Genomic DNA, 72,089 nt, shown 5'->3' on the forward strand with positions numbered 1-72,089 from the left:
CCAGAAATAAGCCAAGCTAAGGCCGGACATTTATAAGTAAGAATTAAGTCTCCATTTGTGATTATTTGGGAGCTGGGTGGTGGGCCCCCAAAAGAGGCAAAGAGTAAAAAGAGTAAAACAACCAACCACATAAGAGCTTTGCTCACTCAATGAATATTTGTGATGATATGTGCCAAAAAGGGGAAGTTCTAGCTGTGTGAGCACACATGGTAACATGGTCCAAACATGAGAACCAGAAGGTGCCTTTCCCTAAAGATCTTACTAACATGAAGACAGTGTGCGCCTGGCCTCATAGAGGCTCATCCTAACCAAATCATTCTTCCCATCATGCATGCACATGTCCTGGGCATATTGTGCCCAAAGCTGTGCCCTTTCTGAAGCCGGTCAGCCTAGATGCATTGAGGCAATATTACAATCAAAGAAAGAAACCCACCAGTGACAGGAACATGGTCCTGACATGAATAAACATGACCAGGTGGTTGAGCAGCAGGTTCTTAAGTACTGTGCCGCTACAGAAGAGGGAAGAGAGATGTCTGCACTTGTAAAAATATCCTGCCTTTAATAACAACTTTACACTGTAAATGCAAATGGTATGTTGAACTCAGTGTAGGGGATGTCATGATACTGCCGTGGTTATTTGGTAGACCAATAAAACAAGGTTAGCAGAAGCCCTGCTGAGCCCTTCTGCGGGACTTAACATTTTCAAAGGCTGTGACAGGCAGCAATTCCCTGGGAGGCTGCTGACATCCTCCCTCTGGTCTAGCATCCCCGCAGGAGCAAGACAGGAACTGCAACACAAATACTTAAGTGCATGAGCAAGCGTGGTAAACCTCCATAGCTGACAGACTTGAAAGGCGCTGTGGCTACGTGAGAAGTCCAATCACGGACCACGTGGACATCTAGAGATGAGCCGTTCCTATAACCTCTAGTTACAGAGAATACATAATATCAATTTATCTTTCCAGCTTTTGCTTTCCTGCGTGTTTCTGTTCCACATGCCCTATTGATAAATCTCAGAAATGCAATCTTTCATCACATTTCTGCAAATAGACTTCTGTCAACTCGGTCAATAGCAAAAGCTTCCAGAGCCCAAAGTCATTTTTATCTATGCTTCTCCTCCCACAACTTACAGTCCATGATGTCCAAACATGTAAAAGCAATCTCCCGTAAATGACTCGCACATTTTTTTTTTTTTTTTTTTTGGTTTTTCGAGACAGGGTTTCTCTGTGTAGCTTTGCGCCTTTCCTGGATCTCGAGCTGTAGCCCAGGCTGGCCTCGAACTCACAGAGATCCGCCTGCCTCTGCCTCCCGAGTGCTGGGATTAAAGGTGTGTGCCACCACCGCCCGGCGACTTGCACATTTTTATAGGCTCCAGGCATGTATTTCTTTGGAGACTGTACTCCAACGGCTCTTAGATTGTTTTTCATAGTTTATTATAATCTGCTTTCTCTGGGCTGAACTCCCCTCATGTTTATTGTTCACAGAAATCTCTGATTAAAACTAAATTCCTGTGGGGCTAGAGAGTTGGCTCGATGGTTAAGAGTACTGGCTGTGCTTGCAAAGGACCCAGGTTCGGTTCCCAGCACCCTTGTGGTGGCTAACAACCACCTGTAACTCCAGTTCCAGGAGCTCTAACCCCCTCTTCTGGCCTCCATGGGTACTGCACAGACATATGTGCAGGCGAAACATTCATTTACAAATATCCATGAACATTAGAAAAAATAGATACAAATGTCATTACGTTAAAAACACATGACTGATGCTGTGCTGCATATTAAGCAGTTTAGGAGGCTGATTTAATTGCAGCTCAACATCTTGAGGCATGATTTCAAGTCTAAGAAATGGAACCACCAAGTCTTCAGAAACAGTTCATTATGCTGGAAGGTTTCTAGTGGATTATCCTCCAAAAGCTGCACCCCCATATGTTGGGCTTTTAGACATGTTTGGCCTTTTTTTTTTTTTTTTTTTTTAATCTCCCATAGAAGGCTACAAACATTCTGATTGGCTGCTTCAAACTTCTAGGCTAGAGTGAGCGGGGCGGTGAAGGAATGGGGCCCCAAGGTGAGATGTCGTCAGTTTGCACATCCACCCTGCAGGAGCGGGTGGTACTGAGCAACCTGCACGTACACCTATGAACATCGGCCAGCCCTCCTGGCTCTTTCCTGTTTTTCTTCTTCCTCTTTGCCCTGGGGGATGGGACGACCTCCTCCCCCGGCTGTAGCCTGACCGGGAACAGTTGCTGGACTGGAGTGTTCCTGAAAGGCAGGTGGCCGGTCTCGAACTCCACCTACATCTCTCCCTGGATTTAACTGAAAACACTTCTTCAGAAACACATCAAAACCTGGAAGGAACATTAGCAAACATCTGATTCCACCTGGGAAGCTGAAAACGAGACTCAAGTCTCCACGAGACTCCAGAATCTTCGACTAGCATAGCGGTGGTCAGTCCGCAAGGAGTGGGCTGTTGCAGCCAAGTCCCCTGGCCGCTGTGGAGGAAGGAAGGAAGGAAGTCGGGACCACATGGGAAGGAAGACAGGCAAGGAAGCCTGCAACCTGGGGGACAGCAGCTCTCTGGGCTTTCGACGAGATCTGGCATTCATTTTATTTTTTTTTTCCCTCGGCTCCTTGCTGGAAGAGAAGCTCTTCAGCTCCGTTCCCAGCAGTTAAGGAATGCTTTTTCAGACTAACACAGAGAGACAAGCCTGCCTCTACTCCCTCTGGGAGAGGACAGGCTTTTGTGGGACTTAGCGATGATGTTGGTCCCCCTTGTTCCTGCTTCACTGAGATAATTGGTTGCTAGTTTCTAACTCAACCCTTCCAGGTCTTACAGGAAATTGCCAGAAACTAATTAATCTGGCTACAGTGTTTAGCAGCTCAGCTCTGAAGTCCTTTGAATTCTGAAGAAGCCCTTGGGGGGGGTGGGGGAGACGGCACCTGGGCTTCAGTTTCCAGACTTTCTTAAGTCCTGGCCAGGAGAGGCCTATGGAATCAATTGGCCACGTGATTACGCTGCCCCAGCATACTCCCATACCAGTCTTCCTACTGAAGAGAATGCTTTAACCCCATGGTTCTTAGATTCAAGAATGAATCAATATTACCTCCAGGGTGGCTGCAGATGGCTGGGTCCCTCCAATTGTTGCCAACAAGGTCTCAAGTAGAATCAGTGCTTGCTGTGGACCAACGCCGCTGTGGACCAACGCCACTGAACTGCAGCCCAGGATCTTTGCTTTGTTTATGGTTATTTTCCTATAGCCAAGTTCTTCTCTAGCCTCCCATACCTCAAAATTACCTTCTGTCCCTCTCCTTAAACATATCCTTATCTCATTGATTACTGCTCGGTCTACAGTCTACCTATCACTATAGCAATTTTGCTCCTGGCATCTAGAGACATTCCTGATACGGATTATTTTCTATCCTGGCCCTCTTATCTAGACTGTAATCTTATTTATAATCCTCAGGCCCCAAACACATAGACTAGAAACAAGAAAACAGAGAACAAAGGCAGTTTTTTTCCCCCTACGGAAGATGCTAGCCTCGAAGGACTTTGCAAGCTTTTAATACGAAATAAAGTTACAGGTGCGTGGAGAGATGGTACATTTCTCATGAGCATTTTTAACAGGCTTTGTTAGAGAGGGAAGTTTTTCCCTGGAGAAAGTTAGGAATTGGTGCCAAACTTAATTAAAGAATGAAGGTGAGTGAATGCCTTCCTCTGCCAGATAGATTCAATTTCACGTGGCCGTAACTGCTGCAGTAATACCAGATGGAGCATGGTGTAAGGTTCTGTATCTGGCTGTCATCTTGCTCCCCTCCAGCCCTTCCCCTGAGCCCTGCTGAGGAGATGTCAGGGCAAGGTTGTTATGCTAGGAAAGGGCCTGGGTAAATCCTCAGACTCTCACCCGTGATGGCTTTTCACAAGTTGGACTACTTAAGAAGATGGTAGGAAGGGCCCTGGGAAACACTGGAGAGTTTAGGAGAAGACACAATTAGAAGCGAGTCTTGGAGGCACTTGCCTAGGGACCCCAAATAGATGGTGACGGATGAAAATAGAAAGCGATGTGATCCACTCCCATGCTGCCAAGTCTCAGAAGCTGAAACTAAAATAAAATTTTGAAACTAAAATAAAATTACATCATTTTTCCTTTTTCTCCCTTCAACCCCTCCTGTATAGCCCTTCTCAAATTTATGGCCTCTGGTCTCTTTTTCTCTATTTATTATGAATATGAATATATGCATGCATATATATATATATATATATATATATATATATATATATATATGCTCCTAAAGACATAAATACATTCTGCTTAGTTCCTATAACGTTGTTTGTATGATTTCAGGGCTGAGTGCCTGGCATTAGCTAAGCCAGGCGGGGGACTCTCCTTGGCGACAACTGCGTTCTGCCACTCGGCGTTCCTCGGTTGTCTGTTACTCTTTGTCTAGGGTTGAGGCTCCATGAGACTTCTTCCCCTTTCCGTGTTAGCATGTCTGTTGGCATCACCCCTGTTCAGGTCTTGTTTAGGCAGCCACGTCGCTGAGATTTCATGGTATTTTCGGGTGGCCTACGGCTGCAAGAGGACCACACAGCGGATGCCAGAGAGAGTTTCAAACGTAGATTAAACATGGAAGGCAATGGCAGGGTTACGGACAGTTGTGACAGCCCCAGGAAATGCTGTTTTAAGAGAAGCATGGAGGGGACTCCTTAAGCCTCGTCACTGAGGAAATTAATGGTCCCTTCCAGGAGATCATGCTTTGATGCCAATGTGGAAAGGAACCGTGCGCGAAGATGCTGCCTCTGCCGCTGAAGCTGTGTCATCATCGCCACGGCTGGGTGCCTTTCCACTGTCAGCGATACAACATGTGCACCCTTAAGAGTGCCCGCCAGGCACAGCTCGCTCTCTTGCCTCTCTTCTTTTTGTCTCTACCCTCTTCTCTCGGTCTCCCTGTCCCTCTGTCTGTCTGTCTGCCTGCCTCTCTCATGTCCCCACTCTGACACAGTCTTTCACTCCTTCACTCTTCCCCTCCCCCAATGAACCTCTTGCATCGTGGCCATGGCATGCTTGCTGAGTGGCACACCTTGGCAGGGCCCGAAAGGCACCCACTTTGCCTTTTTTTAAAATCCCTTCATTGTGTCCAAAGTGCATGGAGTGTGTCTTGGCCATAGGATTTTACCTTCAAGTGACAGGCATCCAAGGACAATGGCGACAGCATATGTTGTTTGGGGACTTCTTCTTCTTCTTCTTCTTCTTCTTCTTCTTCTTCTTCTTCTTCTTCTTCTTCTTCTTTAAGGATTTATTTATTTATTACATATACAGTATTCTGCCTACACACCAGAAGAGGGGACCAGATCAAATTATAGATGACTGTGAGCCACCATGTGGTTGCTGGAAATTGAACTCAGGATCTCAGGAAGAGCAGCCAGTGCTCTTAACCTCTGAGCCGTCTCTCCAGCCCATTGGGGAGTTTCTTAGGCCCTGTGGTAGTTTGGATGAGAGTGGCCCCCACAGGCTCGTATATTTGCCGAGTCACCAGGGAGTGGAACTATTTGAGAAGGATTAGAAGGATTAGGAGGTGTGGCCTTGATGGAGCAGGTGTGGCCTTGTTGAAGGAAGCATGTCCCTGGGGGTGGATTCTGAGGTTTCAAAAGCCCACACCAGGCCCAGTGTTTTTCTCTCTCTCTCTGCCTGCAGAGCAGGATATAAACCTCTTAGCTACTGCTCCAGTGCCATAATTGTCTGCTTCCCACCTTGATTTTGGACTAGACTCTAAAACTGTAAACAAGCCCCTAGTTAAATACTTTCTTTTACAAGGGTTGCCTTGGTCATGGTGTCTCTTCACAGCAATAAAACAGTAACTAAGATCCCCTCCCTCCCACAACAACTTGCTGGAAGGGTTCCCTTGCCTGGCACTAACTGGGTTTTTGTTAGATAGCTTATGGCTCTTGGGAGGAGTGTTATCACCACCTGTGTTATCACCCCCTGTTTAAGAATTTTTATTCATTTGGCACTTGAAAATCTGAATCTGAATCTAAAGTGTTTCAAAATGGAAAAGCTTTGAATACCAGCACGATCCACCTGGCCTTGTGTGACGGGTCACAATCAAAACACAGGAGCATGCAAGAAGTAAAAATGGATAAACCATATCTGAAAAAAGTGTTCCTCATTAGAGAAATACAAATTTCAATTACTGTGAGATTTCATCTTACTACATCCAGTCAAAAAAATTCCATTAAAAATGGGCATACCTTTAATCCCAGCACTCAGGAGGCAGAGCCAAGTGGATTTTGAGGCCAGCCTAGTCTACAGAGTGAGTTCTAGGACAGCCAGGGCTACACAAAGAAACCTTGTCTCGAAAAACCAAATATTTCAAATGTCCTTAGTGTTGTTTATTTCTCCTCTTTCTCTCTCTCTCTCTCTGTATTACCTTCCCCCTCCCTTCCCAATTAAAGTCCTGCCTTGTTTTTTTCCCATTTCCACCTTCCCATCTCCACCTGTATCCTATTAGCCCCCCTTTAGAGCCCCATCCCCACTCCCATCACCATCCCTTTCTACCTCTGTGGCTTCTGAAGTTACTTCAGGTTGTATACTCAAATTTAAAGATTTGGGCCAGGTTGTGGTGGCGCACGCCTTTAATCCCAGCACTCGGGAGGCAGAGCCAGGCGGATCTCTGTGAGTTTGAGGCCAGCCTGGTCTACAAAGCACTAAAGCTACACAGAGAAACCCTGTATCAAAAAAAGAAAAAGAAAAATAAAAGAAAAAAAAAGAAAGAAAGAAAGAAAGAAAACAATTGACAACAAATGTGGGTGAAGATGTGGAGAAAGAGGTGGGATTGTGAACTGGTGCAGCCACTTTGGAAATCAGTGTGGAGAAGTCTGAAAAAGCTAGAAGTAGATCCCCTGTTGGACCTAGCCATCCCACTCAACGGACATGTACTCCAAAGACTCAGTGTCCTATTCCAGACTCGGTATCAGTTGTTTTCTTGAGCTTAACCATTCTGACTGGATGGAGTAAGATGAAATCTCACAGTAATTGAAATTTGTATTTCTCTCATGAGGAACACTTTTTTCAGATATGGTTTATCCATTTTTACTTCTTGCATGCTCCTGTGTTTTGATTGTGACCCATCACACAAGGCCAGGTGGATCATGCTGGTATTCAAAGCTTTTCCATTTTGAAACACTTTAGACTCAGATTCAGATTTTCAAGTGCCAAATGAATAAAAAGATGCGTATCATGAGGCAGAGAACCGGAAAGAAGAAATATTTCTGAATATTGAACCTGGCCTCAAGTTCCCTTAGTCAATTCTCCACTTGCAGTGGTATGTCTTAAATTCTCACACTGGCACCTGGCACTTCTCTGACCTGCAAAAGCAAAACTGTTGTGTTGATTTGGGGGATGGGAGTGGGGAGTGGGGGGGCGAGTTGGGGGGGAGGATCCTTTCAAGCATCATGGCTGGCAGCAAAGCTATCTGCTAAGAGGCAAGAAGGAGCCGGGTGTCGGTGTCATATGCCTTTAATCCCAGCACTCTGGAGGCAGAGCCAGGCATATCTCTGTAACTTTGAGGCCAGAATGATCTACAGAGCGAGATCCAGGACCAGCACCAAAACTACACGGAGAAACCCTGTCTCGAAAAACCAAAAAACAAACAAACAAACAAAAAAGAGGAAGAAGGAAAACTTGCTTCAGCCCGACTTAATGAGCCAGGCTGGATGAAATGTCTTTAGCCTGATGCCAGGCAGTTTATTGTAGGCATATTTAAACACGTTGCAATTTGGAAAAAAGTTTCCCTGGTGGAACACAATCCCCAGTGCACAAGGAGGCATAATTACATTGAAAATCAACTTGGTAGGTATCAGGAAGATGGGTTCTAGAGATAGGTTGCATGTATTAGTTAAAAGACCTGGGGGAAGATCTGGTGTGGTCTCAGTCAGAGATAGTGTAGAGGTCATTTGGGCTATTAGCCACCTCTGGTCTTGGTTGTGGGAGCCCCTGGTCATACAGATAATGTAAGGGTCATTGAGACTATTAGGTAACTCCAGTCCTGGTTGTAGAAGCTTGGTATGGCCTGACTCTTCAGATAATACGGCCCACAGGACCATTAATCACCTCCAGTTCCCAGCCTTCTGGGTGGAAAAACAGGTTATACATCTTTTGCTTTGAAAGAGGACCCTGCCTGCTCAACATTCCTGGTTTCCCTGGTGACCTGTAGGTGCAAGGACCTTTGTGCTCCGAACACATCTTGCAAGGCAGGTGTGATTATTAGAGACACACACATAAGACACACGGCACTGGGTCTGATGTAAGATAGACGTTCAGTTAGTTTTAGGTTTGGGTGGGTGTCCTTGTCAACTTGAGTTGGCGGCTTGTTAGTTCTGGAGTCACCTGATGGAAGAGACTCAATTGAGGAAGGCCCTTGCTCAGACTGGCCTGTGGACCTGTCTGTGAGACATTTTCCGTGATGGCTAATTGATCTGGAAGGGCCTAGGCCACTGTGGACTGCACCCTTATTTGGAGAGGTGGTCCTGGGGTTTATCAGGAAGCCAGCTAAGCAAGAGCCGTGGGGGAGCCAGCAAGCAGCATTCCTCCACGGTTTCTGCTTTAAGTTTCTGTTTGATGTCCTGCCTTGACTTCCCTCAGTGACGGACTGTGACCTAGAAATGTAAGCCAGATAAATCCGTTTCTCCCATAGACTACTTTCGGTTGTGGTGTTTGTCACAGCAACAGAATGAGCAGTGGCTGAAGAAACAAACGTTTGTGTTTTATTTTTGGTTTTGCCTCCCAAAAGGACGGCCTATACTGTTTGCAATTTGGTTTACTTTTCAGTTCAACAATATACTGTGTTGTTATCAGTTCTTTTTTTCTCAACTGAAAAGATGCCCAGGAGCAAATGACCAGTCACATACACATCAAACAAATTCCACAATGCACTCTGATAATACATCGGCATGCAAGTGTCAGATGCTCCGTAGATTTTCCAGGCAGACTCCAGACCTTCTGTCCTGAGAGCAGTATATTAATATTTGCCAGCTTCTCTCCTCAGCTTTCCTGTAGCGCTGATTCTTGAGTTAATATTCATTAAGCACTGTGAGCTGCAAAAAGGAAAAGATGTCATAGGAACACAAAGAAATCTTAAGTAAACAAATAGCTTAATGTAGCCTGTTGGAATCCTCACCAAGAAGATGGTGATTTTTCACAAATAACCCCCCACACAGTTTGTTCATAAATGTATGAACTAATATGTAAAGTAGACAACAATTTTGAATCCATGAGTATGTTTCTATTTAACTTTTGTTCTGTGTATGGGTGTTTGCCCACATGTGTATCTGTGCATTGCATGCATGCAATGCCCTTGGAGGCCAGAAGAGGGCAATGGATCCCAAGACTAGAGTTACAGATGGTTGTGAGCTGCCAGGTGGGTGCTGAGAATTGAATCTGGGTCCTCTGGTAGAGCAGCCGAGCCATCTCTCCAGCTGCTATTTAAGCTTTAAACATCTCAGAGGTAATTAGTTGTTACAGTGTTCATAAATTCTTTATGTGCGTGCATGTATGGTGTATGGTATGCATGTAGGTATGTGTACATACATGGTATGCACATGCCGCGGCATGTGTGTAGAGATCAGAGGACAACTGTGGGTGTTTGTCCGTGTCCTATTGTAGGTGTGTCTTTGTTTGAGACAGGGTCTCTTGGTGGTTTTTCCCTCTGCATACAGCAGGCTAGCTCTTTTCAGGGGATTCTCCTGTCTCTACCCACCATCTCCCCACAGGAGAGCTGGGCTGTGGGTGCTCAGGACACAGCCAGTGTGAATTCTGGGGATTTGAATGCAGATCCTCACACTTGGGTGGCAAGCTCTTTTGCCCACTAAGCCAGCCCCTCCACCTGTAAGTTCTAATGAAAGCACTTCACCCCTATGTTAGGTCCTCATAACGACGCGGTCAAGATGCATCACATTTCTGAATATGTATTTATTTTTAGTTATGCGTGAGCATGCATGTCTTTGTGTGGACACATGCTTGTGAGGGCAGGTACCCACCTACAGAGACCCGTGATATTGACTCCTTTGGAGCTGAGGTTACAAGGGCTTGTTAGCCACTCCACAAGGATGCTGGGAACTGACGAGCAAGTCTTCTGCAACAGAAATAGGAACTTACCTGCTGAGCCATCTCTCAAGCCCTAGATTTCATCAGATATTTTATGTGATGGCATTTATGATCAAAGCAAAATGCCTTCATTAAACCAATAATTAGCCTTGAGAATAGGAATGAATACAACAGGCCAATTAGTGAACTTGTTGGCTGTTCCTTCCCGTGATGAGACCGAGAGCCATTCCAGGTGCAGCAAGAGAGTGTAATTACTGGTGTTTGGGGAAATAACATGGGGTCCTCTGCAGGGCACAACGGCAAAACAAAGACATTAAGGCCAAGTGATGAGATTGAACACAATGTAAGGAAGCAAAAATCAACCTCGGTGCCAAGTTCAAGTCGCGTTCATTACCTGTGTGACCTAGCCTGACCTGGCCTCAGTTTCCTCAGTTGTCAACTAGTGGCCCTGCATCGGATGACGCTAATGTCTTTTGCAGAGTTAGGAATTCCCCGCTGTCCGATGTTATTGTTGAAGCCCTCGCTTCCTAGCGCTGGGCCTGTCAGACGGTACCGCTGCCAGCGGTTTACGGTTTATGAGGCGGATCTGTCAGTGCAAGAGGGAGGCTTCTGCCTGAGCTGGTTTTGTTTACGGTGGCAGGCAGCATTTCAGCACATCCTCCGTGCTTTCAGCGGGAAGCAGCCAGGCAGCAAAACTGCTCTAGCATAAAACAAATCCAGCTGCAGGGCATCTTCAAAACGCTCCCTCTGTGTTTTCCAGTTTAGCCTGCTATTAAAATGGCAAAGCACAGCTTAGAACCATAGAATGGGGTCTTCTGTTAGGAAACAATCCCAGGCTTCTGGTTGCTGGCTTTGGGGTACAGTGGGGATGAGAAGGAAGAGGCCCCGGGAGAGAGGATGCCGTTTGATGCCCTCCTGACCAAGTCCTCACTCTCTGAGCCTCGTGTGGGGCTTCAGCTCTGTTCTCCCCCGTGACCCGGCCCACCAGCTCAGAGGGGGCCAGGTGGGAGGGAGTGGGAGCCGGACTGACCTGAGAAGCTAGGGGTCCAGCTGGTGTGAAGTGTAGAGCCATGGGCAAAGACGTTATGGGAGGAGGAGAAATGGTGTGCCCCAGGCAGGGAAGGGAAGGTGACTGAGATGTGTGGGTGATAACTGATTCTCGGTGGACTCGCCTTTAATAAAAGCAAAGCAAGAACTAACACAGAGAAAATGGCAAAGGCCAGGTAAAGTCTTGAGGACTTCATGGCGCCATTTGGATCAGGGCAGAGGCACCTGGATCAGAGTGACTACTTTCTAGAGTTGTCCTCTGCTGCAGAGAGGGACAACAGTGTCACATGGAGGGACAACTTACACTCAACAACTGGTAGGTGTTGGAGGGTTGAGGAACATAAAGGGCTCAGAGGGCACTCCCCAGTGCATTTCTGCATGCTCCTGAGGACACTCCCCAGTGCATTTCTGCATGCTCCTGAGGACACTCCCCAGTGCATTTCTGCATGCTCAGAGGGCACTCCCCAGTGCATTTCTGCATGCTCCTGAGGACACTCCCCAGTCCATTTCTACATGCTCCTGAGGGCACTCCCCAGTCCATTTCTACATGCTCCTGAGGGCACTCCCCAGTGCATTTCTGCATGCTCCTGAGGGCACTCCCCAGTGCATTTATGCATGCTCCCGAGGACACTCCCCAGTGCATTTCTGCATGCTCCTGAGGGTACTCACCCAGTCCACTTCTGCATGCTCCCGAGGACACTCCCCAGTGCATCTCTGCATGCTCCTGAGGACACTCCTCAGTGCATTTCTGCATGCTCCTGAGGGCACTCCCCCAGTGCATCTCTGCATGCTCCTGAGGACACTCCTCAGTGCATTTCTGCATGCTCCCGAGTGTACTCCCCTAGTGCACTTTTGCATGCTTATCTGCATCTCAGAGTATGCTTCTCCAAGAGCCCAGTGCAGCACCATATAAGGTGCTGGTGCTCCCAGATGCCCATGGTAAGACGACGATGCAGGGTTGAAAACAGGGTGACTCTGACCAGATTCACAGCTGTGAAAGATCTCTCTGGTGGAAGTGTAGGGAAGGGACACTGAAGTAGACAGACAGAGGAACAGGTAAACTGTCCCAGAAACAGAGGTGTGTCACTCATGGAAGGAAAATACAAAGTAACTTAGACCCATGGGTGACTGAATCATTCCAAAACAATCAGTGAGGAGTAAGAGAAAGAAATGGCGTGTGTTAACACACTTGGCTAGGGTGCAAGCACATACCCGCTCCCTCTCTTCCCCTTTGCACTCGTTACTCCCTGACCTCCCCTCAGCATCCTTCCCTACTGATGGTATGGTTATGAGGACCAGACCTCACAGACAGAAAGCATAAGGCTTGAAGACACATAGTTTTCCATGTGATGCTCAACCACAGCTGTAGCTTTCCAAACAGTTACAATTTTTATCTGCAGCTCTTGAATGGAGCTCACACAGGACCACAAGGGAACCGTGTTCACATTGGGTGTCACCAATGGATGGATGACTGGTTTAGGGATGACATAACTGTCAGCCCAGTAAGGGCACACTCATCTCTTCCTCTTTGTCACTCTTTTGTCTGTTACATCACATTGGCTTATTCTGCACATCCTCAGACTGCCTTGCGGCCTGTTGCTGTCTGCAGTTAGCACACCTTAAGAATTCTACTTCCATCTCGTGCGCTTCTAATTTCATCCGTATTTTTACTTAACACATCTTCCGTGTTCTGCCTGCATCTCATTTACTTGCTATCAGTGCTTCTTCACACCTTTAATGAACTGCTGGCATCCTGTTTGCCTGCTTTGTCCTTTCTAGAAAAACTGAATGCTCTCACATACTTCAGCAAACACGCATTGCAAACAGAGACCGCTCTGGTGATGCAGATTAAGAAGCGACTCCACGAAGTGTAATGTACAGAAACTTTGGCTGATCAGATGTAGCCAGTGAACAAGACAGACACGGCTGGGTGGCTGATCAAACATCTTCTCCATCCCGACTTGTTTTACTCCATTCCAGTACAGAGGCTAGAACAATTTGAATACTCCTTTGTGGCCTCTCTTGTGGCTGGAGTGGTCGTAGGTCGTGGTTCTTCCAGTGAGATATGTGTGGGAAGTCTGTTAGGGAGATTCAGTGAAAGTTTTTTGCTTTCCTTAACAATGAAAGAGACAAAAAAAAAAAAAAAAAACCACAAAAAAAAAAAAAACAAAAAAAAAACAACAGGAGCCATCCCTCAGGTCTCCTTCCTGCAGTAAATGAGAATGTGATGCTTGGGACTGCGACAACCACTGTCACGTGGTGTGACAGGAGAAGCCACTGTGCTAAGATGGCACAATGGAAACGCAGGAAGAGCCTGGGAATTGATGATATCTTGGGCCACTGTTCTGGCCTTGGACTGCAACCTAAAGACCTATTGTCCTGGGAGGAAATAAATTCTCATCATTAAACCACCATGGGCTCTGTTCTCTCCTCTTTATTACACTGAATAAATCCTAAATTCTCAACTGAGCAGCCAATCTCATTGCAAAGGACACTGGGAAGTTCAGCCTTTATTTTAGGTGGTCTTGTGCTAACTGAAAATTAGTCTCTCTCATCTAACAGTGTGCTCAGTAGTGGGATCCCAGTTGACATGAGGCAGGTTTGTCTTCTCTAGAAGCCCATAATTACAAACCAAATCAGATAAACTAGAATCTCGAATGGAGGGTTCTGAGCTCAGTATTTCTAGAAAGCACCCCAGATAATCCCAATGAGAAATCAGGGTTGAGGAACTGAGTCTAATGACTGCGTATTTAGGGACAAAGTTGTGGCCATCCATCCTCCCTCCTAAGCCTGTATTCTGTTGAGCTACAGTGTCTGGGTCACTGAGCAGAGAGGCAAGAGCACCAGACCATTAGGAGCAGAAAGTGCCTGTTCCCACTGGAGATCGACTGTTACATCAGAAATCTGGGAAAACAAACTACAGTACTTTCTAGAACAGGAGACTCGGTGACATGACCATTCTGTTCCTTCTTTCTGTCAGTCAGGAGAAGTGGCACCCAAATCCCCTTCTACATAGCAAAGAGAAATGTTCCCCACACCATCCTTCAATCTGAAAATTATTAGTCGAGGTCTTTGCTGCTACATGATCACACATGCACTGTCCAGTAGCCAAGCAAGAGGCTTAGTCATCCTGGGGCATGTAATCCACACGCTGTGTGGTCACATAATTTGTGCTTAGCGTGATCACATAATCTATGCGCATGCGTGGTGTAGCTTCGTAAGCCCATTTGCACATGTGCAAGGGGAATCCATAAAAACCGGGCCACAGACTCCTCCCCTCTCATCTTCCTCTCTCTCCCCTGCACAACCACTTCCATAGACCTAAGCACTCCCCTCCTAATAAACTCTTATAGTGAGTTTTGTCATATCCTGTGGCTTTTCTTACATAGTAAACAGCACCACTTAATGAATAACACAGCACATAATAATAACTAACAGTCTTGCTATGTATAGCCCAGATCAACTCTGAACTCACTATGTGGCCTGGGCTAGTCTCAAATCTGCTAGCCTTCTGCCTCAACTTTACAAGTGTACATCACCATACCTAGCTTTGTTTCCAATATCTTTCTCTTTTTTGTTTTGTATGTTTGCTTGTTTTTGGTTTTGTTTTGAGACAGGGTTTCTCTGTATAGTTTTGGTGCCTATCCTGGATCTCGCTCTGTGGACCAGACTGGCTTTGAACTCACAGAGATCCGCCTGCCTCTGCCTCCAGAGTGCTGGGGTTAAAGGCATGCACCGCCATCACCCGGTTTTCCAACATTTTTCTAACAGAACCCTTTCTGTACAGTAAGCATCTCCACCGTCCCCCAGAGCAGGAAGCATTTCTGCTCAATTCAGCATGACTTCAGCAATAGTCATAGGTATCTGACCTCATAACTCAGTTATACAAAAATGTAAAAGTCTGTATTGTCCATGCTGACTCTAATTTTTTTTTTGTTTGGCTCAGTAGTTGTTTAAGCAGGGTCTGACTCTGTAGTCTACAATTGCCCTGGAACCCATTATGTAGCCCAAATGGCTACTCATGGTGAGCCTACCTCAGCGCCCAGGCACTGGGATTACAGGCCTGTGCCACGAGGTCCAATGTGGACCCTCTTTCTACAGGGAGCCCCTGTTCCACTCAGTGTCAGAACTGGAAACAAGTCAGTTCCGGGTCAATTCGATCCATTCTGGATTTTTCTTCCTCCCCCTTTGCCCTGAGGAGGAAACTGAGGAACATCTGGACATGGAGGGACTTCATCTAGCCTTGGCTGTCATCTCTCCATGCTGGCACCCTCTGCCACGCCCCTGTTCCCAAGAGCCATCAGTTGTCCGCGTCTATCCCTGTTGGCATCCACAGAGGCAACTGAGCTCCCATCTGGCCTCTGATGTGGGGACAACACGGACATCTGCTCTGGGGCTGCATCTTCCCAGCGGGAAGCATCTCCTAACGGGCTGGACCTCTTTTAGGTACTTCTGTAACAGCCTTAGGCAAGAGTGGATATAGTCCCGACTGCTGAGCTTAGGCGGGAAACTCGGAGAACTGTCTCAGGCCCTCTGAGTCTTTCTCTGCCAAACTAAGATTTCGTCTCCAGTTTCACTAGATCAGTGATTCTCAAACTTCCTCACTCTGTGACCCTCTAATACAGTTCTTCATGTTGTGGTGACCTCCAACCATAAAATTATTATTATTTTTATTTTATGTGCATTGGTGTTTTGCCTGCATGTATGTCTGTGTGAGGGTGTCAGATCTTGGAGTCACAGACAGTTGTGAGCTGCCATTCGGGTGCTGGGAATTGAACCCAGGTCCTCTGGAAGAACAGTCAGTGCTCTTAACCACTAAGCCATCTCTCCAGCTCCCATAAAATTATTTTCTTTGATACTTCATAACTGTAAGTTTGCTACTGTTATGAACCATAATGTAAATATCTGTGTTTTCTAATGGTTTTAGGCAACCCCTGTGAAAGGATCATTCAACCCCCCAAAGGGGTTGAGACCCACAGGTTGAGAACCACTGCATTAGAGCATAGGGCGAGGTATCTCTGATTTTCAGCATTTTATGGGGAACCCCCTAACAAGGAAAGGAAAATTCTTTGTTCCTGTAAGTTTTCTTTTTCTCCAGTACCCATCTTCATCACCTAGAAAGGAGCTGTTCCAGGGTGTTCCCTGAGAGCCACAGCAGGGAAGCCCCTCTGCTCCCTCACCCCCAGCCCTTAGCAGGTAGTCAAGGAAGCAGGAAAGATGGAGAGGAACACAAATGACGAATTCTTTAATATACATACATACATACATTAATTAAGATTGTTAAGTTTATTAATGCATCATATCTATTAAAATACATTAGTATTTCAGAAGTATTGTTCTACCGCACTGAGGTAGTTTTAATGAGAATGGAGCCCTCTGGGGGCCTTAGATAAGAAGCTTTGGTATATAGAATTGACTTGCTAAAGGTGTGAATTGGATAACAATAAAAGGGCCCTTTATTCACGGAGAGAGTGGACCAGTCTGTAGAGTTGAATCCCAGCCGTAGCTAGGAAAGGCTAAAAATTCATCCTTGGGGTGTCCCTGTACTTCTGAGGTGCCTCTGTACTTCTTTCCACGGACCCGCGTGAACACCCACACCCAATATAGAACATGACAAACCTTATTGGAGGTTTGTCACTGGGAGTGAGCCTTAAGGTTTCAAAATCATGCATATCCCTATGTTTGTTTTCTTTATTCTCTAACTCCCACTTAAATCATATATCCAGGTAAGTTTCCACACACCCTTTTCAGAAGATTGCCTTTTCTGCACCTCCATCCAAACCCTCCCAGTTGGCTCTGTCTCTGTCGCTACTGTGAGAGAACTCTGCACTGGTCTATGGCCTATGACAATCTAAGGTTCATATTGTGTTCTTACCGCCTCTCATAACTTCTGCCCCCAGAGTACCAAAGGACCCCAGTGGTACAAATAGGAGTTACAGGAGAAGCTGTCACTTGAATACGTTCATGCGCAGGGGCATTGGGAAGGGTCTTTGCAATATGGCTGGGTCATGAAGGCTGGGGGCTAATAGATTGATGACTTACTATGGCGGTGGTTCTGTTACAGTGGGCTCTCTCTGGCTCACATACTCTGTCTTACTGTCAGGACACAGTGCAAGGGGAATTCTGAATGTTTGTGAGAAAACTCCAGGCAAACCAGACAAGAGTCTAGTGAGCTCTGTTTCTTCCTGACATGGGTTGTTCTTGGAGTGTGCTTTCCTGCTCCTCCCAGGGGTAGCAGATAGGAGTGAGTGGACTTCAGCTGTTGTTATTCAGAGGCCTCTATGGAAAAACAGGTTTTTGCCATGTGCGTCTTGTCCTGGTGATTATATACTTTACTCAGGTGACTCCTCTGAACCCTCAGAGTATAAATTGTCTGATGCTCTGAATAAAGTCAGCCATTGCATGAGACTTTAGCTGGCCTCATTTTTAGGCCCTGCTCTCCCAGGTTCACACCACCAATTACAGAGGCAAAAATCTTACCACACGATACCCTTCATGTTCTAATACAAAATTAATTAGAAACTAAGCCATTGTTGACACCATGGTCTTGAACTTCCTATAGTCCTAGCAAGAAGCTGCAGCTGTGGGCTTCCTGATGGTACACAATCATGTATAAGCAAGGCCTGAGTCTTCACTTGCTCTGTCAGTTCCTCTAAAGTTCCCCCGTGAGGCCCTAGGTGAAGGTTACAGGTGTGTGTGTGTGTGTGTGTGTGTGTGTGTGTGTGTGTGTGTGTTTCAGACTTTGTCGTCGATAAAATTTTAATAAACTTTTCTCCGGTCCTGCCCAGCCCCACAGACCCCACAGCCACTTACAAAATAATCACTCAGAAGCTTATAAACTGCTCGGCCATTAGCTCAGGCCTATCACTGATTTGCTCTTACATTTAAACTCAGCCCATTTCTGTTAATCTATATGTTGCCGTGTGTTCCGTGGCTTTACCTGTGTGCCATTACTTGCTGCTCCCTGGACGGTGGGCTGGTGTCTCCTGACTCAGCCTTCCAGCCTTCCCAAAATTCTCCTTGTCTGCTTATCCTGCCTATACTTCCTGTCTGGCTACTGGCCAATCAGCATTTTATTTATCAACCAATCAGAGCAACACATTTGCTGCATACAGAGCGATATCCACAGCATACAGCCTCTAACATATTCATATGCACATGATGCATACGATGGGCATGATCTTGCTTCAAAATCCAGAGACTCTCACAATGATTATTCTTCATACCCGTGCAACTCTTCAAGCACCAGTGGGTCAACATCTGATAAAAGTCCCCGGTCAGAGCCATTGGCTCAGCAACCTTGCCTAGGTATGGAGGCTTCTCTTGTTTGGGGCCATACAAAGCCAGTAGCTTTTGGCTCACTTGGTAAATGGACCCAATGAGGATTCAATTACCTCTAAAATGCCAAGAGGCTCAGAAGGCATTTCTTGGATACAGGAGATGCCAGGTCAAAAATTTAACCTTCAGCTGGGCAGTGGTGGTGCACACCTTTAATCCCAGCACTCGGGAGGCAGAGGCAGGCAGATCTCTGTGAGTTCGAGGCCAGCCTGGTCTATAGAGCAAGATCCAGGGCAGGTACCAAAGCTACACAGAGAAACCCTGTCTCAAAAAACCAAAAAAATAAAATAAAGAAGAATTTTAACCTTCCCCCTAGGATAGCTCAACAGATCACTGTACCCCTAAAAACTTTCCTGAGATGGAAGACCCCTAAAATTTTAGTTAAATTTCTTTCCCAGCCTTGAACACACAGATGTTTTACCAGTAACTCTGGAGTAGTTGAGAATGTCTTGATTATAAGGTCCAATCAACCCAATGTCATCAGTGGAGCAGCCAGTGTGATCTTGACCAAGAGACAGCCAGCCTATCAAAATGCCTGTGGTCTAAGTCACCCCATAGGGCTGAAGGATCACTACACTCCTGAGACAGGGCGGTGGAGGTATGCTGCTGGCTGTGTCAGCAGAGAGCAAATGGCTTCTGGTGGCTCTTGTCACAGAGAAGGAGGGAGGGCGTTTTCTTCAGACCTGTAACTGCATACCACGAATCAGGAGATGTGTTAATTTCCTCAGGTGATGAACCCACACCTGGAATAGCAGTTGCAACTAGACTCACCACTTGGGTGAGCTTACAAAAATCCACGGACATTCTCCAAGCCCACCTTCTCCAGAGGCCAAGAAGGAGACTTGAAGGAGTGTGTGGTGGGAATCATCACCTCTGCCTCTCAAGTCCTCAGGTTTGGAACTGTGGTTTGGTTTGGTTTGGATTTGATTGTCCCTCTGTCTGGGGACGCAGCAGGGGATGCTTCTGATGACTATTTCCCTAGAATACAGCCATTCTAATGGCTTCCATTCAGCTTTTTCCACCATAAAAGCCCTCATTCTGCTGCTCAGGGAACCCGCATGGAGAGGCTGCCAGCTGCTTAATTATTTCTGTTCTAATTAAGCATTCTGGAACCTGGAAAAGAACTGCAGAATGGATTCAGGGACCCACTAGACCCACTAAGGAAGACATCTAAGACCTGGGTAAGCCTCTATTGTAACTGGAGCACAGTGATATTTGGGAGGTCCTAGGAAGCACTCTGGGTTCCCAGTGCCTAGGAGTCCTTGAAGATCTACTCTGTGCAGTTACCCTGGTGAAAGACTGTCTGTCCCTTAGGGAAGTCTGGGAAAATATTAATAATGTATGTGTTTCAGTACGATGACATACTCCCTCCAAGGGACTTGACTTCCCCTTCATTCAGGGTGTTCTGTATCTGTAAGGAGGCTAGTGTTTGAGAATTAAGAGTTTGTGGCTCTATTTTATTTTATTTTATTTTATTCTAGTGGAAATTACATTTATTTGACCTAGAATCAATCTCTCTCTCTCTCTCTCTCTCTCTCTCTCTCTCTCTCTCTCTCTCTCTCTCTCTCTCTCTTTCTTTTTAGTGTGTGTGTGTGCAAGAGACAGAGAGAGACAGAGACAGAGACAGAGACACAGAGAGACACAGAGAGACACAGAGAGACACAGAGAGAGACACAGAGACATCCAAAGAGAGATTTTTTGGTCTGTCTATGAAGCCAGGTTGGCCTTGAACTCATACCTCCACATTGGAAATGCTGAGATTATAGGCGTGCTTATTCAGATCAAGTAAGAATTTATGAGGATTCCTACCTGGTTTGCTTCTAGGAACTCCAAAAACAGCCAGCCATTGCCACAGTCTATGAAACTTGGATTATTCTGGTTGCTGTTTTGACTTCACTGTATATTACAATCATTACACTTAGTCTACCTTGATCAGTTAGTATGGCCACTCCATCACTGTTAGGTTTTTAACTGAAACGTTTCAGTTTCCACCACAAGATCTGGAAGCTAGAGAAATGATGGAGTCATTCAAGGGTGCAGGGGCTCCCTGCACAATCTTTCCCAAACTATTGGTTAAGGGTATACTTCTAGATACCCCCAGTGTAAGGGAGTAGTTCTTTTATTTGTTTGCTTGTTTTTGTGTTTGTGTTTTTGTTTTTTCCTGACAGTGTTTCTCTATATAGCCCTGGCTGTCCTGGAACTTACTTGGTAGACCAGGCTGGCCTCAAACTCAGAGAGATCTGTCTTCCTCTGTCTCCTAAGTGCTGGGATTAAAGACATGCGATACCATGCCTGGCTTCTTATTTAGTTTTTATTCGTGGTCCTATACTTCACTCTGAAATCCATCTAGATTTGAAGAGGAAAATATGAACCCAAGGAACTCTCGTGAGAGCACAATAATTCCAGGATACTGCAAGCCGAAGGGGAGAGGGAGCTCTCGGGAGCTGCAGAAGGAGCGGGCTGGTGGTTAAGATGCACACAAACCAATCGAAAGTATCAGAACTGTCCAAGGAGCCATGGTGGTCTTTTGGCTGGTCTTGCCATTCCTGGACCAAAGCGCTCCATGGCTTCCACAATGTTCATGCCATCTTTCACCTTCCCAACGACCACACGCTGGCATCCAGCTACCCAGTCTTCATGGTGCAGTTGAGAAACCGGGAACCTTTTGTGTTTGTTTCAGCATTTACCATGGGCAAGCGAGCAGGACCTGCACACTTCAGGATTAAGCTCTCATCCTTATTTCTTCACTTACCACCAGTGCCATTACGGCATGTGAAGTCACTACCCTGGCACATGAATCTTGGAATTAACTCCATGAAAGAAGGAACCCTAATACCCAAATCCTTTCCTTTGCGGAGCTCCGAGCTCAAAAGTTCTCTGCTGACTTTGGAATCCTGTCTACACACAGCTCAAAAGGGATGTGGCCCAAAGGTCGAGCACTGGCTCCAATGTCACAGGACACAGTGGGGTTGACCATGACTGACAGCAAGTGGCCACAGGGGCTGCTTATGGTTTCTGCAAAGAGGGGTGAGTAGCTCATAAACAGCCAATCTACTTTAGCATTCCATTTTCCTGAGCATTTGGAATCCCTCTTCTATATTCAACCAAGGGAGGTCAGGCAGTTTCAATTTGCTAGTGGTTGGCCATTTTTCATCCCATATTTTAGCCACCTGGCCAACCAGAGCCTTTTCTGACTCCCCACATTGCAGCATTAGATGCAGAATCTCTACATAGTGCACTCACATCAAAAATTCATAGTGGGGTTGGGGATTTAGCTCAGTGGTAGAGCGCTTGTCTAGCAAGCGCAAGGCCCTGGGCTTGATCCTCAGCTCCAAAAAAAAAAAAAAAGATCATAGTGAGGGCTGGAGAGATGGCTCAGCAGTTAAGAGCACTGGCTGTTCTTCTAGAGGACCTGGATTCAATTCCCAGCAACCACATAGCAGCTAAAAACTGTCTGTAACTCCAAGATCTGGCAGCCTCACACAGAAATACATGCAGGCAAAACACCAATGCACATAAAATAAAAATAAATTTTTAAAAAAATGTATAAAAAATTCAGACTGGTCCAATTTTATATTACTTCAGCTATTATCTCCCACCTGCAATATCCATTCCCATCCATATTCCCAAAATACTTGTTTGTATAAATGAGAAAAGTCAAGGGGTCCTTTTGGAGTATAGCATTCTCCCTAATGGGTCCAAATTCTGTACCTTAACTTAGGGATGTGCTGGGACTTGAGCTTAACGTAGATGTCAGAAGCAGAAAGGGGTCCCAAAGAGAATCCACACTGCTTACCATGGCAACTGCCTCAGAAGATGCTGTTACAACTTCTTCAGGAATGAAGGGCTAATGTCCGCAGGTGGAGGTGGAAAGGCTAATACCACTGTAGGTGGGGAGGCCATTGTCAGGAGCTTGGAGAGTCTTCCTCCAGCAAAGAAGACTCCTCAGAACTTAAGGACTCATTACCCCAGGTTCATTAGAGTCGGCACACACGTCCCCATGTCTGTAGTTGTTTTTTGTTTGTTTGTTTTTTGTTTTGTTTTTACTCTTCACTCTTTGGGGGCCCACCATCCAGCTCCCAAATAAGTACACAGAGGCTAATTCTTACTTATAAATGCCAGGTCTTAGCTTGGCTTATTTCTAGCCAGCTTTTCTTAAATTATCCCATCTACTTTTTGCCTCTGGGCTTTCACCTTTCTCTATTCTACATACCTTTCTTTACTTCTTATTCCATGGCTGGTTGCGTGACTGGGTGGTTAGTCCCCAGTTGTAAGACATTACAACAATCTTAGTTGCCTTTACTGCTGGAAATGTAGTCGCCAGCATCTTTAATAGTAGTCAGATTCTAAAAACAGTCCCAGAAATGATTCAGAAAACATATCCTTTAAATTCTATTCCTTTAGAACCACTCTTGATCTGTATTACATCTCCTTCTCTCACACCTTCCTTCTCATTCTATATATTCTCTCTGCCTGCCAGCCCCACCTATCCCCCTCCTGCCTCCCTATTGGCTGTTCAGACCTTTATTAGACCAATCAGGTGCTTTAGACAGGCACAGGAACACAGCTTCACAGAGTTAAACAAATGCAACATAAAAGAATGCAACACATCTTTGCATCACTAAAACAAATATTCCACAGCACAAATAAATGTAATACACCTTAAAATAATATTCCACAACATGCCGGGCGGTGGTGGCGCACGCCTTTAATCCCAGCACTCGGGAGGCAGAGCCAGGCGGATCTCTGTGAGTTCGAGGCCAGCCTGGACTACCAAGTGAGTTCCAGGAAAGGCGCAAAGCTACACAGAGAAACCCTGTCTCGAAAAACCAAAAAAAAAAATAATAATAATAATAATAATAATATTCCACAACACATGTCAACTTAACAGGTCTTCTATCACACTCAATGCCCTTGTTTTAAAGCTAGACAGTCTGCAAAGCTGGGAACTGGCTTGTGTTGTGTTTCAGGATGAGATTCTGCATTTGATTTTCAGCAGTTTCAGCCTTGTGGCTACAGAGATAAGGATGTCTTTCAGGGAGATCTCTCTAGCACACCTGGATGTTCTTGTGCTAGTCATGAATGCTTGAGTTAGAGATTTGAATCCCCGAGTCCATCTTTTTCTTTCTTTTTTTTATTTTTTTTCTTTCAGTGATTATAGGGCAACCAATGAATGCCATTATATTCCTTTGTTCTACAAAATTGTTTATAAGTTTCTTAGAGTCACATAGCTCCTTGCTTCTTTTAAAATATGTATTATGACAGATACGGGAGAGGTGGCTCAGCAGTTAAGAGTGCTTGTTGAAGCCAGATGGGATGGCACACACTAATCCCAGCACCTGGCAGGCAGAGATAGACAGATCTCTGTGACTTCAAGGCCAGCCTGGTCTACATAGAAAGTTCCAGGGCCATCAGAGCTACATAGTGAGACCCTGTCTCAAAAATAAGTAAAAAAAATAATAAAATAGAAAAAAAAAGGAGTGCTTGTTGCATAATCATGAGATCAGAGTTTAGACCCCAGCACACACAATAATAAGCAGATATCCCACAGGCTCATCTAATTCTAGCCACACACGCATATGTACAGACATATACACATATAAATAGATGAAATGAATCTTTAATATATATTATGACACTTTCATACATATATGTAAAATGTACTTTGATCATATTCACGTGTGTCCATTTCCTACTTCTTATAAGTCATTGACTATACATGTCCAATGGAGACATTTTGTATATCTTTATATACATGAACTGTCTTAGTTGCCTTTACTGCTGGAAATGCAGTCACTAGCATCTTTAATAGTAGTCAGATTCTAAAAACAGTCCCAGAAATGATTCAGAAAACATATCATTTAAATTCTGTTCTTTTAGAACCACTCTTGATCTGTATTACATTTTGTTTTCCAGAGAAACAGAACCCATAGGCTAAACAGAGATGCACACACAAAGAAATGTCTTATAGGAATTGACTCATGCAATTGTGTGGCGTAAGACATCCCGTGATGTGCTGTATGCAAGGCAGAGAAGCAGGAAAGCTGGGGGTATAATTCAGCCTGAGCCTGACGATCTGAGAACCAGGGACCTGATCGTTTAAGCCTTAGTCCGAATGCCTGGGAAGCAGCAGTACCAATGTGCAAGGCCAGAAATCTCCACTTGGGCAAAGAGAATGAATCTGCCCTTCCTCCACCATTTTCTCCTAGTCAACCCATTGATGGACTGGATGCCCAGTTCTCCCGGAGAGACCACTGGCCGCTCTCAGCTCCTGAAACACCTCCATAGACACTCTAGGCAATAATACGTTGCCCTTAGTCCAGGCATGTTTACACATAAAATTAACCATCACAGACAACAATAATCATATCTGACTCAGGACAAAAGCCTATGGTGATTACAGTTCTAGAGCGCCATTCGGGAGCAAGGATGTGAGCTTCCTTAAGCCATGTCGTGTGGTCACTGCTGGTATTTCTCAGTGTTCTGGTAGGAGGCTCCTTTGTCATGAGAACACTCTGAGATGCCGAGTTGTCTAGTTAATCAAGTGGCAACTTTACAGAGAAGCCAATCCACAGCTTCCCTGCTTCTGCACGCCTGTGTAACAGTTGTTAAACATCATTTTAACGCACCCTAGGCAGAAAATAACATCAAACAACCAGAATCTTGTTCTACAAATGCTTGAGTTTGCAGCATTTGATGCCATAGGGAACTACGCATGAAGATGACAAGGACTCATTCTATGGGTCTATTCATCTCTTTTAGACGTTAAAGCCATAGGGCAAAGCCCTAGTTTGGATAAATAGTGTGGAAAAAAAGGTCACAGGGCAACTTATTAAAATCATGCCATACTATGTCACTGAGGGAAACATAAGTGTACCAAGTGCCTGAGTCAGTGGCCAAGGGTTACCTCAGCAACCCATTCCCTGCATTAGTCAGTGAACTTCAGAGGCACAAATACCAGAGATCAATGCTTTCTTCTGCTACATAGTAATCCCAGAGCAATGCTCTCTGAAGATTTCAGTCCTTTGATTTCTATCTGCTACGACTGAAAAAATGCTTTCCTAAGACATGGATTTCATGATCTGAAAGGGTAATTATGCCAGGGCCCCGTGATAGCAAGGCCTAGACCCGCGTTCAGGAGCCTGGCCTCTTGCACAGCAGCTGAGCCGGCACATTGCCCGGCAAGGCTTGGCACTCTCTCAGGAAGGTGGTGGGACAAAGTTACTGAAGTAATGCAGGATCGAGGACAGACTGGTTGTGTTTTACCTCAAAGAATCCTGTCCATGAACCAGGAAGTTAGGTGGGTCCCAAAGAGAAGTGGTTCACACACACAATCCCAGCACTCAGGAGGTTGAGGACCAAGGATCACTGTCAGTTTGAGGCCAACCTGACAGCAGAGTAAGACCTTATTTCAAACAAAACAAAAACCCCAAATCACCTTTTTTTTTTGAGACAAGTTTTCTCTGTGTAGTCCTGGCTGTCCTGGAACTCACTCTGTAGACCAGGCTGGCCTCGAACTCAGAGATCTGCCTGCCTCTGCCTCCCAAGGGCTGGGATTAAAGATGGATGCTGCCATACCCAGCTACCTTTTTTTTTTCTTTGAAACTCCCAAATACCAATATCCACACCGAAGGAGCATAGCTAAGCAGGCTGGAGGTTCTTTGGGGAAGGAGACTATTTTAGGCACATTGGATTTTTTTTCCAATGCCTTCCAGAAATTTCTAGTACTTAGCAATTACATACTAAATACCTGTTTAATAAGTTAATACTGTGTTGCCATTGATGTTGTATGGGCTGGTTTATTTTAATTTATTCCAATTTAAACAAGCAACCATGAGGTGGCCACATGCACGGAAGAATGGCTTTTGATTAACGCCACAATTATAAATCTCTTCAAGAGGTCTTTACATTTCTGAATTTCCACTTCTTTAATGAAATGGTTCTATGAGAAAATCTTGTCCCCTGGCTTCACTGCAGCTCCAAATCTCTGGGAGCAGATCTTAGTAAACAAATATAGCTGCTTCCTGGAGGCTAACCCACTGCTCTCTCTGTCCCTGTAAACAGCATGGTGACAAATGTCTGCAGCTCCAGGCTGAAAGGCCCAGGCTGGCTCAGATGCCTCATTCAGAACATGCACCCCAGGCGGTTCTGATGTGGGTGTATCTCCGTTGGCCACAAGCCACAAGAATATTGTGACACAAACCCACCTCTGCATTTCAGTGGCAGACAATAAACCTCATCTCTGCAGATACATGAAAATTCAGCTTACACAGGCTGGATGGATCCCCAAGACGATGACTGTGCTTTGTTCTCTTTCTCGCCCTCCTTGGACCAGTGTCTTTCTATGGGCTGTTCTCCTATTTGAGAAGGAGAGCGATCTAAGACAGTAAGCCTGCCCCTCAAGCACACCGCCTCCGCTCACAATTTGTATACTCCTCCTATACCATTTGTCCAAGAAAGCACCCTGGCCCAGGGCAGAGTCAATGTAGAAATAATACACTTCTTGCGTGGGATTTAGATGGGGATGTAAATATTTGCTGCACAATGATCTGACACAAGATAATACAAAAACTTTGCTGGAGTCTCGTCAACCATTAGAGGAGGTGAATGTAAGGCCAAGTTTTTATTTAGTTAGTTATGCAATAAACATTTATGAGTGACTACCAAATGCCAGGCAGACAGATAATTAGTAATTGTCTGTAAAGAGTCATGTCCAGAGACACATAAGTAAATAGATAATCACAAGGCCATGTTCTGATATCATATGATAGAAGCGACATAAGAGGTATTGTGAAAATCTGAAACAGTCCAGGGAAGCATAAGTAATGCTCTCTGTGAGCCAGAGATGATAAAGAATCTGAAAAATGTAGGAGATACAAGAATCAGATTGTAAAATGTTCATTACTCACTCAAGAAGATAGCTGCAAGTGAGTCCTGCCAAGTTCTGGACTCACTTGCAGCTATGAGGGCACCAGTGGCTGGAGAAGTCTACAACCATGACTTTCATTGGCTCAGCCTGGAGCACCTATCCAGCTCTGGGTCACTTCAAGATGCTGGTAAAATTAAGAAATGCACTCCTTTATACAATCATATCAAGAAATTATGTGTTTTATGCATCCATTATAATATCCAAAAATGTATATGAACAGTAACAAAACCTCTGCATTCCTAGCCCCAAACAGTATTCACCTTGGAGAGGGAGGGACAGGATCTCGGGATGAGGTGCTGCAGAAAGTGATTTCGGGTTTATCTGTACTATTTGAAGCTGTCTTTCTCACTTCAGTAGAAACCTCCAAACAATAAGAGCCTTGAAATAAAGGGCTGGCAGGAGGGCAAAGGGGCATGTGATGGCTTTGGGAGTGTACAGATGTGGCTGAACTGTCACATCTTAGGAGGAGAGGAGGAGGAGCGTGGATAAACTAACAACATGACTGCTCCATGGTGTGGATAAGGGGAAGGTTTTTATTGTAGATATGAAAAAGAACAGTCAGAGGCATCTGGAGGAAGTCTGGAGTAAAGGAGAGAGAGAGAGAGAGAGAGAGAGAGAGAGAGAGAGAGAGAGAGAGAGAATAGCTGACATAGCAGGGTTATAAGAAGAATGAGTAACTGTGGGGAGGGAAGCCTGTGAGCTGGGGAAGTTTAGGGTGGGGGTGAGAAGAGCTTGGATGCTAGCATGGGCTCTGAAATGTCTAACAAGAGCCTGGAGGCCAGCATGCACTTTGGTATGCTAATAGCCATTTGTCCCTTCTGCAAAGGATAAGGGAAATGGCTCCTTTGGGGATAGGGGAACTACTGGCTTCCCAAGTTCCTGAGGAATGCCGGCAGGAATAAAAGCCACAAGGCCTTTGCTTTAAGATGCCAGGCTTAATCCCAGCACTCCGGAGGCAGGCAGATTTCTGAGTTTGAGGCCAGCCTGGTCCTACAGAGAGAGTTTCAGGGCAGCCAGAAAAATTCTGTTTTGGAAAACAAAACAAAACAGATGCCAGGCTTTTGTCGCAGGTCACGAGTGGAAGAAGAAGTCAGCCATCTTGGAAGTTCACCAACTTTATTACCTGGTAATGGCCCGCTCCCTGTCTGTCTACCTACCAGAAAATCTGTCTAACTCTCAGTGACTCGGTTATACGGAAGACATTGCTGTTCGCCAAGAAAGGTTAAGCATGAAAAAGAAGGTTGTGCTGGGCAGTGGTGCCACAGCTGGTGGCGCACGCCTTTAATCCCAGCACTCGGGAGGCAGAGGCAGGCAGATCTCTGTGAGTTCAAGGCCAGATTGGTCTACAGAGTGAGTCCCAAAGAAAGGCTCCAAGCTACACAGAGAAACCCTGTCTCAAAAAACAAAAACAAAAGAAGCTTGTGGGAGAAGGTGGAGATCTCTGCAGAGATGTTTGTTCTGAGAGAAGGGGAGAAGGAGCCCAATACAAAGTTAGGCCTGAACTGAGGTTGCATTTCTCTGCCCAGGAGAGGCTTCCGCTGTTTCATGACACCTGTGTAACAGAAGCCGGCCCACAGACAAAGGATGCTGAGTGTTCATAACTTACCTCGGGAGAGGCAGTCCAGTAGGCATGGTTCCATGCTGGGCGCTGCGATTCGAACCCATAGACGGTTCTAATACACCTTGACCCCTCGTTTCGTTACCTAGAATGATACTGTGTGACTTGTTATAGGGAGTAGAATGTTTACACCTGAAGGGGTAGAAACAGAAGGATTTGGAAACACTGGTGGTCTTTGGTGCACAGGTCTCACCTGGGAAAGCATTGCTGGCATGGAGACAAGGGAGTCCAACCATCCTCATAGCTGAGGTCCTGTTTGGCCAGAACCTCAGCTCCCCCAAACCCACGCTTGGGCCTGATCTCCAGAGCTCTGTCTCTTCACCTGCCTGCACCCTTCCCTTTGATCTGCTTCAAGGTCTGGGGGTTGTCACCACCACAGGCAGAGAGACTCAGCACTGAGTTGGGCTGTCGACCTTGATGGCAGTAACGTTCTGATTCCCTCGGGAACAGAGTCTGCACCTGGCCCTTCAGCACTAGGAGCAAAGAGGACAAAAGAGCCTTTCACTGAGATTCTGAAAAGGGGCAGCCTGGGACCTGGGACCGGGGCACTTCCCTCTCCCACAACAAAAGCCGTAAACTTCAGCCCACCTTCCGCCTAGCCACCAGCCCTCCTGGAAAACTCTCTTCCCCTTTGTCTCTCTGTGTTCCACAGCTCCTGGGACGGGACTGCTCAAAGAAGGATTTGGTCTGGTCTGTCACACGGGAAAGGGAAAGTGCTGACTGTGAATTCTTTGACTCGCCCCCGAGGCTGGGGCTGCAGAATCCAGACACTTCAGCAGCCTTAGCCAGGCTGGGGGTCCCGGATGATGAGTGCAAGAGCCCCAGACAGGAACCAGCTGCTCCCCGCTCCCCCCCACCACCCCCCCCCACCCCCTGCACCGATTTCTGGGATGAGAAGGAGGGAGGGAGGGAGGCCATTAGCAAGAAGGAAGCCCTAAAGGGAGTGGTTTGGAGGTGCTGAGGGTGAAAGCACACTTCTGGGGTGCTGATTTTGGCTTGCTGGTGCCCAACCAGTCAAAGTAGTTTGGGGGGCTTTGCTTTGATGTCTGAATCTGCTGGGAATTTCACCAGGAGCAAGCTACACAGGTCAGAAGCTGTATCTTGTTGCCTCCAGCATTTAGCACAGAGCCTAACCCAAGGACAAATCAGTCCAAGGACAATGGGGGCCATCTTTTGAAAGATAAGTCTGTTTTTCTTCCTTCCTTCCTTCCTTCCTTCCTTCCTTCCTTCCTTCCTTCCTTCCTTCCTTCCTTCCTTCCTTCCTTCCTTCCTTCCTTCCTTCCTTCCTTCCTTCCTCCATTCCTTCCTTCCTCCATTCCCCCGCCCCCCACCTCTCCCTCCCTTTCTTTGTTTTGAGACAGTGTTTCTCTCTATAGCTCTGACTGTCCTTGAACTCAATTTGTAGACCACACTAGTCTCAAACTCTGAGATCCTCCTGCCTCTGCCTCCCAAGCGCTGGTATTAAAGGCATGTACCACGACCACCTGGCCTGGTTTTCATTTTCAATCTGCAGAAGAGAAACATGGGTGTAGAGATATAAAGAGGTGAATTCAAACTGTAGAGCTTGTCAACAGCAGTGTCACTGAAGGTCAGGCAATAGAAAGGATTTCTAGCATATTTACACAATTCAAAGAATTCTTAGACATTTAACCACCATGGGCCAGAAGATGGAAAGGAAGAAAGATAGGTTAATCAATTAATGAACTATAAAGGATTTAGAAGACCAGTTCATATTTTAAAATACATTTTAAAGAAAAACTTTAACTCAAATCCCATCAGCTCTCCTGGGTGCCCCCACACCCTGAGACAAACCCTAAGCAATGGAAAGAGCAGTGACTTCTCTCTGTGGACCTCCCTTCTAGCCCAGCGCTTTCTCCCCTTGTGTTAATCCCACCCCTCAGGTCTACAGCCAGTACAGGCTCAATTTAAAGAAGCGGCACCTTCTTTCCTATAATACCGTGGCTTTTAGATTGACAAGCCTATTTACAGGTGCTGTCTAGACTCGCTGCTGGAGAGGCTGCAGAGACTTGGGTTGTTAGGATTGGAAGGAGGCCCTAACAGTGTTTGGTAGATAGTTTCTATGGAGGCTGATAAACCAGGCAGCACTCAGTGGACTCAGTGAGTATTAAAAAGAGAGAGCATGTGAAATTGGAAAGGAAAAGGGGGTGGGGGTTGGGGGTGTTAGGAGAGGAGTTGGAGGAGAGGGAATGGGGGTAGATTTGGTCAAAACACATTATATATGTATATGAAATTCTCAAACAAAAATCCTACAGTGCATAGGATAGGCACCACAATAAATAATGACCCAAACCAAAACATCCACAGCACCAAGGCTGGGAACCTCTGCTATAAGCAGAGTTAGGGATTCAGATAACCTTGTAGGGTTAAGAAAATTTAGTAATTTAATTGGAAGTGTAGGTTTTCTGGGCTGGGGGAGGGGGGTGGATCTCTGAGTTTGAGGCCAGCCTGGTCTGCAGAGGAAGTCAGGACAGCCAGGGCTACACAGAAAAATCCTGTCTCGAAAAAAACAAAACAAGAGAGAAAGAAAGAAAGAAAGGAAGGAAGAAAATATCATGAATGTAATAAATCAATACAATTAATATAATTAATGAATATCATAAATATGGTTATTGAATGAATACTGCAAATGTAATCAATGAATACCACAAATGTAATTAATATCATGAGTGTAATTAATGAATATCATGAGTGTAATTTAAAAAATAAATTAAAAAAAGAACTCCAAGTGTTCTTAACCACTGGGGGGGGGGCAGGGAGAAGGAAGGAAGAAAGGGAAGTGTAGGTTACATACAGAAAAGGAAAAGATGAGAGAGAGAGGGAGAGAGGGAATGGGGATGGGAGGGGAGGGATGAAAGAGAGGGAGGAAGGGAGGAAGGAAAAGTAAAATAAGAAAGTTTTGTTCAAGAGCCACCTTTCCAGTTGTATTACAAAATTATAGTAATAAAAACAGCATGGTATTGATACAAAAATAGACACATTGATCAATGGAATCAAATTGAAGACCCAGACATAAATTCACATACCAATCAATACCTGATTTTTGATTAAAAAAAAAAAAAGAAGAAGCCAGAAATACACCCTGGAAAAAAGACAGCATCTTTCAATAAATGGTGCTGGTCAAACTGGATGTCTTCATGTAGAAGAATGTAAATAGATCCATACTTATCATCATACACAAAACTCAAGTCCAGATGGATTGAAGACCTCAACATAAAGCCAGATACACTGAACCTGACAGAAGAGAAAGTGTCTTGAACTCATGGGCACAGAGAAGACTTCCTGAACAGAACACCAACAGCACAGACACTAAGATCAATAATCGATAAATGGGATGTCGTGAAACCAAGAAGCTTCTGCATGACCAAGAACACTCATTTGGACAAAGTGGCAGCTTAGGAAAAGATCTTTACCGACTATACATCCAATAGAGGACTAATATCCCAAATAAAGAACCAAGAAACTAGATATCAAAAAAAAACAAACAACCCAATTAAAAATCAAGTACAGCCCAGGCAATGGTGGTACACTCTTTCAACCCCAGCACTGGGGAAGAAGAATGTTCAATTTCAAACCCAGGACAAACAGCTGACATGCCTATTTAACATATCAAAGCAGACCTGGCCTCCAGGTTCTCCCAGCATCCCTCAGTCCCTACCTATCACAGGGTATGGCTGGCATAACCCACCCTCTACCCAGAACTCTCCAGCCCAGAGGCTGGGCAGCTCTTCCTCCCTCTATAATCCAGACGTTTTTCAGTTACCTCTGACCTCCTGACTGCTGCACCTGGTTCCCCTGCCCCGTCCCACATGGCCCAGCTCAGTCTGGTCATGTCCACTCTGGACTCTCCCAGAGGTTCACAGCTGGCTATGCTCTCCCACATGTCTACAATTTGCAGGTAAATGAATGGAACTAGAAAATATCATCCTGAGTGAGGTATCCCAGAGCCAGAAAGACAAATATATTTATTCATTTATGTGGATATTAGCTGTTAAATCAATGATAACCAAGCTACAATCCGTAGAACCACAGAGGTTAGAGGTTGGGTGTAATATAAGGGACTAGGGGTACAGATCTTGTTAGGAAAGGGAAATAGGATAGTTATGGATAGATGAGGTGGGTTGGAATGGGAGAATCAAATGGGAAGGGTAGAGGGGCAGGAGGGAGAGAACACTGGGAGAGACAGCTAAAATTCAGGGCTATCTTTGGGTTTCCATTGCTGTGAAGAGACACCATGACCATGGCAACTCTTGTAAAGGAAACATTTAATCGAAATGGCTGGCTTACAGTTCAGAGGTTTAGTCCATTATCATCATGCCAAGGCAGCATGCAGGCAGACATGGTGCTGAAGAAGGAGCTGAGAGTTCTTACATTTTGACCTTCAGGCAACAGGAAGTGGTCTGAGACATTGGGCATGGCTTGAGAATATATGAGTCCTCAAAGCCCACCCCACAGTGACACACTTCCTCCAACAAGGCCACACCTACTCCAACAAAGCCACACCTCCTGATAGTGCCACTCTCATGAGCTTATGGGGGCCAATTACATTCAAACCACCACAAGGGCCATTTGAGGGGTAGTATAGAAACCTAATACAGTAGAAGCTTCCTAAATATATATATATATATATATATATATATATATATATATATATATATGTATATATATATATATACATATATACATATGAATGAAGATGATCTAAATGAAATCACTAAATAATGGGGAAGACAGAGCCCCAACTAGCTCTCTTGTAACCAAATGAAGTTTCCAGTACACAATTAGATTACATCTAATTGAGTTGCTGGCCAAAGGGGTCCCATGGGAATCCTCAAACAACTCAGACTGTTGCTAACACTATAGGTGGTTCTCCACAAACTGACAGCAAGGTCCTGTTGCTGAAGACAGCACCTACACAACTCAATGAACACGGAGAAGGAGAAATTGAGCTGGTACCTACATAGAGCCGTCACCCCTACAGTCTATCATCTTTGGGACAGGAAGGTACTCTGCATGTTCTCAAAAGAGAAGCATAAACTCCAAGCCAGCCACAAACCTTTTGATCTACAGTGGTAGCCTTTTGGCAAGATATGCAAGGGTAATGGTGGCACAAAGCTTGTTGGAGTAACCAACCAATATCTGATTTAACTTAAGGTCCACTCCATGAGATGGAACCCATACCCAATGCTACTTGGATAGCTGAGAACTAGAGATTAGATAGCCTAGGAACCTAGGGTAAAACCAAATACTAGTATTCTAAAAAAAGAAAAAAAAACAGTAAAATGACTCCTAATGACATTCTGCTATACTCAACTCACAGTGTGCTGTGAAATAGTCCTTCTGTACACTGTGATTATGTATTGCTCTCTTAGGTTAATAAAGAACTGACTGGCCTATAGCCAGGCAGGAAGTATAGGTGGGACAACCATACTAAGGATGCTTGAATGAAGAAGGACAGAGTCAGAGGAGTCCCCAGCAGACTCAGGAAGAAGTGAAATGAGCAAGCTGTACTGAGAAAAGGTACCAAGCCATGTGGCAGAGCATAGATAAGAAATACGGGTTAATTTAAATGTGAGAGTTAGCCAGTAACAAGCCTGAGCTACTGGCCAAGCATTTATAATTAATGTAAGCCTCAATGTGTTTATTTTGGAGCTGCTGGTGGGACAGAAAGTTCCACCTACATTGGTGCCTTGTTCAGCCATCATCATCAGAGAAGCTTCCTCCTGCAGCAGATGGGAACAAATACAGAGACCCACAGAGAGACATTATGCAGAGAGTGAGAGACTTTAGAACACTCTTCCTAAAGTGGGATGCCTCTATCAAATTCCTCCCCTCACAGCTCAGGAAACCCTGTGGAAGAAGAGGCAGAAAGAGCATAAGAGCCAGGTGGGATGGAGGACACCAAGAAAACAAGGCCCTCTAAATCAATGTGATCAAAGCTCATATGAACTCTCAGAGACTGAGGCAGCATGTATAGGGCCTGCAAGGGTCTGCACCAGGTCCTCTGCATATATAATATGGCCTCCAGTTTAGGGTTTTTATGGCATTCCTGACTGTGTCAAACAGTCGGTCTCTGATTCTTTTTTTGTTGTTGTTCCGAGACAGAGTTTCTTCATGTGGTTTTGGTGCCTGTCCTGAATCTTGCTCTGTAGCCTAGGCTGGCCTCGAACTCACAGAGATCCACCTCACTCTGCCTCCCGAGTGCTGGGATTAAAGCTGCCCAGCTAGGTCTCTGATTCTTGTACCTTCACTTGGGCTCTTTTCCTTCTGTTTGTCTTGTCCAACCCCAATGTTACAGTTTTTTGTAGTGGGGAGCCATTCCAGCTTTGATCTGGAAGTTCCAACCTGTTGGGGACCGACTCCGGACAGCTGTGTCTTGAACTTTGTGTGACCTTCCTTACTTTATCAAACCTTGCAAAAACAGGTTCCTGGCCTAACCGCGGGCTGTACAACTTCCTGGAGTACGTGCTAATCAGCCAGCTGCAGGGGCCTGGGACCAAAGCGACCTCACCCTCCCTTAGGAATTTTCCATTCTTCTCTCCCTGCTTCCCCTGCTTCCCCTCCCTGCCTGAAGCCCTGCTTATAAGCCTCAACACCCAGTCAATAAACGAGACCTTGACGTGACTCAGATTGACTCTGTCTTCCTTTATGCGCCTGGTCTCCTTTCTCTCTCGCCCCCATTGATCTTTCAGGAGGTGCCTCCTCGGGTCTCACCAAATGCGGGACGGGGCACCAACCCCCATTGAGACTTCGGCAACTGTCACGCCTACAAGGCGGGGCCAAGGGAGGCGCCGGAGACCTGAGATCTGGATGGGCCTGCGCTCTCACTCGGTTCCGGGACCTTGGACGGTGAAGGTGGGCCAAGCAGAGCTCCAGAGAACACCACTGGACTGCGATACACCTTCCCCAGACCCCGCAACCTACCTATCCCTTAATTTGTAAGTTACGCCATTAAATAAATCTCCTTTCAACTACGTGGAGTGGCCTTAATAGTTTCACCAATAGTTTTTGTTTTATCTTTTATGTTGTTATTATTCCTTAGAAGACCATTTTCTAATGAGAGACAGGAAGGGAGTGGATCTAGATGGGAGGGGAGGTAGGGAGGAACTGGGAGAAGGAGAGGGAGGGGAAACCATGATCAGGATATATCACATGAGGAAAAAAAAGTCTATTTTCCAAAGAGGGGGGACAGGGAGGGAGGAGCTAGGTCTCAGAAGCAAGCCCCTGGTAAGCTACCTAGCTGCTCAGATAGGAGCCTAGCAAAGGAAGAGGCCTTGATATGTTAATGAACCCCAAGGTGGTGATGAAATGCTAGTGAATCAGCTCCAAGCTATGGGCCCTGATAGTGTAAATCTACCCCTCAATGAAATGATACAAAGCTTGGAACTTCGGGAATGATCTTTAGCATTCCCAAATGCTAAAGGTCCCAGCTCTCTAGACTTGGCTTCTCTGGCTTCTGTGGTGATACCCATCGGCACGAGGACTCGGGACTCTGTGCATGGCCCTGGCCCCGGTGAGCACTGAACTTCCAGCATTGTTGCTGGGCCCACACAGGCCTGGCCTGGCCGTCAGCACTAGCTGTTGGCCTGTTCTCTCAAGAACCTCATGGCCCTCCATCTTCCCAGCCTGCCGCAGCTGAAGGACTTCACGGCTGGGTTGGGTCTGCGAGCTTCTGAAGGGACCTCACCAAAGAAAATTCCCCAACGGCATTTCTGCCCAAACAACTGTTCCCCCACTTGGTGAGATGTCTGTTTAACTTTTATATATTAGCATGGTATTATAAGGAATGCTGCCAGGCAGTGGTGGCACACGCCTTTAATCCCAGCACTCGGGAGGCAGAGCCAGGCGGATCTCTGTGAGTTCGAGGCCAGCCTGGGCTACCAAGTGAGTTCCAGGAAAGGCGCAAAGCTACACAGAGAAACCCTGTCTCGAAAAACCAAAAAAAAAAAAAAAAAAAAAAAAGCTATAAGGAATGTTTGTGTGTAAATAAACAGAGCATAATCAAAAGACAAATCTTTTGTGGACATCCTCATTGCCGAGCACCTTACAGACTGTAGACCGTGTTCTCTGCAGTTGAACTCTGGCAGAATGCGAGGAGCCATACAGAATACCAGGATGGAACCGACCCCTTCCTGACATCATTATTTGATGATTAGAATTACAGCTCTCGTGCCAAACAGAAATGGGTTGTAACCACACAACCTTCTCCCCAGTGGGGGCACCCACAGGGCCTGCCCCCCAGTGAACTGTTTCCCCTTTTCAAAGCTTCCAAAGAGTCCATGAAAAAGAAACATTCATTCAGCTTGAATTGCCTTGACTCTGGCTTTGGAGTTGTTTTTATTTTATTCAGACTTTCATGGTCCATCATTAGATAATTATATTTGTACAAAGGAAATGGAGTAAAATGTCTTTCCACATCCGTTCTCCACTTCTGTCTCCATCCTCCAACAGGACTTCCTTCCTTTTCCATAGCCACACGCCAGTAAGATTAATATGCCATGAGAGCCACCTTCCCACAATGCATCAGCCTATGAAATACGGGCAGAAGGAAGACTAAAAGAGAACAAGATGAATAGCAGTGAAGCTTAAGCGCCTGAGAATTTCCAGGAAATATTTATGAGCTGATTTAAATACTAATGAGCTGGTGGTCTGACAGCAGAGAAAAGACTACAGGCCGGGAACGCAAAACCTGGGCCGGGCCATGGCTTGCCTTGTGTACACAAGCTGTAGAGTAAAACGGCCACAGTGCAAGCCTCCTGCCTTCCCAGATGCTTCTAAGCGAGAAAGTGACATTTTCCCACTGATCTTGATTTTTTAAATTGCCACTGTAGTACTTACTAATCTATTTGAAGCCTATCTCCAAAAGGTCATCTGAGGCCTGAATGTAAACTCCACTTCATGCCGACCTAAATGGGTTGAGGAAGGACTCTGTCCATTTGCTTTTTGCTGCCCTTATTCAAAATCCACCAAATAGCCTCTTCCGGCAAGTCCCTGGGCAGCCCCAGTCTCCAGAGTGCTGTAAGAGGGTACTTATCTGCAAATTCTCCTGTCCAGGCCTGACTGCAGAAAAACACTTCAGTCGCCAGTGGGTTGGAAAAGATAAAACACTTGCTGTTACAATAAAACAGATTTAACTTCCAAAGAGCTTTTTACATGCATGGCCTTGGGCGTTGACAATCTGCTGACTTGATCTAGAATAAACAACTGGTGCTTCTTTTGCTGTGTGTTTCTAAATCGTTCCAAAGTTCCACACACAGAATTGTTGTAGGATTTATTCAGCTGGGGTTCCCCCTGCCACCACCACCCCCCCTGGGGTGGGGAAGGGGTGGGTGGGGAGGGAGGGCTTCTTTTGTCCGTTATGGAGATGTTAAGTAAGGCAGAAAGGAAAACAGGACAAACAACTCAGCGAATCTGTGAGAAAGTAGATACCTTTAGATTTGGGGGAGTTTTATGTCCCCCAAAGAAAACAGCAGACACTCTGGTCCCATCCTCAGATTCTCCTGCCCTACACATCTGCACATCTGGACGATGTGCTCAGGTGGGTCGTGTGCCCCAGGATAAGCAGGTCTGAGGTGAGGGGGTGGGGCATGCACCTCAGATAGAAAACATAAAGAGATACCAAATAGGCCGTATTTGACAGATCCTCTTTTTTTTTTTTTCTGAATGCATTTTACTTTTCTTTTAAAACATGAATTTAAGCTAGCATATAAAGTAATGGATTTCATTATGGCATTTTATACATGCACTATTAAACTTGGTTCTAATTCCCCTACTTTTTATTAGTTCTTTGAGGATTTCAAGCCATTCATATAATGAGTTTTGATGCTGTTTACCTCCCCTCCCCGACTCTCCCCTATCCACCCCAGGTTGTTTTGGGTTTTGTTGTCTTGACAGAGTTTCACTACACCACCCTGGCTGTCTGGAACTCATTATATAGATCAGGCTGGCCTCAAACTCACAGAGACAGGCCTGCGTCTGTCTCCCAAGTGCCGGTATTGTTATGTCTCAAGCCCAGGACAAAAGGCTAACCGAGGTGCTGTGAGAGCTCAAGTTGTGTTTTAGGTTTTAATTACTGTGTCTAAGAGAACCATAAAACAAAAATGCCTCTAAATTGTAAGCCCCTTGCCCAAGGACAGATAATTCCTGGAATGCTGGGGGCATTTTATGTAAGATAACAAGCCACAAGTTTTCACTCTAAACAAGTTTGTCTGGTCCCACTGCACTGGATGTACTTGATCACATGCAGGTGGGAGGTACACAAGCAGGAAGTATGTCAGGATATACACTTGCCCCTGATTGGATCTGGTGGGAAATACGCAGCCTTATGGGTTTGTCTTTGTAAGCCTCTACAAAATGTGACTTCTTGTGGGATATTTGAACTCATTGTGTGAAGATGTGTCTCTGTCCTTCCTTGCCTGCCTAAGGCACCTTCTGATTGGTTTAATAAAGAGCTGGCTGAATAGCCGGGGTTGGGGATTTAACTCAGTGGTAGAGCACTTGCCTAGCAAGCACAAGGCCCTGGGTTCGGTCCTCACCTCTGGAAAAAAAAAAAAAAAAAAAAGAGTTGAATAGCCAATAGCTAGGCAGGAGAGGGTAGGTGGGATTTCTGGGGAGAGAGAGGAGCAGGAGATGAATCTAGGTTCAAAGAGGCACCGTGGAGACTCAACCAAGTCAGACATACAAATACAAAATGGAGGAGAGGTAAAAAGCCACGTGGCAGAACGTCGATTAGTAGAAACAGGTTGACTGAAGTTGGAAGGGCTAGTTGGGGACAACTCTAAGCTAAAGGCCAAGCTTTCATAATTAATAAGAAATCTCCATGTTGTTATTTGCTGTCTGGCGATTCCACAAAGGAAAGTCTGACTACACTCCTCACTCAATCAATATTTCAAATAAAATCAAAACTCAGCAATGTCATGGCAATAAGATCATGCACCTCTATATGCAGATTTTAATTTTTTTTTCTGAAATAGTTTTTTTTTTTCTTCTGAGACAGGGTTTCTGCATGTAGTTTTGGTACCTGTCCTGGATCTCACTCTGTAGACCATGCTGGCCTTGAACTCACAGAGATCCGCCTGCCTCTGCCTCCCAGTGCTGGGATTAAAGGCGGCAGCTGCCACCACCGCCCAGCTAGATTTTGAGTATGTTGTTGATAGGTTTGCTTCCATTAATGCCAAGAAAGTAAAATTACAGACAATCCTATCTGAGGTGTAAGAAAATGTTTCCCTCATGCACCAGGCGGTGGAAGACACCCACAGGCCTGCCTGGGTGGACACCATTATGATGAGCAAATATATGCGAGAGAAATAGAAGCAGACCTGTTCAGGTGCTGTGGAAAGAGGCGGAACTGAAGAAGAAGAAAAGGCAGTGAGGAACAGGATGATGGGGGTGGCCATAGTGAAGTCTGGGTCTGCAGTCCTACCCCAGCTGGAGTCTGTGTTGACATCTATGGCCTATGCTGCCACCAAAGGCCACACGGATGCCTGGGGTCCGAGCTACTAGCTGTAGCCATGTTGGTGTCCGAGGGCTGTGTTGCCACAGGGGTCATGATAATCTGAGTGGCCTCTACAGCTATCCAGGGCCTTGATGACATCTGGGCCCGAGTTGCTGCCAAGGGTCATGACTGACTCTTTTGCCCTACAGCAGTCAAGGTCTGAGTTGATGTCTGTGGCTCCTGTTACCACCAAGGGCCATGTGGATACCTGGGTTCTAGTCAGCCACCTGAGATCATGTCAGTGTCCAAGGGCCATGCTGCCACCATAGTGGCATAGTGATTTGGGCCATAGTCATTTGGATAGTACTGCCACCGGGGCCGTGGTGACATCTGTGCCAAAGCTGCTGCCAAGGTCTGTGGTCCTACTGCAGCTGGAGTCTGTGTTGATCTCCATGGCCCACATTACTGCAGGGGGCCATAAGTGCCATGAGTGATGAAATCCAAAGGCCGTGCCGAGCCAGTACCACTGGCTTTGCTGGCCCTGGGGAAGCTGGCCCTGCCCCTTGCTCGCCACTGCAGCAGGAGAGCTAGCTCTGCCCCTCACAGGAGAGCAGGCCTCACACTCAGGAGAGAGGGTCCCATCCCTTGCCACTGGTATGTGCTAGCTGGCCCAGATGACATGCACGTAGAAAAGCTAGCTCCATCCCTTTCCTAAGGGGAGCAGCTCCAGAGGTCCAGACTGATCAAATCAGCTACTACCCAGGCACACAGCCAGGGCTTTGAGTTTGCCCACCCCAACATATTCCCTATCTATGACCAGCCAGAGTGCATAAAGGGACAGATCCTAGAAACCATAGCCGCAGGAATGCCATAACTCGGGGCAACAGGATATCTGAGAGGAGTTTTGGTGAGGGTCCAGTGATGATGGTGTGCCAGAAGCCCGAGGCCTTGAAGCAGACCAAAAATTCATTGCAATGAACATTTGCAAGCAAAGCTGAGTGGACAAAAGGGTAAATCCTGGGTGACACACCACAGTTCCCAGTGCCCCTGAGACAAATGAAGAGGTGTTGGGGATGTGGGAAAGACAGAGGAGTAAACTGGGTTTTTGTTTGGTTGGTTTTGTTTTTTAATTAATATCTTTAAAATTTTCTTTTTCGTGGGATCCTATGGGGGTAAGGGGCGAATATGGAAGAACAGGGAAATGAGAAGGGTTGGGATGCATGATGTGAAATTCCCAAAGAATCAATAAACAATTATGTTTTAAAAAAAAGAAAGAAAGGGGCTGGAGAGATGGCTCAGCGGTTAAGAGCACTGGCTGTTCTTCCAGAGGTCATGAGTTCAATTCCCAGCAACCACATGGTGGCTCACAACCATCTGTAATGAGATCTGGCGCCCTCTTCTGGCATGCAGGCAGAACACTGTATGTATAATAAATAAATCTTAAAAAAAAAAAAAAAAAAAAAAAAAAGAAAGAAAATGTTTCAACTTAAAATAAGATTTAAGCCAGGAGGTGGTGGCACATGCCTTTTATCCTAGCACTCGGGAGGCAGAGGCAGGTGGATTTCTGTGAGTTCAAGACCAGCCTGGTCTACAGAGTGAGTTCCAGGACAGCCAGAGCTACACAGAGAAATCATGTCTTAAAATAATAATAATCATATTGTAAGTTTTAACATACCTCCCTTTTAGTGTTCCATCTAGTACTTCCCCAACTACTTAAACATCCTGGTCATAACTCTGCTTTAGTGGTGCTGACCAGAGTTAGCCCACAAGACGTGACAAAAGCAGTTCTGAGAGACCAGACAACCCACCTGAAGACAATGTCAAGACCTCTCCTGAAGGATGTCTTCTTAGTCTATGAACATCAATGGACCACTTTCTAGGATGCTGTGTCACACCTGACTCAGTAATGAAGAAATGGCTGCGAGGAGTTCATTCAACACATCGGTGACATGGGTCATGGCTCCCTTCACCTTCCTGCTCTGCCACACACAGCAGTTGGCTTCATCTTTGGTGTCCTCACCATTGGCTGCCTCCTCTCACCAGTAAAAGACGGTCATTTGGTTCTGGAGTTCCAAGCACATTGGAAAATGCCTTACAAAATGGAAAAGGAGCGATGTTTGTCCTCCTTTTGATATTATAAGAGTAAAAAAAAAAAATTTCAGGTGTTTTCCTACAATTCTTTCTCTCTCAAGTCTTAGTGGCTAGAAGTAAATCTCACACAAACAGCCCTTGAGATGAACTAGGTCAGCTGTAGAGTGAGATAAATTGAGAGTTACCCTATGCCAAATGAGGGAGAGTCAGTTACATGAGCAAAGTGAGAACTCCGTAGTGCGGAAGGCAGAGAACGAAGGTGCTGGGGTCAGTCAGAGAGGAGGTGTGCGAATCTTCCAAGAAATAATACACAGTTAGATCTAGCCTTCCTACTGACAGCAGGATAGACTCCAAGAATCACAGAGCGAAAGGAGAAAGTTTATACTGTTAAGTGGTCAACACTTCTGTTTCCAAGAGCATACCTGTACACTCTACAGAGACTCTACAACACACTGAGTCTACACTCTACACACTCTACAACACACTGAGTCTATACTCTACACACTCTACAACACACTGAGTATACGCTCTACAGAATCTACAACACACTGAGTCTACACTCTACAGAATCTACAACACACTGAGTCTATACTCTACACACTCTACAACACACTGAGTCTACACTCTACACACTCTACAACACACTGAGTCTATACTCTACAGAATCTACAACACACTGAGTCTACACTCTACAAAATCTACAACACACTGAGTCTACACTCTACAGAATCTACAACACACTGAGTCTACACTCTACACACTCTTACAACACACTGAGTCTACACTCTACAGAATCTACAACACACTGAGTATACGCTCTACAGAGTCTACAACACACTGAGTCTACACTCTACAGAATCTACAACACACTGAGTCTACACTCTACAGAATCTACAACACACTGAATCTATACTCTATACACTCTTACAACACACTGAGTCTACACTCTACAACACACTGAGTCTATACTCTATGGAGACTCTGTTCTACAAATGTGTTTGATTACATGTGAAACAATGTTTTGAGACAAATATTTAGCTGAAACACCTATGATCCCGCTATCTAGTTCATGGCTAGAATCCATCCTAAAAGATTTCTCAGATGACAGTCCATGAAGATCTAGACAGAATGTACATCCTAAAGTGTAAAATTGTACTTCGTTGTTTCCTAAATTGCGCCATACAATGTCTTGAATAACCTGTGTCTTCTTCACTGATTTGAGCCACAAAATTTACTGCATAATTAATTTCTTCTGACATCTGGGTCTTGTTCTGAATTCTGTGTTCAGTTCTATGGGCATAAGGAGCTCCCTTCATTTCACATTGTCAGCTTGTCATCTGAGAAACCTGGTTCCCACTGCAGAAGATTCTCAGCTGTTCATTGCATCTCGTCTCCCAGATGATCTTTGTATCTGTCTGTGGGGAAGAAATGATAACTCCCTAACTGCAAGCCTTCCTGATTCTAAACCTGTGCTCAAATGCTGCGTAAAGCCTGGCATGGTAGTGCAAGCCTGTACTCCCAGCTACTCTGGAGGCTGAGGCAGGAGGATTGTAAGTTTGAGATCAGCTACCTCAAAAGCCAGTAACTAAATAGGCAATAAAGTGAATACATTGTTACCACGTGAACAAGTTGGGTAATGACTTCATGGGTCTGAGGACACATGCCGAAGGGCATTTTTGGCTGGATCAGTTGCCTGGAGGACCTGAATCTGTGGTGTATTTGTTGAATCCCCTTTTCTTGTGTAGACATGTGAAAGCTACTCGAGTATCTGGAAAGCTGAGCCTGCAGTGAGAAATGAACAGCCCCACCACATTCTTTAATAGAAAAATTAACCATTTGCATCCTGTCCACAGTGAGGGTGCAGCTCTAGCCACAACCAATTCGCCCCTCTTGTGTGCTGTAGACTGTAAGCATCTTGTCTGTAGAATTCCTGGCTTCTGGCCATAACCAATACAGGCATAAATGCCATTTAATTCCACCCAGCTGTTCCTGGGGCCTTCCACGGGTGGATCTGCCAAGGGGTGTTTCATTCAATTGACAAGGAGAAAATGCACCCCTCATTGCTTGGCAAAGAGCCAGACTTGCTAGAACTTTCCAAACACTTCTCTGTGGGGAGAAAGCCACTGAGAATGCTCTGGTCATGGACCATGGCCAGATGAAGGTATTCTTCCCGGAGCTCGACCAGTGGGTCGCAGAGTTCCAACTTAGTTTTATACTGGAAAAGCGAGTGCCTTGTGTTCTGTATAAGAACCCCAACATAGGGCATTCAAAAGACATCTTCACACATTTAAATCAATGGTGTGCTAGAAATGATGAAATCATATTTACATGGTAATTAAGATGCTGTTGATCTATGTCAGTCAGTATAATATAAGAAGTTATAATGTCTGTAATCAAAAGCGACAACAAAGGCCTTGACTGGTAACTACCAGCTTGGTAAGCGCTGCACATGTGTGTCATTGGGTGCTAAAAAAAGTCACATTTTCCATAGAAAGTGGTTAGCTCCCATTTCACATCATGTAATTCCTGTATTTAGTTCAAAATTATTTCCCCTGAACACCAGGGACCTGGCCATGGTTCCTTTTGTTGAGTTTATTTTACTACTTCCCAGAACTAAGCTAGTAGGTTCAGAAACTGTGCACCATGATCATACCAAGAGAATGACCAAAGTGTAGCAGGATGGAGAGGCCCATTGGGCCTGAGAGACGGCTCCAGGACCCTGGGACGGACCCACACTGAGGGCTCATGCTTTCCTGCCTTTAGCAGACAGAAGCGGTATTGGGGAACAGAAGTCACATGACAGAATCTTCACACTTGACAGAGAGAACACATTTGAATCTTATTCCTAATTAGAGGCTGATAAATTAACACAAAACACCCTTCCTTCTGAAGGTGTCTTTATCATTTTCTTTTCTTTTTTTTTTTCTGAGACATGATTTCTCTGCATAGTTTTGGTGCCTGTCCTGGAGCTTGCTCTGTAGATCAGGCTGTCCTTGAACTCACAGAGATCCGCCTGGCTCTGCCTCCCAAGTGATGGGATTAAAGGCGTGCGCCACTGCGACCCTGCGTCATTTTCTTTTTATGACTGTTACGTTTATTTATTTGTGTATGTGTGTAGATGAGGTCAGAGAGCAAGTGTCAGGAGCTGGTTCCCTCCTTCCTCTGCGTGGGACTCAGGAATCAAACTCAGATTTCAGTAGCAAGAGTCTTTACTTGAACCACTCCCCATAATTTTAGGGTTTATTTAGAGTGAATGTGTGTGTGTGTGTGTGTGTGTGCGTGTGTGTGTTCTGGAGGCCAGAAGATAATCAGGTCCCTTGGAGCTAGGGTTACAGGCAGCAGAGAGCTGGGACTTGATCCCAACCTCACTGCAGAGCAGCAAGCACTGTGACCCCTGAGGCCGCTCTGCAGTCCTTCCGGGTCATTTCTGCAAAGGTTTTTGAGGGCCTTTCCCGACCTGTGCTTACTGAGTCTTCTCCTACAGACAGGTGCTTCTTACAATGTCCAGCCTCCAGAGTTCTGCTCCCCAAACACAAGTGAGGCCTGAGGTGTGTTCCCACCTCCAACCCCCAGCCCACCCCCGCCACCTAAGGGGTGGCAGAGCAGCCACCTCGCTGGAGAAATCTCTTTTGTACTAAATCATAACGTTGTTCTTGCTGCTTTCTGAGCCCTGGGCAGTGGTGCTTCCTGATACTGTAGCTGCCACAGTCCTTAGCAGGGTTCTGAGATGTCTTTTTCCTGACTCCCCATAGTTTACAATGGTTTAGAAAAGAATTGAACCCCCAAATAGCTAATAATCAGAAGTTTTCTCTTTTACTTGTGAGACAGTAATATTACTAGAATTATCTTTTTAATATTATCATTGATCCTTTTGTATTTTTTTTGGAAAGTCCTTTTGTCATAGTCATCAGATTAAATCCATTCAGACTGACTCCAGGGGATTTGGCTTCTTAAAATGTAATCTAAATTCAGTTGTGGGTTGTCTCATTGAAGCTGTGACTCATGGGGCTTGTGGCTTAAGAAATTCCTTTCAGGTGACAGCCCAGAAACCTGCTTCACTTCACTGAAAACAACAGATTGTACTAGCTTCCTTAGTAGTTACAGAATTTCATCAAGCCAGAGAGAAAACACCCCGCTGATCATCTAACTCAGCCTATCAGCCCTTTGGCAAAAGAGAATGCATGCGGTTTAAAAGACTGAGAGACTCTCCTAAAGTTACACAGAGATGACCAGGCAGAACCACTTCCTGGCTCCACATCCATTCAGAAGCTCAGTGCTGGGACTAGGGTTGTAAAGCCTGTGGGAGAGTGCTTGCCTAGTGAGCATGAAGCCTGGGGTTCGATCTCCAGCACTAGGAAAACAGAACCCCTCAGAATGCCCGTGGCTATATTTACAAGCATTCTGTGGCTCTTCCATAGTTTCCACAATGAGTCCATTTCCTCTGTGCAATAGCATGAAGATAATGTTGAACCGTTCATATTATTATTATTTTCCCCTTTGAAGCAGTAAATTCAAGACTCCTTCCACACCAGCTCTGTAGCTGGAAGGTTTTCCACTCCTGAGTTCCTCTGGTCCTGCCCAGTCACACAGTCCCACAGCCTCTTATAAAATAATCACTCAGAGGCTTAATATTATTTACAAACTGTATGGCTTATGGCAGGCCTCTTGCTACCTAGCTCTTATATCTTAAATTAACCCATTTCTATTAATCTATGTTTTGCCATGTGTTCCATGGCTTTACTGGTCTTGCTGGCATCCTTTGACGGGGTGGGCTAGCATCTCTCTGCCTCTGGCTTTCTTCTTCCTGTATCTCTGCTTGGACTTCCCACCTCCCTCTAATCTACCTTGCCATAAGCCAATGCAGCTTTATTTATCAACCAATCAGAGCAACACATATTCACAGCGTATAGAAAGACCTTCCACAACACAACTCCAACTTTTCCTCTTCATTACTCATCATTCACAATGAGAAAACTTTGTGTGAACTCTATGTGGTTTACCTTATCCAGATAACCATTCACTTAAAATATTGGGGTGTGGGAGGATGGTATAATGAAACCTGAAGTGCTAATCTCCATGTTTGGAGGCAATGTCAAGTACATCCAATTCAGCCCTAACTCCAAACCCCTCACCTTAGCAATCATAGCTAACCAAGCTACACAGTTAACCAAGTACAATTCCTTGAATTGCTGTTAGATCAGGAAACTCAACACCCCAGAAAAGTGACCAGGGAAGGGGTGTTATAACAACAGGAAGTCACAGGTTCATGGTCCAACTCTCCAGTTTTCCTTGTTCTGTTTTGGGTCCAAAGCAAAGGCCCAGAACAGAGAACATCAGATTCTGTCTAAAATCCAATGGTATCTACCTTCTTAGTACAGATGGTGTAGTCAAAAGGCCCCAGGGTCTAAGAATTTGTTACACTCTCTTGGCCTAAGTCTTCCCTGGCCAGTGGAGAGCCAACAATGGGGTGCTGCTGACAAGTAAGGCATTGGACACACACCGCAGAGCAAAGGTGAACACAGTTCACAGAGCACAGAGAAGGAGCGTGCGGTAGTTTGAATGAGAATGTCCCCATAGGTTCATATGCTTGAACACTGGGTCCTCGGTGGGTGAAACTGTTTGGGAAGGATTAGGAGGTGTGGCCTTATTGGAAGAGGTATATCATGGGGGCAGGCTTTGAGGTTTCAAAAGCCCACACCATCTTCAGTTAGCTCTCTCTTTCTGCCTCCTGCTTATGGATCAGATGTAAGCTCTCAGCTGCTGCTCTAGCGTTATGCCTGCCTGCCTGCTGCAATGCTCCCTGCCATGATGCTCCTGGACACTAACCCTTTGGAACTTGAGTCCCCAAATTAAATACTTTCTTTTTTTTTTTCTTTTTTTGGTTTTTTTGAGACAGGGTTTCTCTGTGTAGCTTTGGTGCTTTTCCTGGATCTTGCTCTGTAGACCAGGCTGGCCTTGAACTCACAGAGATCTGCCTGCCTCTGCCTCCTGAGTGCTGGGATTAAAGGCATGTGCCACCACCGGCATACTTTCTTTTATAAGTTGCCTGGGTCATGGTGTCTCATCACAGCAATAATACCCCTAACCAAGAGAGTGAGGTCAGGACATTGGGTACTCTGTGGCTGATACCAACCCCACCTTGCTTCTGTCACGATGAAGTCAGGGTTCTAACCCTAAAGGTCTTAGCTCCAATATGTAAGAGAACTTTACTGAGAAATCGTCTCAACATGAGGGAGATCAGGAAAATAAGGTAGGAAGTGGGGAGGTCTTCCTTCCAGGGCTTCTGGTCACAGAGCTGACAAGTCAGAGGTAGAGGTAGCAATTTTGGAGGAATGACTTAAGATAAGCATGGTATGTTTTCACATGCCTTTTATAGATTTTCAGTCTAGGCATGTGAAAAACTGGGTTGGCCCTTGACATTTTCATTGCCTTGAATCCTGCCCATCTGAGACTTGTTTGGTGATAAGACCCTGGGAAATTGGGACGAAGTCTTTTCTGCCACCAGAACACAGATTTCCTTTGTCACAACGCATGTGTTCATGTATTCATTCACTGCACAATAATTATTTTTATGTAGTGGTTCTCACTGGGTACACCTATATAAAGTTCATAGATGAAGCATAGAATTGAGTCATGAAAATATATATTAAGCGTCACGATGTGGGAACTGGAAGGATGAAGCACCAGCCGTATCTACTCCCTCCCCTGTAAATGGGAACTAAGAAAGAACAGCTCCTTTGTGGAGGAAATGAGATCATGTGACTACAACACGTGATTAAGTGCAGTCGCCCTTAACTGCTACTATGCTTCCTAGTCAAAAGCACCTTAGAGATAAATTTAGATGTTGCAAAGTTTTCAGAGGGCAACCAGCATGTCTTGAGAGCTCAGGGTTTGATTCCAGCAGGGGCCAGAAGCCAGTCAGGAGCTCCACACCAAGGGCTGAACTTATTCCTAGTCTTGCCCTACTAAGTGTCTATGTTCCAGAGCAGACAGCAAAGACGTGGGCAGAAGATAGTCAAATGCAAGGGACAAGAAAGCCAATGCCTTTCAAGACAGACTGCCCAGAACTCATTTCTACTCCCCCATCTCCCTACCTTGCACTTGGCACTTGCTACAGTTATCATCACATACCTGTATGGCCACTTTGATCACTCCCCTCCCCAGCAGACAGGGTGCCCCACTACGACAGGCCTGGGGCTTTGCTCAACACTATGTGCTTGGGCCCCAGCCCAGGACTGGTGACTAGTGTTGCCTAAATGAATTACAGAATGCATGTTGCTTGCCTTGACTTCTATCCTTTGGGAAGCATCACTTTCTGTCTTAGTAACAGTTTCCACTTGACCTTTCTCAATAATGAAATTCCTATAACTCTATCTTGGGAGACACAGCAAACACTCTACAGCAGTTACCCAGAAATGAAAGCTCAGGCTGAAAGGGGTCAGGGCAGTCCTCAGGATTCCTTTCAAGTGCTTGGCAGATGCTTCTAGGAAGAATCCTCAGTGTACCTCAGGCAGGGAACGCTTACCAGGGACAAGGGACACTCATTCTTTTGAAAATGTGGCATCCTTTGCCATTTTGCGTGTGCAGCAGCTACTGGGCTCAATGCCTTGAGGTGATGGGGAACGGGGCTCAACCAGCAACATCACCCATCTCCAGCGTGTCCTAAAAGGAAACAGTAAATTCTGCCGCTGGATGCTGGTGTTGGTTTTTTGTTTTTGTTTGTTTGTTTGTCTTGTGTAGACAAATTTCCAAATGGTCTTATTAAATAAGAAACACGGAGCCTTAGAGATCAGGGAAACAGTGAGAGCTGCCAGCTAGTCTTAACTCACCACGCCATCATAGCTTCCCAAGAGAGCTACTTCCTGTCTACCCAGGCTTTTATTGCCTTGCTGTTCTGCCCTCTCATTGGCTCTTAGCCCAGCCACCTCACTTCCTTGTCATTGCCCATCTATATAGACCTCCAGATCTCAATGATTGGTACTGGGATTAAAGGCGTGTGTCACCACACTTGGCTTTTCCCTAGTGTGTCCTTGAACACACAGAGACTCTGCCTGCCATGTGATCAGATTAAGGGCATGTGCTACCACTGCCTGACTTTTGTGTTTTCCTTAAAATGGCTTGCTATTCCCTTTGATTTCCAGGCAAACTTTATTTATTAACATGCAAATAAAATATCACCACATTTCAGCACAAATTAAATATCACCATAGTCTTGGTCCTGGCTGTGTGCCTTTTGCTTTCATGGGAATAAGTAAAACAGGAGCATGTTTTGAGTATGTATGTTTTTCTCTCTGGTGACAGTAGACACCCCTGAACTCCTGAGTCCTTAAATCCAAATACAAGAAGCCCATCAGGAGAAATTCTGACAGTTGTAGCAAATTCCTGATAAAAATAACAATCTCTCAATTTCCAACTCAATATAACTCCTAATGGCTGTAGGACTAGAAACTGATCAGGTTTTTGCACCTTAAAAAATAAAATCGCTTGGAAACCAGTATTACCACAAGTGAGATCAGCATTAACCATGAAATAAGATATCCCATAATGCTGTGTAATTACCAGCCTTGTGCCATTCTATCTCAGAAATTTGAGTGTTTCCAGTCTTTTCTACTATAGAGTGAAAATAAAATTAAATTATTTTCTCTGTGTTCTTCTCTGTTTTATCTAACTATATACTTTGCCTATAATAAAAAGAATAATGCCAAAATAATCTATAAGCCAAAAGACCATGAGCCTGGTGAGTGGTACAGGGCACAGTGGACATTTGGTTCAGAAAAGCCTTCTGGGGGTGAACAGGAAGCTGAAGGGAAGTCGAGGTTCAGCAGCTGGCTTCCAGATGTTTTGCCAAGCCGAGCCATTGACAAATGAGCCCTTGAGCAGACAACCGCCCAGTGAAAACTGTTCCTGAGAGGAAGTGACAGTGATTTAGGAGCATGGTGTATGGAAAGAGGCACTGGACCAGGAGAAGGAGGTTAAAATTAGAACAAGCCATGGGTGGGTCATGGATAGGGAGAGGGGAGTTGAAATATAAAAATCACGTCCCTGATGGTTCTGAACTTCCTTGGCTGAAAAACCAAGGTGACTTTTACTCACTTCAGACAACCAGGATCAGCCCCACCTTTTAAAACATCTCTGCCCTCCCATCTCACTAGAGAGGGAGACTGGACCTTCTTATTACTTTGGTTTAAGTCCTGTGAATTTTGTCTTCGTGGCATTAAGTAGGAGATATAATTTGAAACTTACGGATGTGGCTAAGTGTTGAAGGTACTCAGTCTTGCCCACTAAGCTAAAAGTTTCCCAATAACAAAGATATATTTCATTTTAACGCTATTGCTTCCCAATGTCTAGCAGAAGGCTTTACCGGCTGCTGGCACCTAGTGATAGCAATCCTCACTGGTTGGTGTCAAGCGCTGGTTACCGCATGGAAAGGTCACGGTCACCACAGAACCCGGTGGTACCTTTTAGAGCTTTATTAGGAGGGAAAAGGGGTGGGGGAGAAGGGGACCAGGCCTGGTGAGAGAAAGATGGGGGAGAGAGCGGAGCAGAGCAGAGAGCAGAGAGGAAACAGAGAGAGTGACTGGGGGTCCACCTCCAGCTTTTTAAGGCAGGTACATAGTCACCTGTGCCCATTGATGACGTAAGACACCATACCAGAGGAGTGAGGGCAGGATCCTAACACCTAGGAGACACTCATTTATTTGGAAATAGAGTGTATTCTTCCTCTTTCTCTTCCTTTCTTTTTTTTGGTTTTTGTTGTTGTTTGTTTTTTGTTTTTTTTTTTGAGACAGGGTTTCTCTGTGTAGCTTTGCGCCTTTCCTGGAACTCACTCTGTAGCCCAGACTGGCCTCGAACTCACAGAGATCCGCCTGGCTCTGCCTCCCGAGTGCTGGGATTAAAGGCATGTGCCACCACCGGCAGGCCTTCTCTTCCTTTCATTTTCCTTTCCTGTGCATTGTCTTCCTCTTGTCTTCTCTTTTGTTTCAGGTCAACTCTTCCATACAATGGATCATTTTGAGCCACAATCCTACATCCCACCAAGCACAGCCACCTTGTCTGCAAACTCCTTGTGTATCTAACCCATAAAATAAAGATTGGGAACCGCTGAGATCTCAATCAATCATATTCTAAAAAGGCAATGTCAGTTGAGTATCCTTTATGCCCAAACCAGGCTGGCCTTGAGCTCATAGCTCATAGCCTGCCTCTGCCTCCCAAGTGCTGGCATCAAAGGTGTGTACTACCATGCCCCACCAAATTTCATGTTTTTAAAATAGTGGAACATTTGCATATATACAAGGAGATATATTAGGACCTACTCAAGCCTCTGCACAAATTCATTTGTTTCACATCGATATTCTACACACAACCCAGAAGCAATTTCATATGCTATTTTTAACTGGTTGTGTGTGAAAGAGTTTCAACATGTAGAATTTTCTACTGTGTCAAAAAAGAAAGAAAGAAAAAAAAAAAAACAAAGAGCAGAGGCAGCCGGGCAGTGGTGGTGCACGCCTTTAATCCCAGCACTCAGGAAGCAGAGGCAGGTGGATCTTTGTGAGTTTGAGGCCAGCTTGGTCTACAGAGTGAGTTCCAGGACAGCCAGGGCTATGCACAGAAACCCTGTCCCCCCAAAAAATCAAACAGAGCAGAGGCAACCTGGTCCTGAAACTTCAGGCTCACAAAACCATTTTGTGCAGTGCTCAAAACACTTAAGACTTTGGAGCATTTGGGTTATGATGCTGTGAAGAAGAATATAATCCTTGGAGGCAGGGACCAGTTGAGGGAGGCCGGAGAGGGAGGACCTAATCAGAACCCAGTATAATGACATGTGCATATGAAGATGTCATGATAAAAACCACTAGTTTATATGCTAACCTTAAAAATTAATTTAAAAAAATTTTAAAGAGTGGTTAGAGGATCAGCCACCTGGGTGATTAGAATGCACTTTGGTATTTACTAATTGTGGGATCTTATGTGAATTGCTTAATAACTCCAAGCTTTAGTCTCCAAAACTATTAAATGACGATAATAATAAACCCAACCACCTCAAAGAGTTATTACAATGATAAAATAATTAAAGGAAAGTGCTTAATTGTTCTGCTGGTCCATACAAAACACTCTGTAAGGCAGCCGCTACCGTCTCAGTGACCACAAGTTTAAATGTGCACCCTACGACGTGTTTACAACTGATCCACACCTTGTATCCCCAAAATAGGGCGAGGAACTCAACCTCAGACCACTGACCCCTACTCAGCCTGCCACAGCCACTGGCAGTCCCTTTCCTCAGCTAGGGAGGCTGAAGGAATGTCTACTCTGGATTAAAGTGATGGGGAGGGTGGAATCAGTCGCAAGGGGACGGGGAGATGCAGTCAAAATTCGATATCAAATGTAAGTTGTTATTCTACTGCACATGTATCCATCATCAACTTCAAGGCAGCTTTCAGCCTAACACAGTCCCTTGAATCCCTGTGGTTGCAGCCAGTATGCATAAACAGGGCATTGTTCTGACAGCTCTTCTCCCTTGGAGCTGCTTTTGTTGACATCCATGTGGTTGAACCCCCATGTTAATGGGGGGGGGGGGGGTCGAGGATGCTAGCCGAAGCAGATTTGTCATGAGTTCTAAGTCAAGCTGGGCTACCCAGTGAGACCCTGTTTCAAAGCCTCAAAGCAAACCCAAAAGGAATACTTTGGGGCACCTCACTTCATGCACCCTAGTATTTTTCTATAAGTGTGGAGAATGAAGTGGTTTCTTCCCCAAGCAGCACAAAAGCAAAACATGGTTAAAACCGAGGCGGTGAGAGGAGGCGGGGTGCGGGGGAACCGCCTGCAGCAGCTTGGGGACTGGGTCACCGCACCAACCGGCTGCTGCTTGGAGGGGGACTTCGGAGAAGCAGGAAAGGGTCGCTGCACAGCGGACGCTTCTGCTTTTCGCTCTCCAGACAAGCAAATAAATTAGGATGACAGGCAGAGCTCCCTGGGGGCAGAGGGGTGGGGGAAGTGCTTAGAAGTGGGGGAGGGGCCCCCCTGGACTCACCTCTTTTGTGCAGGGCACAGGGAGAATCTCAGGCGGGGTGGGCTGGGCACTCACTGCCAGAGGGACAGGGGCCACAGTTCAAGGCGGTTCCGTTTTATAAGTGAGACTCTGCAGCAGAAGAGACAGAAACTGATTTGTCAAGGACCTCAAGCGGGTAATTAGAAACCAGAAAACAAAGGACTGGGGAGAAAGGAGAGGAGGCTGAAAATAGCCTGATTGCAGAATTGTTGAGAGGAGAAAAACCCGTCCGGATCTTGCATCTTTGCGTTCTAGCCCTGTTTAGGGACTATGGCAGGCTGGGCCATGCAGGAAGGGAAGAGAAAAGAGCAAGGGCCGCCTGCTGTGCTATGAAATAGAGTAATTGTTCAACTATGTAAAGCTGTGTTGAATTTGTTTATGCTACATCTGTTTAACTATGTAAAAGTGTGTTGCTGTTTCACCTTTCCTGCCGAAGGTACCTGATAGGTCTAATAAAAAGATGAATGGCCAATAGCTAGGCAGAGGAGGGGTAGGCAGGGCTGGTGGGCAAAGAAAAGAAGCTGGAGGAGCACTCAGAGAACCAGGGAGAAAGAGAGAAAGAGGGAGACACTAGGCCAGCCGGCCAGGCACTAGGAAGCAGGGAGCTAGGACATAGGGCATGAAAGAAAGGTTAAAAAAAACCCCGAGGCAAAACAGAGATGGAGAGAAACAAGTTACTTTAAGTTAAAACAACTAGCCAGAAACAAGCCTAAACTAAGACTGGACACTCTTAACTAGTGATAAGTTTCTGTGTTGTGATTTGGGGCTGGTAGTCTGAAACAGCATGCTACATTGCTGTATGTTTAAAGCTCACAAAGCCTAGAGCCCAGGAGTTTCGAGGGTTCTCCGTGTACAACGTGGAGTCAAACTTTACAAAGCTGCAGTGCTTCCTCTTTGGTGATTGAACCACTGTATTTCCAAAATGTCCTCATTGGTGGGAGCTGAGTGATAGGATCTGGGATATAATATCCCTCGTAATATGGCACCTAGGCATTTGAGAAAATGGTAGAAACAGAAAGATTTCTCTAAACAGCCCCTGGCCCATTTGCCCTAAAGCAAATTAAAAAACAAAAACAACAACAACAACAAAAACCCCTAGAAGTATCTCCCCACTCAGGTTCTCTTTCCAGGCCAAGGCCAGATTACTTCTACAATCCTCACCTCTTAAACGAGTCTGCTCTTTTATTCCACTCTGGTTTTTTACTTTTAAGGTCTCTGTTCAGATAAATCCCTGTGTGCACTGCCTTAGGAGGCTTCGGGGCTCTGATTCGGAGAGGTTCACAATAGTTGGATGCTTTAGAAGAAAAATAAATACTGAATTTTAAAGTTTTGTTTATTTTTCATTTAGTTTAGTTTTGGTTTATTTTTTTTCATTTAATTTAAATTTGTTTTGTTTTGTTTGTTTTTGTCTTTTTGTCTGTGCAGAGTCTCTCAGTGTAGCTCGGGCTGTCCTCAGAACTACTGTCCCTCCTGCCTCGTGCCTCTGAAGGCCAGGATTATAGAATGGCACCAACATGCCTGGCTTTAAACTTTTAATAGTAGATTTCTCACCCACCCTCAATACTACAAAAATACTATAAAGCAAATTTAATACTTAAATCCTTATGAAAGAATAATTTACTTTTATTTAATTGGGAAAAAAATAAGTCTATTTCCAGCTCTAGTTGTCCTGGAAGCCCTGGGTGTTAACTCAACTGTCACACTGCTAATAATGACTCAGTCCTGCTCTGTGGATACTCAGTTTCTTCTGACAGTATTGGTAAGTTTACTACCAACCAGTGTGTAAACACTGTAAAGCCACACTTGTTTACCTCAGCAACCAGGCACATTTAGGGCTTCTGGATCTTCTGCCCAAACACCATCATTTCAATAACTCATCACGATGACCCAACATTATCCAGCTTCTCAGAGTGCTTTCAGAAAAAGCCTCATACTCAAGGGTCTTGTGAGACGGACAGAGGTGAGCACTGTTCTTCTGTATTGTTTTCATTTCCATCAGCTTGCTTCTTCTGTAAAAATCACGCTTACTCAGGTGTGTGTGCACATACATGCACATGCCATGGCACAAGTGTGGAGGTCAGAGGACAGCTTGCAGGAGCCTGTTCTCTCCTTCCACCACGTGGGTCCTGGGGGGATTGAATTGAGGTCATCAGGCTTAAAGGCAAACACCTTGACTCTCAGCCATCCACCTCACCAGCCCTGATTGGCTTTTTTCACTTCTGTCTTAGGGTTTCTATCGCTGTGAAGTTCTACGGCAACTCTTATAAAGGAAAACATTTAATTGGGCTGGCTTACATTTTTTAGAAGTTTAGTCCACTATCATCATGGGTGACACAGCAGCATGCAGGCAGACATGGTGCTGGAGAAGGAGCTGAGAGTCCTTGACTCGAAGGCAACAGGAAGTGGTCTGAGACACTGGATGTGGCTTGAACATATATAAGACCTTAAAGCCCACCTTCAGTGACACACTTCCTCCAACAAGGCCATACCCACTCTAACAAGCCATGCCTCCTAATAGTGCCACTCCCTTTGGGGCCATTTTCTTTCAAACACATATTCTCTCTCTCTCTCTCTCTCTCTCTCTCTCTCTCTCCCTCCCTCCCTCCCCTCTCCCTCTCTCCCCATCTCCCTTTCTCTCTCTCCCCCTCTCCCTCTCCCTCTCTCTCTCTCTCTCCCTCTCTCTCTCTCTCCCTTTCTGTCTCTATCTTTTGGTTTTTAGATACAGGGTTTCTTTGTGTAGCCTTTTCTGTCCTAGAACTAGCTCTGTAGACCAGGCTAGCCTCAAACTCACAGAGGTCCATCTGCCTCTGTCTCCCGAGTACTGGAATCAAAGGCCTGTGACACCACTGCCTGGCTAGCTTATTTTTTTAAAAAATAAACATATGAACTTGGTAATAAATTTATGTAGAAAGTCATAAATTGAAAGTTGCCAGGCGGTGGTGGCGCACGCCTTTAATCCCAGCACTCGGGAGGCAGAGCCAGGCGGATCTCTGTGAGTTCGAGGCCAGCCTGGGCTACAGAGTGAGTTCCAGGACAGGTGCAAAGCTACACAGAGAAACCCTGTCTCGAAAAACCAAAAAAAAATAAAAAAATAATAAATAAATAAATAAATTGAAAGTTAAGTCACTTTTAACACTTTCTTCCTAACTCAAGTCATTTCTGGTGATGTGACTATTGTTAAAAATTGTGCAGGGCGGTGGTGGTGCATGCTTTTAATCCCAGCACTCAGGAGGCAGAGGCAGGCAGATCTCTGAGTTCGAGGCCAGTCTGGTCTACAGAGCAAGATCCAGGACAGCCAGAGCTACACAAAGAAACCCTGTTTCAGAAAACAGGCCTCAGCTTAAACATTAGTAGGTATCGGTATTGAAGCTAGCACAGAATATCTTTCACGTAAAAATCTATTTTGTAAGCTGCAAGTTTAGAGATAGAGTCCATTACATTTTATTCAGTGTTATCACTCTTTTTTTTTCTTGCAATTACCCCAAAGAAAATGTAGTAGTCGCGAGCTGAAAGTTTTGACTACGGGTATGCCAAATTTAATCCTAACCAACTATTCATTTACCCCCAGGTGACCCAGAGCCAGCCCCCGCCCCCTGGCTCTGAGTCTGCAGGGCTGAACTCTACCTGGAACTGGCTTCCGGAGCACTGGGCAGTGCTGAAGAGTCCTGAACAAAACAATTCCCAAGCCTCTTAGTTTAAATAGTTCAAGTGTCTCCTTCAGATCCTCCAAATATCTCTCACCCACACCCCATCTGATAGAAAGGCCTTGGATTAAAAGGGCAGGAGGCTTCCCAATCTAGCCCAATCTTTTTCCATCACCTCAGGCTTTAAGGCCTTCTGACTACTTTGCCACTTAAAAGCTCCTTTGAGTCCCAAGAGAACAGGCATTTCACCTCACACCAGTTTCTCCAGCACCCAGGCAGGGTCTCACCCACAGTGAGACCAAGGGCTGTGGGACCTTCCTCTCTTTGTGTGGGATCTCACCTCCCCAGTTATTCCCATTGTTTCCCAGGAGACACAACTTCTGTAGCTCTGAGAAGGCTTATCGAAGAGACATACCTCTCTCTGGTGTTCCCTACCAAAAGAAAGACTTGAAGCAAGTTTGTGGGGCTTTTTGAGTTCATTCATTATGTCCCTAGGATGTCAGGTACAATCCCAGGCACTAGGGATACAGACACAAACTGGACAGACAGAGCTGCAATGTCGTGTGGATCACAGTGACAACGTATAATGCTAAACGCGTGTATTCCCAGTAGGTACACTTGACAGTGATGGACAGTAACAAGGGAAGTGTCATTTAGAGTGGGAGGTTGGGATGGCATCTCTGAGGGAACCATGCTTAAACTTCAGTCTAAAGGACAAAGGGACCCAGCTACTTGCAGAATGGGAGGAAGAGCAGTTGAGACCAAGGGAAGATGTGCAAAACCTCCAAGACAAGAAACTCATGGAGCAGAAGACTCCTCTGGTCTCCTTGGTCAACAGTCTCCTCGGCCCTCCTTGGTTTTCAGCTCTGGTGCAATTTCCAATACACCTGCAGCTTTCAGCCTCCCACCTCAGGCGGATGAATACCAAGTACAGCCTGAAGGGGGTATTTATGCCCTCCAGACAACCCTTAATTTGGAGGGTAAGAGCTGGTAGACAAATGCACCAGCCTCGCATCATTTAACAGCTCGGGGAGACACCCTGCGTGTATCTCAGGAGATCTCCAAGGAGTAGAGGTCTGTTGCCGGGACCAGACATCCAAAGAGTGCTGACTTCGTCTGCATCGTGCCGCCCCCCCCGCCCGGTGTCGTCCCCACCCCCACCCCCCCCCTCACCCCCACCCCCCACCCCTCAACCCCGTCTTCTCATACCTTCTCTCCTTTGGGATTCCTGCGTCATTTCAAAGATGCACGTGAGAAAAGGAGTTGACAAAAGATCTGAGCAAGGAGGAGCGTCAAACCAGATGGGGTTGGAACTGAAGGGTGGTGACAGACCACAGAGAGTTGCGGACGGCAGTGAGCGTGAGTGTGCCATCCTCAGCAGATGGGCACAGCGGGTAGTTCTAACAGTGGCCCGGCCAGCAGAGAATGAGGTTCACACTGTGAGGTTAACAGAAGCGGTGAAAATAAATGGGCAGCTTGGGATAGATTTTAAAAGCAGGACGGCGGACACTGCTTATTGCCTGGCAATAAGAGAGCAAGGGCAATTTTGTTTAAGGAACCGAGGGGATGGTGGTACACTGAGAAGGGACCGGACAAGATGGGGCAGGAAGATCAAGCGTGTAATTTTGTCTTCATAAACTCTGAGATGTCTGTGTGATAGGCAGCAGAAACATCAAGTGTGCGTTTAGATGTCTGAGTCAGGGAACGGCAAGAACTGTAGTTTGGGGGCCATCTGTGTGTATATGTGATGTTTAAACCCGGACTGGATGAGTTCACTTGCTCAGATCAGGTAGCCAGAGCAGAGGGGAGGGCCTGGGAGATTCGATAAAAAAAAAAAAACAGAGGCAGCAAAATCATGTGAATGAAGTCACCAGGGGTACAGGAGGCCGGTGGTCTCACAGCCTAGGAGAAGGGAGTGCTTCAAGAGGGAGGGGCTGGTTGACTGTTTTGAATGCTGCTGCTATTGCCTTTCATATCTTCTTTAGACACCTACTACCTGCCCAGACGTCCTAAGTATAACCCAGCTATGAAACCACAGAGTTGGCTTGAAGCAGCCACTAAATACAGGCTCTGCCCTGTATTTAGGATCAAATCCTTGGATCTCTGGTACTCCCTCTGTGAGTCTCTTTGTCTCTGTCTCTCTTCTCTCCATCCCTCCCTCCCTCCCTCTCTCCCTGCCTTTTTAAAAGTCTATGACATCTTTCTGTTCCTTCTGGCTCAGGTACATGCATTTGAGCTCTTCTATCCCGAAGGGGCCAGCTAAGGAGAACGGCACATCCTCTTTCCCACCGCCACAGGCTTCTCTTTCCTGAGTCTACAGGTCCCAGGTCTGTAAATGTCGCTCGTCTCTAAATGCCCTCCCATCCCTGGTTTTTCTCTCCACGTTTACTCTCTTCTTCCACCATCCTTTGGGCTTTTCCCTATTTCACTGCTTGATTCCGCCTGAGACCCTTAACACGATCATAGGGATCCTAAACGTGCTTGGCCCCTGTGTATAATATCACACCAGGGACGTGGGGACTAGTCCTAGGAAAGTTTGTTGAGATACACGGGGCCTTTCTTCTGATACTGAGAAAGGTACCAGCTGCAGAACTGCATAGTGACCCATCAGGATGCTTTCTAGAAATAGTTCTTCTTCAAGAACTATAGGTTACGTTAGCCATAATAGCTAATATTATATGATCGTACCTGAGTGGAAAAAAATCATTTCATGCTTGTGCCTGAGAAGATAGGATCATATATATTTGGACAAAATGAAGGAATCCACATTCCACAACCATATTTTCAGGATAATCAGAGACCTCCATCTCCTAAACCACCCGATCTTCTTGCAGTTAAATGAAATGCCTTGAGCCACGGTTTTTGAACAGAGTTCAACTCTGTTCAAAGTTTCCAGCATGTATAAGCCTACCACATACCATCCATCTGCCCACCACAGATGCAGCCCCTTCTCCCCACAGCCACAGGAGTCAAGTGTCTGGTCTGTTCACGCCTGCCCTGCAGTCTCTACCCTTAAGCCACACCTCTTCCTGGAATCCAGCCTTCACACTTTCTTCTCTTTTGAAAACCCGCTGGTATCCAGCCAGAAATTAACCTTTGGTTTCCTCTTGAATTGTAATCACTTTCTGTAATAGTCTGAGTCCATTCTGTTGTGGAAATAATTCGCCTTCCCAGTGAGAAATCACTCCACACACTCAAGAGATTAATAAAGGGCTGGGCTGTGGAAGCACATGCCTTTAATCCCAGCACTCGGGAGGTAAAGGCAGGTGGACCTCTGAGTTTGAGGCCAGCCTGGTCTATAGAGTGAGTTCTAAGACAGACAGGGCTACACAGAGAAATTCTGTCTCAAAAAACCAGAGAGAGAGAGAGAGAGAGAGAGAGAGAGACTAATAATAAAGGAAAAAGCTCTTTACTGGGGGCGGGGGGGGGAAGCACGTGGCCAACTGTAGCTAATGCCCAAAGAAGAGCCGACCTTAAACAGAAGATCTGACTAACTTCTATACCCTTTAGACTTGTGAAGTTTACACACACTGCCATCCTTAAATCTCCTTCAGGTTCTGGCCCCAGGCTACACTTTCTTTTTTTTTTTTTTGGTTTTTCGAGACAGGGTTTCTCTGTGTAGCTTTGCGCCTTTCCTGAAATTCACTTGGTAGTCCAGGCTGGCCTCGAACTCACAGAGATCCGCCTGGCTCTGCCTCCGGAGTGCTGGGATTAAAGGCATGCGCCACCACTGCCCGGCTACACTTTCAATAACTTAAACAGAGAGAGGAGACTGCCAGTCTGGCTGCTTGGGCAGATGGGAGATTTATAAAGCAAAGATATTGCCAGAGTTCTTTCTTTCTTTTCTTTTCTTTTCTTTTTTTTTTTTTTTTTGGTTTTTCGAGACAGGGTTTCTCTGTGTAGCTTTGCGCCTCTCCTGGAACTCACTTGGTAGCCCAGGCTGGCCTCGAACTCACAGAGATCCGCCTGGCTCTGCCTCCCGAGTGCTGGGATTAAAGGCGTGCGCCACCACCGCCCGGCGCCAGAGTTATTTCTTAAATACACCGGTGTTGTTCTTTTCAAATAGCTGTCACATGGGTCATCTTGCCCACCTGGCAGAATTGTGCTTTTCTCCAGAGGAGAACTGGGGGCTTGGTGGCAGACTTAGACTGAACATTGGCTGCGACCCTGCTCTGCCCCCTTGAGCTGCCTGTTAGAGGCATGTTCTTTGGCGATGGGCCTGATGGCTGGTCCATGCTGGCGAACAAACACTTCCATCCTACCATCTTAAATGTTTCGTATCTCTAACAGGCCTGGTTAATACTACTTATCTTTGGGGTGTTTTGAGGGCAGCACTTCCTTAGCTAAATTCTGCTATGTGTGATTTAATGTCTCCTAAGCAAATAAAATCTATTAACGTCAGTTCTACTACTTCAAGTTTCTGCTACATCAACTCAAACAAGATCTTCTTCAGTCTCACTGCCTGGATCCATCAAGGTTGAGACCTGATTACATCTCACCAGAATGGTTTTAATGCTATTTAAACTTGTCTTAGTTCCTCGTCTACTCAGGAACTCTTCATTACTTCCTGGTTAAAGTTCATCTCTCAGCTAGCACAGCCAATAGCTCATGCTCTGGCCCACTGACCTTTCTAGCTGTTTGGATCGTTTTGTTCATTTATTTCTGTGGTGCTGATGATCAAACCCGGGGCCTCATGATAAGCAAATGTTTCTCTCCACCCCACCCACAGCTTTGACCCAGGTCCCGTGAAGCGCCTTGTTCCTTGAACCTGTCATGTTAGTTCACACCTTCCCTCATGCCGTTCCCAGAAAGAACTCACTCTCGTGCCTTATTGTCCTAGCTAATCTCTTCCTAAAAGTTCTTCAGGACAGAGTCTTATGCAGCCAAGAGTTCAGCTGGCCTCCAACTCTTTATCCTCCTGCCTCAGCCTCCCAAGTGCTGGAATGACAGACATGAGCCACATGCCCAGCCCTATTCATTGTCTATATTTTGGTAGAATGAAACCACCTCCTGGTTTAGATGTCCCTGGTCGCCAAAGCATTCTGTTCTCGCCACCTCTTGGGCCCCTTGGTAAGTGTTCGTTCACTCAGGAGCAGGGACTTGGCCTCTTTTGTGCTGGTCTACCCAACATTGCAACCTTTGCCTAATATGAAGAAATCATCCACACTGCTGTGGGGTATCCACCAGAGAAGACTGCTTGGACACGGGTTTAAGCCAATGGAAAGTCTTAATTAGTGGGCTGGTTACTCTGGGTGTTCGGGATCCCAGTGTAGACTAAGCTTTTCTCAGGGTGAACTTTTAAGCACAAAACACCCATATTCTGGTTGACACACTTCAGTTAATAAGAACGGTTAGCCGGAAACAGAACTACAGAAGACCAAAAGCAAGATTAGTACATTTAGACACTCTCCCAGAACTGTGGACTTAGATGGATTAGGTCTTTGTTTCCATTTTAGCAGGTGGTACTGTCTACTGTAGTTGGTTGTTATTTTACTTTTTGACTCTTTGCTCTTTTGAGGGGTCCACCACCCAGCTCCCAAATAAGTAATATACACAGAGACTTATTATTTCTTATGAATGCCCAGCCTTAGCTTGGCTTATTTCTAGCCAGCTTTCCTTAACTTAAATTATCCTGTATACCTTTTGCCTCTGGGCTTTTTCTTTTTCTTACTTCTGTATATCTTACTTTCACTCTTACTCTGTGGCTGGCTGTGTGACTGGCCCCTAGGGTCCTCCTCTCCTTGTTCTTGCTCCTTCTTCTGATTTCTCCTTTTCTATATACTCTCTCTGCCTGCCAGTCCTGCCTATCCTTTCTCCTGCCTTTCTATTGGCCATTCCTCTCTTTATTAGACCATCAGGTGTTTTTGACAGGCAAGTAACACAGCTTCACAGAGTTAAACAAATGCAACATAAAAGAATGCACCACATCTTTGCATCATTAAAGCAAATGTTCCACAGCATAAACAAATGTAACATATCTTAAAGTAATATTCCATAACAGTCTACATGCCGAGTTTTAGGGCCTGATTGGTACTTCCATCATGGAGTCACTGGTGCTAAGATCTGAAGACCTAACGTCTGGGTCCTGTTACACACATCCGTTTATTAAAGGGTTGAATAAATGAGTTGCTGGCTTCCTGCCTATTGTCTCTCCTTCTAAGCTGGTGCCATAGCAACCATCCTATTAGAACGCATATCTTGTATCTTTTCCACCAGAAGCCACCGATGGCACTGCCTGATAAACCAAGTCTAGCCTCAGGTCAGAATTCAAAGTCTTCGGCAGTCGGAACCGTGGTCTGTGCACACTGCAGATCTACTGGATGTTTGTCTGTCCTGTATGCTTACTGACTATCCAGAACACTCCAGCTGAGGAGGTATCTTTGGTTCCTATTCCTGTTACTCCTAGCAGTGACCAAGACTGCCCCCAGCCTCAGCTCAAAACCCTTCTGCTCTATAAAATATTCTCAAATTTCCCCTCTGCCTGAATACTGATTGATGTATCCCCTCATCTACCTTAGCAATATCGTCATATCTCATATTTCTCATTGCTGTTTGCTTTGTATAAGGGGAATGTGTCTGTGCATTTGGGGAAGCGGACAGAGACTGAATCTCCATTAGATCGTAAGTTCTGAGATGATAAATAAAGCTTCCAGAGCACATGTGTAGTTTATATTCAGTAAATGCAGTAAACCAGGAATCGGTTATTCCAAGAGGCTGTGGGGGCTGGCAAGATGGCTCAGCAGATAAAAGCATTTGTCATAGAGCACAGTCTGATAGCAGAAGTTCAATCCCAAGAAGCCACATCATAGAAGGAGAGAACCAACTCTTGCAAGGTACCCTCTCACCTCCACATGTGAAACTCATAGACACACACAATAAATAAATAAACAAAAAATGTTACACATACAAATATATGTATTGTATATATGAAAAAGAAGTTGTGAGTTCCAGACCAACTTCCAGCTCTGGCTGCTTTTAACCTTGAGCAGCTTCTTTAATGTCCTACATCTAAAATAAGATAAGTCATATTAAGGATGCTTAAAATAAATAATTTATCATTTGAAAAGTTTCTTAAAAACCTTCGAGATTGGCGTTTCTATTTTTGTAGTGTCCTTCTTGCTAGAGTTTGCGTTTCTTTTTTTAAAGAACCAAGCAAACAAGAGGCATAGTTGGTCTGATCAGAGAAAAGCCTTTTGTCAGACTCTGAAATTACAGCTTGTATCTACACAAGGTCGTCTTCTACCCTTGCTGGGAAATGGTGCTGCAGGTCTTAAGAAACCCGCTTTTCCTAGCAGTGACCTTAAGGTGACCGCAGTATTGGTGATGAATTCTGAAAAGGTGAAAAGATTCTCCCTTGTGCAGAGCAGGGATTTCCCTATGGGAAGAAATAAACGCAGGATGTGTTTAAAGCGTACCACAGTGTAAACAGCCATGCAAGAAAACAACCGTGCAAGGCTTCTGCTTGTTTGTCTTGGGCCAGGCTAGTAGCAAACACACTTACTTGAGTGAAACGTTCAAGACACTCAAGATAGATTCAAAATCAAGGGCAAAAGGAGCCATATCACTGACGGTAACAATTCGGGTTTCATACACTCGAATTCACTCAGTCCTCGCACTAGACTCTTGAGGCAGATATTACTAAGTCTGTTTTATGGTTAAGGAAATTGCAGTTCAGTGTATCTTGTCCAAGGGATGAACCCATGACTCACACTGCTCTTTTGACTCAAATCCAGGGCTCCTCCCACCCCGCTGGCTACTCTTCATCCTGCTGCTCTGCGCACTGTGAAAGGCACACAAAGGCTGCCTGAGGATAAGAAGAAAGGGTAAAGAGGACATGGGGACTAGGAGAACTGCATGTAGCTTCAAGCCTCTCCTCCAAGCCATTGCTCAGCCCCCTTTCCCTGTGTAAGGGTCTCTCTGTGCCTAAGTGATCTGTATCTGTCAGCCAGGATTCTTCCCTCTAACAAAGCTTCCTTCCCGTGGCTGCTGCAAGACAATACATTGGAAAGTACTGAGCAGGGAGTGGTGTTGATGGAGTTAGAACCAACAGCCAGCCATGAAGGATGGCAACCCAGGGGATCTGGAGTTTGCATTTACAGCAGCTTCCCCCTAGGCTCTTAGGAGAGAGGACACAGTACCCCGAGACTGCAGCTACTCCAGTCAGAAGGGAGGCTCCTGAAAATGTCCTGCAGCTACTCCAGTGAGAGGGGAAGCTCCTGAAAACATCCTGGGGTCCACACACGTTTGCCTCTGCAGTTTCTCCATTCAGTCCATCCTCTCGGAAGCTTTATGTATCTTGACACATAATTAAGCTTGAGCCTCGAGTTATGGTTATGTATCTCGCCACATAATTAAACTTGAGCCTCGAGTTATGGTTCTCTATGTTCATGTCACATGTTTCTACATCTTCTATTGAATCATAAGTTTATTTAGGGCAAGAGAAATGTTTGCTGTTATAATAGCAACACCAAGAAGCAGTATTTCTTGAACACTTATTGGATGCTGAGGCACTGTCCATCTGATGGTGTAACAGTCTTTACAACAGAAGCTATGGTGATATTCATCCAAAGGAGGCAGAAAAGCAGAGGAATTGTTTGCTCAAGATGTCACATCCACATCCAAGCCAGGACAGATAGGGGTCTGTCATTAGCCTCTCTATCATCCCTCACTGATCTGGCAGGAACCATATAACTAACATTCCCTGGAAATAAAAAGACCTGGAACATACCTAGTGGGAGGTCATGAACTCAAGTTTGATTTAAGTAATTGTAGTTGGATTCAGAAGGTGCACAGTAATGATGGCTACAGTTTTTACTTCAGGTATCCTACTAAATGAATTGTATTTTCAGTCTTTCCTTCCTCCAGGGAAAACATCTTTATTTTCCTTTCAATTTATTCAACAAAACTGGGACATTCTTGAAGAGTTTCCCTGAATGTGGATTTTGTTGAACACATAATAACTTCATAAGGTAGATACCATTCTTACCCCACTGTGTAGGTCACAAAAAAATGTTTCTCAGAATGGTTGAAATTTTGCTTGAGGTAATGTAGAGTAGGAAGGATATAAACCCTGCTATCACCAACTCCAAGGCTCTAATCACAGAACAGGAAGCCTACTGTAGAGACACACCCAGAAAAAAACTATTTGGTTTTTTTTGTTGTTGGTTTGGTTTATTTATTTATTTATTTATTTATTTATTTATTTATTTATTTATTTATTTTTGAGACAGAGTCTCTCTACATAGCCCTGGCTGTTCTGGAACTCACTATGTAGAGTGGCCTTGAACTCGTAAAAAATCTGTCTGCCTCTGCCTCCCAAGTGCTGGGATTAAAGGCATGTGTTACCACACCCAGATTTCTATTTGAATTTTCCTTTTTCAAGACAGGGTTTCTCTGTGTAGCCCTGGCTGTCCTGGGACTTGCTCTGTGGACCAGATTGGCTTCGAACTCAGAGACCCATCTGCCTCTGTCTCCACAGTGCTAGAATTAAAGGCATGCTCCACTACTACCCGGCTTCTACTTGAAATTTTATGTCTCTGTGTAAATGTTAAAATGAATTCTAGCCAAACAATTCATATCTGGCTACATAGTGAGACCCTGTCTTAAAAAACAGCAACAAGCCGGGCGGTGGTGGCGCACGCCTTTAATCCCAGCACTCGGGAGGCAGAGCCAGGCGGATCTCTGTGAGTTTGAGGCCAGCCTGGGCTACCAAGTGAGTTCCATGAAAGGCGCAAAGCTACACAGAGAAATCCTGTCTTGAAAAAACAAAAAACAAAAAACAAACAAACAAACAAAAAAAACAGCAACAAAAAATTAAAATAGATGTTTATCATCATTTACAGAGGTGCAAAAATTAAAATAGATGTTTTATGTTCATTTATAAATTTGTGAAAAACTTACTTTAAATTCAAATCAAATATAAAATGTATATTTATATAAATCTAATATAAAATTTTTATATTCTAATTTTTATATTTTATATTCTAATTCTATATTCTAGAATTGTATTTTATACTCTAATATTCAATATTTGACTAAGAGGTGTATCATGGATAATTTTGTAAAGTGACAGACTCGTGGTTGGGGGTTAGCTCAGACGGCAGAGCACTTGCTTAGCACACACAAAGCGTCAAGCGTCTCACAAACTGGGTATGCTTGTGCACACCTGCAATCCAACCCCTGGAGAAGCCGAAGTGGGAGCATCAGAAGTTCAAGGTCAGCCTTGGCTGCATAACAATTTCCAGCCAGACTAGGACACTTCAACTTTCATAAAATAAAATGGTAGACATCTGCCGTTAATAAATCAAAATCTTTCTTAGTTCATCACAGATGGTGAACTTACAGTTGTTTTAAGTCATAAAAAAGACAAAACACACAACTAAAATATACACACACATTGAAATATAGAAACAATCCCATAGTCTATTGTCTGAAAATAATAGAGATCCATAGGCTGCCTTTAATCCCAGCTCTTGGGAGACAGAGCCAGGTGGATCTCTGTGAATTTGAGGCCATCCTGGTCTACAAAGTGAGTTCCAGGACAGTCTCCAAAGCTACACAGAGAAACTCTGTCTCGAAAAACCAAATAAATAAATAAATAGATAGATAGATAGATAGATTCATGGTCATTTATGAGGATCAGTGGTGCTCATCTATTATTAATAGCTCATCTTTGGAGTTATAAATAAAAGCAATAAATGTTTATTATTGAACACTTGGAAATTTTAGAATACAAAGAAAATGAAAACCATCGACCATAGTCCTACCCTTGAGTGCCTCTCTTTTGAGCTTGACATGTGTCAAGCGGTTGCTTTCACCCTAAGTGAGTATCTGGAGGAAGTTTGTACAGTAGCAAAGGTCTGACCCAACAGAGTATCCCTAGAGAACTTTCCAGAAGAGACACAGGCGTGGGAATTTGAGATAACAGTGTATCCAGAGGTAACAAGGTATGGGTCATAAAACCTTGACATCTAGAGCTAAGAAACACACAAACAAAAATATAAATACTTGTAAGAAATAAATGAAAAAATTAATACAAGGTGAAAAGGCACGTGAATTCATATTTCAGGCAAGTTCTAGGAGTTTTGACACTATGATCACTTACAGAAATCGTGAGCATTTTAAAGACAAGTGCCTCAGTCCATCTTTGTGAGGGTTGAAGTTTGTTAAAACTGTCATGGCAACCGTGTTAAGAGATAAGACTTCTAACAGGTGCTTAGGTCATGAGGATGCCCTTGATTAAAGCCGTTGTTATGGAAGTGGGTTACTCCGAGAGACCTCCCGAGAAGAGGATGAATTTTTGCCGTTCGCTCCATCCCTGCTATGCACTTCCTCTCTTGCAGTACTCCCCACCTTCCAATGAGGCAGCCGGGAGGTCATTGCCAGAGGTGGGTGCCACGCTTTTCATAGTCACTCTTTGTTCTTGAACAAGATATGGGATGTTAACTTGGTGGTCTCCATGACGATCAGACAAACCCCTATATAAGGCCCTAGGGACAAATATATTACTGTTCTTTTGCTTGAAGGACACGTTATCAAACTGCCTACTAAACACTCATGCTCATGCAATATGTTAGTGCCGCTCTTGACACTTTCAGAGAAGCTTCCGTTTGCACTGGGTTAATGCAGCGACTCAAAGAGACGAGTCTAACAAAGTGCTGAGAATAAGTAACTCGGAGTGTTCATCCCAAAGTGGGATGTCTCTATCCATCCACCTCCCCAAGGATGAAGAATATAAGAGCCAGAGGGTGGGGAGCAGTGTTGTGAAATTCGGTCTCTTGCTTGGATATTTCATGTGTGAACTCACAGAAGTTATGGTTACCTGCATAAGACCTACACAAGATCAAGCCAGTCCCTGTTGCAGCAGGGATGAGGCCCCACCTCTAGCTGAAGTGCTACTGGCAGTTGGTGGCTGTTGGGGAAGAAGGAGCCATTTTTTCCCCAGGGATGTGGCTACTGATAGGTTGCCTATGCTCTAGTGGATGGCTCCATACCATGAGCATGTGGAAACTAACTGGACTCAGTTGGTTATAGAAGAGGAGGAGGAGGAGGAGGAGACCAAGATGGGAGGGACATGTTGGGAGAGGCCAGGGTGGGGGAGTAGAAGGAGGGAGCTGAGGGTAGATACATTGTATATGCATGAAATTGTCAAAGAATAAATAAGAACTGGGGCTGTCACTCAGTGATAGATTGCTTGCCTTGCATGCATGAAGACCTAGGGTCAATCCCTAGTACTTCTGAAAACTAAGACATCTTATATGGTGTCATTATACCTATTGAGTCGGCGAGATGGCTTAGCAGATAAAGGTCTTGTGGCCAGGCACGATGAACCCAAATTCAATCCCCAGAACCCATATGGTGGGAGGTGTCTTTTGACCTCCACACTTGTGTGTGCTGGGCATCAAATCCAGGTTCTCCAGAAGAGCAGCCAGTGCTCTTAACTGAAGCCATTTCTCCAGCCCCAAACAAGACATTTTTTGTTTTGTTTTGTTTTTTGAGACAGGGTTTCTCTGTGTAGTTTTGGTGCCTGTCCTGGTTCTTGCTCTGTAGACCAGGCTCGAACTGGCCTCGAACTCACAGAAATCTGCCTGGCTCTGCCTCCCGAGTGCTGGGATTAAAGACGTGCGCCACCGCCTGGCACAAGACATTTTTATAAACCTAATAAATATAAGAGTTTGCCTTCTACAACGATGTTCAGACCAGGACTTGACAACAACATAGAAAGTCTGTTCACTGCCTGCTGCAGCTGCAGACCGTGGCCATTCTTGTACACAGCTCTTTAATGTGAACATAGCTCCTGAGCACACTCCCCTCACCTTCTGCAAGGTCACTTCTACCAGCCAAGGCGGCCAGCACTGGAGTTCTCTCTGGAGAGATCTACTGCATTGGCCTGAGGTTACTTCCACGCCCCTCTTTGCTCATCAAAGGAGGGGAAAGGCATTGGCAAGCCTGGTGCTAAGAGCACACATAAGTGATGGGTGTTTAGCCAGCCACAGGGCAGATGGAAAGAGTTTGCCACGGCAATGCAGCTGGCCCTGCTCCAAGTACAATTCCTCCAGGAGATGGCACATTTTGAAGTTAACCACAGGTACATCTGTAATGTGACCTGTGGTGCTTATTATGTTACTTAATGAGTGGGGCATAAGAGATCATAAATGGTTTTATGGACAGACCTAATGCAGGCCTTCCTCCCTTACAGTGCAGCTCAGTTCTACAACTCTTTGCTATCACCCCTTAGTTCATCTCCACACTCAGAGAGCTCCAAACACAGGTGGCTGAGGCAGGTGGCCCCTTATCAGGAGCCAAGGCAGACATCAGTCACTGCTCCTGAGACACCACCTGGTCAGTAGGACTTTAAAACTGGAACTCAGAGCCCTTCAAGTTGTACATGTTTTATAATCATTATTTTTGCCCAGGCAAAATAATCAACCATAAAACCACTTTGGAAACATTTTATTAAAAGGAAAAGATAGGGTTGGAGAGATGGCTCAGCAGTTAAGAATCCTGGCTGTTCTTCCAGAGGACCCAGATTCAATTCCCAGCATCCACATGGCAGCTCACAACTGTCTGTAACTCCAATTCTAGCACATCTGGCACCCTTGCACAGACATACACGCAGGCAAAACATCAATGCACATAAAAATAAATAAATCTGAAGAAGAAGAAGAAGAGGAGGAGGAGGAGGAGGAGGAGGAGGAGGAGGAGGAGGAGAAGAAGAAGAAGAAGAAGAAGAAGAAGAAGAAGAAGAAGAAGAAGAAGAGATAACAGTCACCCTGGAAAGTACCTCACCAACACAGGAGCAGTCTTAGCTGAGACATTTCCCTGTTAGAAG

At 45.3% G+C, this 72,089-nt stretch overlaps 1 long non-coding RNA gene across 3 annotated transcripts; it reads right to left on the reverse strand.

Moving 5' to 3' along the window:
- Positions 1-8,732: 8,732 nt before the first annotated feature.
- On the reverse strand, positions 8,733-54,915 carry LOC128112642 (uncharacterized). 3 transcript variants are annotated; one of them, XR_008219076.1, is made up of 5 exons: positions 54,597-54,915; positions 29,219-29,498; positions 29,014-29,110; positions 10,027-10,121; positions 8,733-9,084 (listed from the first exon to the last, which is right to left on the reverse strand). It is a non-coding gene; the product is annotated as an uncharacterized LOC128112642 (long non-coding RNA). The 3 variants fall into 3 exon arrangements; XR_008219075.1 differs by having other exon boundaries at positions 29,014-29,121; XR_008219074.1 differs by having other exon boundaries at positions 29,014-29,498.
- Between the last annotated feature and the right edge of the window lie 17,174 nt (positions 54,916-72,089).

The sequence above is a fragment of the Peromyscus californicus genome, unplaced genomic scaffold, assembly GCF_007827085.1.
Source record: "Peromyscus californicus insignis strain IS unplaced genomic scaffold, ASM782708v3 Scaffold_17__1_contigs__length_78620276, whole genome shotgun sequence".
NCBI classification, from domain to species: Eukaryota; Metazoa; Chordata; class Mammalia; order Rodentia; family Cricetidae; genus Peromyscus; species Peromyscus californicus.